This window comes from Phyllobates terribilis, unplaced genomic scaffold (assembly GCF_046119375.1).
Source record: "Phyllobates terribilis strain yellow unplaced genomic scaffold, ASM4611937v1 Scaffold_4__5_contigs__length_816908805, whole genome shotgun sequence".
Lineage (NCBI taxonomy): Eukaryota > Metazoa > Chordata > Amphibia > Anura > Dendrobatidae > Phyllobates > Phyllobates terribilis.
Genome location: NW_027362764.1, coordinates 142395671 through 142467759, shown reverse-complemented (window position 1 = coordinate 142467759; position 72089 = coordinate 142395671).

The following is a 72089-nucleotide window of genomic DNA, read 5'->3' as shown; positions in this document are numbered from 1 at the left end:
GCAGTATGGTATTGCAGCCTGTGGGTGGGTGGGTGGGTGGCAGGCTGCATACTTGCGCTTGCATTGCAAGGAATGGGAGAGGTACAATTGAACACTGCCCTGGGACAAGGACTTGCACGGGGATAGTTGCAAGTCTGCAACGACAGGTGCAAGGTGGGAGGCATCTTCGCATGTACCATGAACAGGGGTTTGGCATGCACACACTAGAGCGGAATAGGCTCTCCTTCCCACTAAATGCACTGGGGAGGGCACAGGTAATGTTTTGGTATACGCGCTTAATCTTATGTATAAGGCACACCAGGACAAATAGGGGCGGCTGGGGACTGAGTATGGATACCTCGCTGCCGAAGCAGCCATGAGGTAGTGGCCAGCTTCGGCCTCCTCCAAACTAAAAGGCCCCATTTCTAGTGCAAGCTAGCAGTATGGAATTGCAGTCTGAGGGTGGGTGGGTAGCAGGCTTTACACTTGCATTAAAAGAAAACATAGCAGATGCTAACTTCTGTCATCATCATCATGCTCCTCACCTTGGCACTCTCAACTCCACCGATGGAGAAGTCAGGGCCCACCGGAGGAGTCTGGTTCTCTGGTGGGCTCGTCCAATGCTGCCTAAAGCAGGCCGGGCTAAGAAAAGTGTGTGGGGGGATGTTCCAAGGAGAAATAGGGGCGGCTGGGGACCGTTTATGGACACCCGGCTGCCCCCAGGCGGCTGGGGACCGTGTGTGGACACCCGGCCGCGGGGCGGCTGGGGACCGAGTATGGACACCCGGCCGCCGGGCGGCTGAGGACTGAGTATGGATTCCAGGCCGCCAACACAGCCATGACTTGGTGGCCAGATTCCGCCTCCACATGCCTAAAAGGCCCAATTTCAAGTTCAAGCAAGCAAGCAGTTTTGTATTGCAGCATGTCGGTGAGTGGGTTGCAGGCTGCATACTTGCGCTTGTGTTGCAAGCAATGGGGGAGGTACAATTGAACACTGCCCTGGGACTAGAACTTGCATGGGGATAGTTGCAAGTCTGCATCTTCTGATGCGACAAGTATCACTTATGATGGGCACACTTTTAGACAGTGACCTGGGAGTCAGAGATGCTTCCAGGGGTCTTCCCCATGCTGTTCCCATGTCTTTTCAGCACTTTATGCATGTGTCACACAGCACATGGCCAGATAAGGTTGTAAAATGTTAAAATGACATTTCCCGGTGAATGCATTTGTCATAGTTGAAAGCAATACAAAAGTGAAAAAACGCATAAAAAATGCTACTTGTGAACATAGCCGAAGGTGTGGAGGAGTATTTTTGTTTTTGGTGATTTATTTTAACTTATACACAAGTCTTTTCCCTGGAAAGGAACTTCCATAACATATTTCACAGGAAAAAAGTTTCACTTTCGTTTTTGAACGTTTTATTGTGAGCCCGTAAAAGTGGCTTAATACTCGTGTTGAGCCACCCCCGTAGTGTTCGAGTTCGGTCCGGTTCGTCGAACACCCGTGTGTTCTCCGAACTGTTCGTCGAACTGTTCGTCGAACACCTTCGAACACCGTTAAAACCAATGGCAGGCAAACAAAAACACATAGAAACACATAGAAAACACCTTCAAAGGTGTCCAAAAGCTGACAAACTGCTCAGAAGACACAACTAACACATGGAAAAGTGACAAGTACATATAGTCATGCGAAAAGAAAAGAGGTGGAGGAGTAACAGGAGGGGGAGACACAGATAAAGGCATGTCATGCCCTTCTAAAATCCAAAAAGTGAGAAGCCGACACGGCCAGTCCGCTCCTGCCCGTGCCACCTCCGTGTCGCCGGGTTTGTGCCAGAGCCGCGGTGAACCCTGACGGTCAGCCCCCCTCTCCCAATACTGGTGCCTGTCCTCTGGTGGGTCGAGCGAGCCCCCCTGTGGTGGAGGCAGCTCTAAGCTTTTTAATTTAAATTGTCTCACTAATTTGAATGAATACACTTTAAATCCATTTACAAGGATCTATTGGAGGGCAAGTCTCATGCCAACAGCTGCATAATTCCAGCTCCAGTAGCGTCCACTAAAGCTGCTGCAGTTAAAAAGCTTTTATAAGAATCGAGCTCGGCTGTCCACCGCAAGGCATCCTACTGCCAGTCCCAGCCCCTATGCCTTGGGGTGCCTCCTGATGCTCTTCACTGAGTATCCCGTGGTCCCGAAGCATTTCATTTGAAAAAATTAAGTGTCCAAACTACAGGTGGTGTAGCTTGCTTAACAGCCGGGATAATCCGCTGACTAGCAGACACTGCTACTAGGCACAAAGTATTTCCTGGGCTAGATGCAGTTAAAAATTTGTAATTAGATACTCTCATTGGATGCTGAGAAAGCATTCCATAGAGTCTCCTGGCACGCCATATATGATTCTCTTAAAAAGCTTGGGGTAGGGGTCTAGGGGACCCTTTTATAGCCAAAATCACAGCCCTGTATCGCAATACGTCACCTAGGCTGAAGATAAATGGAACTGTAGCACCCTGAGGGCTCGGTTGCTACAGAGGTATTGCACCTCACCCAGAGGTGTGATATCTCACTCTCAGGTAAGGATGGAGTGTGGATCAGGACCCGACACCTGCATGCATTACACCACATTGCCGTGGGACAGGGCGACCAATATGCCCCTGAGATGGGCACGACAGTCCCTGTCCCTGGCTGGAGTGGGGGGAGGGAACACTGAGGAAGGGGAACCCTGTAGTGCAGGAGCAGGGGGGGAAGCAGTTCCTGGGTGCATTGAGAAGGGAGTATAAAAGGTGGGCACCATCTTAGTTCAGTGCAGAGAAGTCTGAGCAGAAGTGACAGGGAGCAGGGGCTCTGCATGAGCTCTGCTCCGGAGGCGGGCCTAGTAACAGAGGCCCAGGCCTGGAAGAGGGAGAAGGAAGGAAGAGGAGCGGAGAAGGCTCCAGGAACGAGGAATGAAGGAATCCCAGGGGTGCGGATGGGTGAGTCGCCACCGCACGCCCGAATCCACCTGCGTAGAGGGGTGAGGCCAAAGGGGGAGACCGGTCCCCGAAACTAGTGGAGGCAGGAAACGACCCTCAGCTACAACCTGGAGGCTGTGACATTTTATGTGGCGCAGCCCCTCGCTACACCCGCTAGGAAGGCACCACATAGGGTCAGGGAAACTGGCGCCAAGTTTACCAAGAGGAGGCCCGAGGCAGCCGGACAGAAGGGTTGGTAAGAAAGGCCAGACAAAGGACACACAAAGGGGGTCCTGTGAAGCGCTCCAAAGTTATCTGGGAGTTGTCTGAGCCCCTCACCTGGTGAGCACAGTACGACATGGGCAGCCGTTACCTGCAGACGTGGTCTGGATAATAAGAACTGTGAGTAAAGGCCCTGGACTGCATCACTGACTCCGTGTCATTACTGCTGCTGCCCTGCACCATCACCCCCATCCTCCGCATACACTGACCTGAGGCTATACTCCTCCCGTGGGGAGTTATGCTACGCTCTGCTGCACCCATAACACCAGCCTCAGCGGTCTGCCCTGCAGCGGCGGTTCACTGTGACCGCAATCCACGGGTGGCGTAGTCGGACATTTAAACATCAAAACCACATAAATAGTTCCGCCACTGGTTTGACTGCCCTGAGCCACGGAACCGGGTCTCCGCCACGGAGACTACAACCACCAGCATCCACCAAAAAGGGTCCGGCTCCGGGTGTCCCAAGGCCCAGGGGGTGCATCAGAACATTTTCATCACCTTTCACAATCACCAATGGGACAAGGCAGGGATGTCCTCTGTCCCCTCTCTTATACATCCTAGTGACGGAGCACCTGCTCTCATCAATTCGCCATAACCCCAATATTAGGTGGATTGAGGTGGGAGGCACCGAGTACAAGTGCTCTCTATTTGCTGATGATGTCCTAGTATATATCAATCAATCACATATATCCATCCATGCTGTTATGGCTGAAATAGATCACTTTGTTACATGGTCAAATTTTAAAATCAATGCAGCGAAGTCTGAGGCCCTCGATGTCTCCCTCCCCCAATCCATACAGGATTCCATCCAGTCCAACTTTCCCTTTGCCTGGCCCTCACAGGGTATCAAATACTTAGGAATTCCTATTCATAGAGACCTCTCCCATCTATGTTATCTTAATTTTGGGTCCTTTATTGAACAACTCCATACAGACCACGGTTGGCAAGTTAGAACTGTAAGATTCACCCACGTGAACCACTGGTGTTTTGTGGAAAAGCACATGTACACTGTGTTCCAAATTATTATGCAAAAAGTGTTTAGGAGTGATAAGGGAAGAATTTGTTTGTTTGTCAGTTAAACTCATTGATGGTGATGTGTGTCAGGGCTCTTTATATCACTGTAAGCAATTGCAGACACCTGTGCTAATTAGTTTGGCAGGTGTGTCCAATGAAAGGCAAGACTACTTAAGAAGGCAGTCCCACATTATTAAGCAGCCTACATTTTCTGCCAAAATGGGAAAGAAAAAGGATGTGTCGACTGCTGAGAAGCAACAAATTGTGGAGTGTTTAGGTCAAGGCATGACTACAGTCAACATTGTGCGATGATCAGGATCAAGTGCCTTGGCAATCAAGAAGTATGTAGCTGATTCACAGTACACACGTGTGCGTGCTGATAAGGGCAAATTGAGGACTCTTTCCTACAGGCAATTACGTCAGGTTAAAAGAGCAGCGGCAAAAAAGCCTTGTCATAGCAGCAGACAAGTTTTTGAAGCTGCTGGTGCCTCCAACGTCCCCCGAACAACAAGATGCAGGGTCCTTCAGAGGTTTGCAGCTGTGCATACGCCATCCTGTCGACCTCCTCTATCCACTTCACACAAGCAGAAACGGCTCCAGAGGGCCAAACATTACATGAAGACTGATTTCAAAACTGTTTTGTTCACGGATGAGTGCCGTGCAATGCTCGATGGTCCAGATGGATGGAGTGGAGGATGGCTGGTTGATGGACACCCCACGCAAACACTGCTACAGCGCCAACAAGGAGGAGATGGAGTAATGTTTTGGGCTGGAATCATGGGGAGAGAGATTGTCGGCCCCTTTAGGATCTCTGAAGGGGTAAAGATGAACTCCATAATGTATGTGGAGTTTCTCAAACAGCACTTCCTGCCATGGTTTAAGAAGAAGAACCGTGTATTCCACAGCAAGATCATTTTTATGCATGATAATGCACCATCTCATGCTGCACATAAAACATCTGCATCTCTGGCTGTTATGGGCATAAAAGGGGACAAACTTATGGTGTAACCCCCATGCTCCCCTGACCTCTACCCCATTCAGAACCTCTGGAGCATCATCAAAAGGAGTGTCTATGATGGCGGGAGGCAGTTCACATCTAAGCAACAGCTCTGGGAGGGTATTCTGTCCTCATGCAAAACAATTGAAGCAGAAACCATCCAAAACCTGACAAATTCAATGGACGAGAGAGTTCAGAAGCTCCTTTCGAACAAGGGGTCCTATGTGAAAATGTAACATCACCTAGAATAAAGTTTTGAGTTGAAAACTGTTTGATTTCAGTTTCTAATAACCTGCTAATGCTTATAATTTCAAAAATGACCATTTTTTGGTCTTTATTAAAATGAAAAGGTTGATCGAAAAGTTTGGGGGATCTAAGAGTGTGGCAACCCAGTAGTCAGGATTACTTCGAATTCTGACAATATGAGGGTCATGTTGCAGGTAGTGCAGCAAGAATGCACTTATGTGTCTTGCGCATCTCGGAGCCCCAAAATTATTTTCCGGGCTAGATGCAGCTAAAAATTATTATTAATTTTAAATCTGGTGGAGCTTAGTATAGATGGCCTAATAGAATCAGTGCTGCACACTGCTACAAAGCCCAAATTATTTTCCAGCCAAGGTACAGATAAACATGATTAGTAATTTTAAATCTGGTGGAGCTTAGTATAGATGGTCTAATAGAATCAGTACTGCACACTGCTACAAAGCCCAAATTATTTTCCAGCCAAGATACAGATAAACATGATTAGTAATTTTAAATCTGGTGGAGCTTATTATAGATGGCCTAATAGAATCAGTGCTGCACACTGCTACAAAGCCCAAATTATTTTCCAGCCAAGATACAGATAAACATGATTAGTAATTTGAAAGCTTAAAACGGTTGGTGAGGTGATTTTAACCAATCATCAAGCTTTTACTCTCCCCAGGATGACACAGGGGTAGAAAAGTCGTTTCGGATCCATGATTTGTTCATCTTTATGAACGTGAGTCTGTCTACATTATCAGTGGAGAGCCGCGTGCGCTTATCTGTCAGCACACCACCAGCAGCGCTGAACACACGTTCAGACAGAACGCTGGCTGCGGGGCATGACAAGATCTCCAAGGCGTAAGTGGCTAGCTCCGGCCATTTATCCAGATTGGAAGCCCAAAAAGAGCAAGGGTCCAGTGACACAGGCATGGCTTCAATGTTTACTTGGAGATACTCCTGTACCATCGTCTCTAGGCGTTGACTATGTGTCAGACTTCTTGTCTCCTGTGGCCTTGCAAAGGATGGGCTAAAAAAGTGGTGAAATGATTCCGCAAAATTGATGTTACCAGCAGATACTGTGGTTCTGTTACGGTTTCTGTGCTGAACACTCGACTGTCCCACGGTTGGCAAGTTGGAACTGTGAGATTCACTACGTGCACCACTGGTGTTTTGTGGAAAAGCACATGTAAGATTCTGCAACAGTCTCTGCTGATACTCCTGCATGCGTGCATCCCTTTCTATGGCAGGAATAATTTCTGCAAATTTACTTTTGTACCGAGGATTTAACAGTGTGGCAACCAGGTAGTCAGGATTATTTCTGATTCTCACAATTCGAGGGTCATGTTGCAGGTAGTGCAGCAAGAAGGCACTCATTTGTCTTGCGCATCCAGGAGCACCAAGTCCCTGTTGTGTTGGTGGCGAGGTAACAATCATGCTTCCTTCCTCTGTCCTCTCCCCCCAATCTCGCACAACAGAAATGTGATCAAGGTCTCCCTCATCTGATGAGTCTTCCATCAGTTCGTCCTCCACTTCTTCCTGGGCTCTTGCACCTTCCTCACTAGTTTGGCTGCTTCCATGCGCCCTGGTAAAACCATCTCCCCCACCCTCACATGCCTGCCGCCTTGGTGCTGCCGACCGTCTGGACCTTGCAGATGTTAGCCCTTCCGCATACAACTCCTACTCCTCTACTTCCTCCACCTCCTCTTGTGCCACCACCTGACTGAGAATTCTGTTTAACATGTGCTCCAGCATGTAAATCACCGGAATAGTCATGCTGATAATGGCATCGTCAGCACTAAACATCTTCGTCGCCATTTCAAAACTGTGCAGAAGGCTGCATAGGTCCCTGATCTGAGACCACTCCTCCAGCGTGATTTGCCCCACCTCTGGATCTCGTTGGCCCAGGCTATACATCAGAACGTAGTGCACCAGGGCTTGTCGGTGCTGCCACAGTCGCGGCAACATGTGCAGAGTTGAATTCCACCGGGTAGGCACATCGCATTTTATCCCGTTGGCAGGCCCAACGACTTCTGTAGAGATGTAAGTCGCTGAGCTGTGGGATGCAAACGGCGGAAGTGAGCACACAGCAACCGTGCCCTCTGCAGAAGGCCATCTGGTCCGGGATAGTGGGCTAAAAATTGCTGGACAGCCAGGTTCAACACGTGAGCCATACAAGGCACGTGTGTGACATTGCCCCGGCGAAGGGCCGCACCCAGGTTTGCAGCATTGTCGCACACGGCCTTCCCTGGTTTCAAGTCCAGTGGAGACAACCATTCATGAAATTGGTTCTCCAGAGCTGACCACAACTCCTCAGCTGTGTGACTCACATTTCCCAGACATTTCAAAGTAAAAACCGCCTGATGACATTGAGCCCTACTGCCAGCATAGTAAGGAGGTGTGCAGGATCCCTTCTGCGCAGTTAGAAAGCTTGTGGCATGACCAGACAGGCTTTGGGTGCAGGTGGAGGACCGAGAGGAGGTTGAGGAGTCAGAAGCAGTGGAGGAACTTTGAGATAAAGAGGATTAACGCACAACTCGTGGGGACGGCAAGAATTGGACAGCAGCCCCTTGTCCTGCTGTCACCATAGTTACCCAGTGCACAGTCAGCGACATGTAACGCCCCTGTCCATGCCTACTCGTCCAAGTGTCTGTGGTGAAATGCACCCTGTCACACACAGAGTTTCTCAAAGAAGCGGTGATGTTGTGTGTGACATGCTGGTGAAGCGCAGGCACACCTTTCTTTGAGAAGTAGTGCCGACTGGGCATCTGGTACTGGGGCACTGCGACGGACATAAGGTCTCGAAAATCCTCTGTGTCCACAAGTCGGAAAGGCAGCATTTCTGTAGCCAAGAGCTTGCAGATGGTGAAATTCAACCTCTTAGCTTTCTCATGGCTAGGAGGAAATGGTCTTTTACTTGTCCACATCTGAGGGACCGAGGGCTGGCTATTGTGCTTAGACAGGGTTGATAAGCGTGTCCCCGGCAAACTGCCGGTCTGTGAGGAAGATGCAGGCGGACATGTTAGGTTGCCTTGATCCAAAGGTGGTGCTATCGATGTCGGACAGCGCTGAACACCAGCTGGTGTTTCCACCTCCAAAGAAAATGATGACCTGCCAATCACGCTGGCTGTTGCGGGTAAAGAGGTGGCAGGTCTGCGCCCTAAAAGAGGTGTGACTGCTGTCCCCCCAGTCACAGAGGATGAAGAGGCCGCAGATGCACAAGATATGGCAGACGGTGGTTGGCCCGGCCGGCTAGGCCGCATTGTAGCACAGTGAGCTTCCCACTGCAACTTATGCTTCATGTCCATGTGCCGGTTCATGCATGAAGTACTCAAACTATGTATTATTTGGCCTCTACTTAGCTTTTGCTGACAAATGATACAGAAAACACGAGTTGGGTCATCTTTATCGATCTGAAAAAATGCCCAGGCTATGCAAGGCTTAGCACCCATGCGACCTGAAGAGCCACCACGACTTGTGGTGAGAGGCAGAGTTGTGTTTGAGGATGCAGTTGTTGACGTGCTTCCAGTACTACGTCTCTGTCCAGGAAGGCGCAACCTGACCTCGTCGTCACTAGCATCCTCCTCCACCTCCTCTGCTGACCTCATCTCTTGGCTGACTGTGGGTTGACAGTAAGTGGAATCTCCAACCTCATCATCATCACCCTGTGCGTTATCACACCCGTCGTCCTCAGAGCCAACCTGTTCCTGCCCTGACAAAAAACTAAAGTTGTCTCTCCAATCAGGTATTTGAGTCTCATCATCGTCTTCCTCATTGTCTCCACCAACAGGAGTTACAGTTTGGGAATGAGGGTGTACCTTATGGTCAGAACCTTCTGCGTCTGGTCCTGGATCCGACTCAAAGATTCTGGGCATCAGTGCAGATCATTTCCTCGTCTGGATTTACAGAAGCGCTGGAGTCGACCTCTGATTCCCAGGCTATAGTATGAGTAAACAGCTCTGCAGACTCAACCATCTGTTCTACCTCATACTCAGACGGGCAGCTGGAGATTTGGGAGCTGTGAGGAAGCAAGTGCGATTGGGGTGACACCTTTGAGGACTGGAGTATTTGTGATGTTGAAGTTGATGTGGAGGAGAGCCCACTTAAAGGAACACTTGATATCCGTTGAAGCACCTGCTGTTTTTGTGCCTCATCTGGAATTTGTAGCGATTGGCGTGGCCGTAAGAAAGGGATCTTATCACATTGTCCGCTAAAAGAAGTAGACATTTTAGTTTGGCTTTAAGATGGTCTTTCTTCTGCAGATGTTACTGTTGCTTTAACACCTACCCCACAGACACAACCTTTTTTCCCCTTCCCAACACGCCTATTCCCCTTTCCACCAGCAGCAGGCCTTTTTCCACTCATTTTGGTGGTTAACTAATTCACAACTCTGGAGTTGTTTGCACAAAAAAACAATGGATGGGAACCGAGCAGAGCTGAGTGGCCAAACTGTGGTATTAGGCCAAAACTATTGGCTGGGTTAGGTGCAGAAAAAAATTATGTTCAATTTGCAACCTGATGGAGGTCAGTATAGATGGACTAATAGAACAAGTCCCACACACAGCTAGAAGCCCAAATATTTTTTCAGAGGTAGATGCAGAAAAAAATTGTATTCAGTTTGCAACCAGATGGAGGTCAGTATAGATGGACTAATAGAACAAGTCCCACACACTGCTAGAAGGCCAAATATTTTTTCAGAGCTAGATGCAGAAAAAAATTATATTCAGTTTGCAACCTGATGGAGGTCAGTATAGATGGACTAATAGAACAAGTCCCACACACTGCTAGAAGGCCAAATATTTTTTCAGAGCTAGATGCAGAAAAAAATTGTATTCAGTTTGCAACCTGATGGAGGTCAGTATAGATGGACTAATAGAACAAGTCCCACACACAGCTAGAAGCCCAAATATTTTTTCAGAGCTAGATGCAGACAAAAAATTATATTCAATTTGCAAACTGATGGAGGTCAGTATAGATGGACTAATAGAGAAAGTCCCACACACTGCTAGAAGGCCAATTATTTTTTCAGAGCTAGATGCAGATAAAAATTATTCTTAATTTGCAACCTGATGGAGGTCAGTATAGATGGACTAATAGAGAAAGTCCCACACACTGCTAGAAGGCCAAATATTTTTTCAGAGCTAGATGCAGATAAAAATTATTCTTAATTTGCAACCTGATGGAGGTCAGTATAGATGGACTAATAGAACAAGTCCCACACACAGCTAGAAGCCCAAATATTTTTTCAGAGCTAGATGCATAAAAAAAATTATATTCAGTTTGCAACCTGATGGAGGTCAGTATAGATGGACTAATAGAACAAGTCCCACACACTGCTAGAAGCCCAAATATTTTTTCAGAGCTAGATGCAGAAAAAAATTATATTCAATTTGCAACCTGATGGAGGTCAGTGTAGATGGACTAATAGAATGATGCTATGCCCAAAAGATTTTACTTCACTAGGTGCAGTAAAAAAATTGGTATTCTATACACAGGTGGTATATCTTGCAACACAGATAGGCTACTCCACTGACTAACACACTCTGCAATAGGCCAAAAAGGATTAGCTTTGCTAGATTCAGCCAAATGCTGTGAAAAAAACTTGCACAGCACTGGCACAGACCTGCCTGGGAAAAACTGATAGGAACTGATGTAACCTAGTCCTTAAAAGGACTGCAATCACAACTATTCCTTACTCCCAAGCTATCTGTAGATTTGTGCGAAAATTGGCTTGAAATTAACAAGGTATAGCGCACACAGCAACAGCGGTGCCGTCTAACACGCAGCTGCATCAGTGAGAAAATGGTGGCGACGGGGAAAATGGCTTGGTCTTATAGGGCAAGGACATGTGACATACACTGCCAATGACACATGTAACGCCCCTGTCCATGCCTACTCGTCCAAGTGTCTGTGGTGAAATGCACCCTGTCACACACAGAGTTTCTCAAAGAAGCGGTGATGTTGTGTGCGACATGCTGGTGGAGCACAGGCACACCTTTCTTTGAGAAGTAGTGCCGACTGGGCATCTGGTACTGGGGCACTGCGACGGACATAAGGTCTCGAAAATCCTCTGTGTCTTGCTTGTGTGAAAAAAAGTACTTCGCTCCATGTGTGCGCTGCTGATAGGCTGACAGATTGCACCTCCCCACTGTAAATGCGGGAAAGAGAAAAAAAAATGGAGATCTTCATTATTCCTGCAGAGATCCATCCCCTGCCCCTCCCCCCGCCCCGCTGTACACTCAAACTGCGTATTAACATTAATTTTCATCATTACTGAGAAAAAATCCAGTTATGATTTTGGTGCACGAACAGTTATCGAACATAACCTCGAACAGCCGAATTTTTCTCAAATCGTTCGTGTTCGCCGAACGGCTCGAACACCGCCCACAACAGCTCGAATTTGAGATTGGCGAACACTTCGAGTCGAACAACGCTCATCTCTACTTAATACCTCTGACCACGTTGTTGACAGCAGTGACCTGGGGTCAGAAATGCTTCCTGGGGCGATCCCCATGCTGTCCCCATGTCATTGGGCACTTGTTAGGCTTTTAAAAGACTGCTGGGGGTGCCACCGCAAAAATGCTCGAGTCTCCCATAGACTAACATTGGGCTCGTTGCTCGGGTCGAGTACCCGAGCATCACGGCGAGCTTGGCCCGAGCTTCGAGCACCCGAGCATTTTAGTGCTCGCTCACCACTAGTCTGGACTCATTGCTGGCCACCTTAGAAGTCTCCTGTGCTTTCTCTCAAACCATTTTATAGTGCTTTTGGAAGTGTGTTTTGGGTCATTGTCCTGCTGGAAGACTTATGACCTCTGAGGGAGACCCAGCTTTCTCACACTGGGCCCTACATTATGCTGCAAAATTTGTTGGTAGTCTTCATACTTCATAATGCCATGCACACGGTCAAGCAGTCCAGTGCCAGAGGCAGCAAAGCAACCCCAAAACATCAGGGAACCTCCTCCATGTTTGACTGTAGGGACCGTGATCTTTTCTTTGAATGCCTCTTTTTTTTTCCTGTACACTCTATGTTGATGCTTTTTCCCAAAAAGCTCTACTTTTGTCTCTCATCTGACCAGAGAACATTCTTCCAAAATGTTTTAGGCTTTCTCAGGTAAGTTTTGGCAAACTCCAGCCTGGCTTTTTTATGTCTCGGGGTAAGAAGTGGGGTCTTCCTGGGTATCCTACCATACAGTCCCTTTTCATTCAGACGCCGACGAATAGTACGGGTTGACACTGTTGTACCCTCGGATTGCAAGGCAGCTTGAACTTGTTTGGATGTTAGTCGAGGTTCTTCTTTTGCGTTGAAATCTCTCGTCAATTTTTCTTTTCCGTCCACATCTAGGGAGGTTAGCCGCAGTGCCATGGGCTTTAAACTTCTTGATGACACTGCGCACGAAAGACACAGGAACATTCAGGTCTTTGGAGATGGACTTGTAGCCTTGAGATTGCTCAAGCTTCCTCACAATTTGGTTTCTCAAGTCCTCAGACTGTTCTTTGGTCTTCTTTCTTTTCTCCATGCTCAATGTGGTACACACAAGGACACAGGACAGATGTTGAGTCAACTTTAATCCATGTTAACTGGCTGCAAGTGTGATTTAGTTATTGCCAACACCTGTTAGGCGCCACAGGTAAGTTACAGGTGCTGTTAATTACACGAATTAGAGAAGCATCACATGATTTTTCAAACAGTGCCAATACTTTTGTCCACCCCCTTTTTTAGGTTTGGTGTGGCATTATATCCAATTTGGCTTTGGGACAATTCTTTTTGTGTTTTTTCATTGAAGACAAATTAAATGAAGATAATAATACCAAAGAATTTGTGATTGCAATCATTTTATGGAAGAAACTGAGTATTATCTGACAGAATTGCAGGGGTGCCAATACTTTTGGCCACCACTGTAAATCACACGTGGAGCTCAAGAGACCAAGCGTCCACACAACACAATCACAGCTCAATGATCAGAGCGTGCCGCCATGTTTGTGGGCGGGCTTTTTAAAGATTAAGCCCTGCCCACCGTCGCACCATTGATGACGTCACCCGCGACCAATCAGGCGGTGCCAGGTCACCGGATCAGCTGACTCCCAAACCACCAATCACGGTCCGCCATGTCACGGGCATGCTCAGTACAGATAATCCTGGACTTAGGCTTTAGCAGCCCTGTCTCCCTCCGCAACCTATCCTTCATGTTGCTATGAGCAAAGACCCAAGAGATAACCTGTACATCTTGTGGACCAGCTAGGCGTTGGGACTGATGAAGATGCTGAGCAGCATCAGCCCTGGCTGGACTGGAATGGGAGACCACAGAATCCACTGATGGTTCTGAACCCATTTCAAATTCAGCAAATGCCTAACATTATCCCCCCTTCTAACATCCCCCTCCACTTGACGCTCATTTTCCTCAACGAGCAGGGGAGCATGAATGTGGTCCACCGGTTCCCAGGGATGATCCTCAGATCCATGGCCCCCCCCAGGGTACTTGGTAACCTTTTTTTCCACGAACCATCTTAGACCCCATAATAGCCTGCACCTCGAGATTATCACCCCTGGTGTCTGTAATAGGTTGGGGTTCAGCGAGTTTTGTCAGGCGAACGGGTTTAAGGAGCAACACATGGAAAGTGTCGTGACTCCTCAGGTGTCGTGGTAATTGTAAACGGTACATTACAGGGTTTACTTGGGCCAAAATTTTGAAAGGACCAATTAAGCGGGGGGCAAACTTAGCAGATTCCCCGCGTACTTTAGTATTGCGAGCCGTGAGCCACACTCTGTCGCATGGAAAAAATACGGGAGCAGAATGACGAAGAGTGTCAGCCGACTCTCTCATTCTATTCTTGGAAGCCAGTATAGCATCCTGGGTATGGTCCCAAACCTCCCGCGCCCCCAGAGCCAAATCTCTGACCCCAGGATCCATAGAGGGAACTGGCATAGGAACCGGGACGCGTGGATGTTGGCCATTATTCAGAAGAAGCGGAGTCAGATCTGTGGAGTCTGCCATGGGTAAAGGGTGGAGAAGACCAGACGGACTTTGATGGGATGATTTATCTCACACACAGGAGACACACGCAAGAACATATTCCTTAACATCCTGGTGCCACCGGGGCCACCAATAGGACCGTTGAAGGAACTTTGTGGTACGTTTGACCCCAAAATGAGCTCCGATCTTAGGGGCATGTGCCCAGGAGAGCACCTCATTTTGTAGATTAGGGGGAACAAACGTCCTCCCCGAAGGAACCTGGTTTAAGGACACTGGAGCCACCCTCCGCATAGTTCCCGAAGGAAACTTGGGCTCGTCATAGTCCTCAGTCGTATGCATGGACCGGGACAAAAGATCTACCCGAGGGTTCTTTTTGACATAATCTGACAAGACCTGGGTCTCGGGGACAGACAGAGGATCTGTGCCGGGGGCCACATCGGTAGAAGGGTCAGAGAATACCCTCCGGGTGACTGTAACCATACACTGAGACACACAATTCTCACTCCAGGAAGAAATTCTCCCCGTATTCCAGTCGATGTGTGGAGTGTGACAACGTAATCATGGAAGACCCAATAACACCTCATCTAATCCACCGGGAATAATAAGAAAGGAGATAACCTCCCGGTGACCCTGAGGAAATGACATGGTGAGAGGAATCGACTGGTGGGTGATTTGCGTGTCCAGGAGTGAACCATTGACTACCCTAATTTTCATTGATCTTGGCAGTAACTCTATAGGGATGGCGTGCTTCTGGGCAAACGTAGATGACAAAAAATTGCCATCGGCGCCAGAATCCACCCACGCCTTGGCAGTAACCATGGCTGCTCCGAAGGACAATGTCACCTTATACAATAATTTGGAGGAAGAAGCCCCAGAATCTAACACACCTCCTCCAACGGTGGTTAGACACACTCGTTTTCCCGACTGCTTGGAACCCTTATTAATGGGGTACTCCAAGAGATGTGCAGGTCGGGAATGAGAGGGGCTAGGCTCAGTCTGGGATATATCCATAGCCTCAGGCTCCGGGTCGGGTGTCGCGGGTTTGGAAATGGGTCTAGAGAAGGATGGTGCCATCCGACACTGAGGTCTGGGGACCTCCAGCTCTAACTTGTGTTCTGCATGACGCAAATCTATTCAGTTAGCGAGAGAGATTAACTCCTCCAGGGAGGTTGGAATCTCTCTGGTAGATAGAGCATTTTTAATATGCCCAGCCAGACCCTTCCAGAACACCGAGATTAAAGACCGCTCAGGCCAATCCAATTCAACCGCTAAGGTTCTGAACTGGAACGCCATAGTGGCTGGCGGTGACCGAACCCTGGACCAATGCAAGAAGCTTAAGAGCCGTATCATGCGTGACCTGAGGACCTAGGAAAACACTCTTTAGGGCATTTAGAAAGAGACCCGCATTAGCCACTACCAGGTCATTCCGTTCCCACAGAGGAGTAGCCCACTCCAGAGCCCTGTGGGAGAGTAACGAGATGACAGGTCCAAAGTGGGTTATTTCGGAGGAGAACTGTGCCTCCATCATCTCCAACTGAATGGAGCATAGATTAATAAAACCTCTGCAGGATTTGCTGTCCCCAGAAAATTTTTCCGGGAGAGCAAAACGGGGTAAAGGGGCAATTGCAGCTGCCGCAGCATTCACCGCAGCCGTGTTAATCAAATTGGCCGCTTGAGGAGCTGCCTGGGTAGCTACTGCAGTGATATCAGCGACCGGGACAGCTTGTTCGAGAGTCCTAAGTCTGGCCTCAAGTTGCTGTATATAGCGCTGCAGTTCCTGGTTGTCAGCCATGTTCGGCAAAGACCCTGATACTGTTAAGGGGACGGTTGCAAGCAACTTTATTAACTAATGGAAAGCAACCGAACCCGGGGTCCGCGATGAAGCCTGGTGGACTGCGGCTGAACACCTTCCGGGTGAGAAGGTAAAACAACCAACTTAAATAACAATCCCCTCCGTGTTACTGCACACCGGAACGGGAATAGGGATTCGCACTATCTCTGTTAACTGCACAAGAGATGTGCGATAAATAATGTATCTGTAGTCCTGTTACAGCACAGGGACTACACAGTTGGCGCTAGGATGCGTGTGTGACTCACGCCGGCGAATGCGTGCTCCCAGCCAGCGTGCTACCGGACTGAGGAGTATCTCTCCACGTGGCTTACAGGAGGTACCGGGAATAGGGTGTCAGCAGACTGCTCGGGGTGTAAGGTGACACCTTTGTCGGAGCCACACTGTCCCGATGAAGCTACCTGCCTATTTCATCTAAGCCTGCCTATTTCCACTAAACCTGCCTGCCAGAAGGTAAATCACACGTGGAGCCCATGAGACCAAGCATCCACACAACACCATCACAGCTCAATGATCAGAGCGCGCCGCCATGTTTTTAAAGATTAAGCCCTGCCCACCGTCGCACCATTGTTGACGTCACCCGCGACCAATCAGGCGGTGCCAGGTCACCGGATCAGCTGACTCCCAAACCACCAATCACGGTCCGCCATGTCACGGGCATGCTCAGTACAGATAATCCTGGACTTAGGCTTTAGCAGCCCTGTCTCCCTCCGCAACCTATCCTTCATGTTGCTATGAACAAAGACCCAAGAGACAACCAGAACATCTCGTGTACCAGCTAGGCTTTGGGACTGACGATGAGGCTGAGCAGCATCAGCCCCAGCTGGACCGGAGTGGGAGACCACAGAATCCACTGATGTTCTGAACCCATTTCGAATCCAGCAAACGCCTAACACTGTCCTTCTTCCTAACACAAACAATAGGAGAGGAATAAGACAACTTTGGCTTTTGGACCCAACCTCTGTTGATTAGGTCTTGTTAATACTCTTTCACTTCACAGTGTAATGGTTTTCGGCACAGATATGTAACTTCTTGTTACCGGGTCATGTCTTTCAAATTGATTTTCAACTGCAATGACGGGATACAGCCTATATCAGCATCATCTTTGGAGAATGGATGACACTCTTCTCTCAGCATCTGTTTAGCTACTGCTCAATCTTCAGCACACAAGTGTTCCAGGGGTACTGGGGGATCTCAGGACCCCGAAGTGGGTCGTGCAATTTCCTCCACTGGGTAAGGTTGTTCCTTGGTGGGGAGACTGAATTCACGGTAGACCACTGGGAGGGTCTAACACTGGATGGATATACCGTTTTAATGGTTTCAATGTGGCCTAACACAGTCTTTTGATCCAGTCTAATTTCATGTTTCGTAGTATTCATCACCAGTACTGTCACTCGAGCAAACCCACCAGTAGGAATCATAAGCACAGTCTCACCTTGAACTAGGCCTTCCGGAAGTTCTGAGGAGTCATGTGGCACGAACAGTGTTTTCTGGACTTTTCTTCCCGATTCTACCTGGACTCCACACCTCATCCTCACCATTTGGTTTGCAGGGATGATGGTTGGGCGCCAGCCTACCTTGACTTCTTTAAGGTCCATTGTATTCTGTGCTTTCTTTACTCTATGAATCACATTTTCCACCACGGAGTTGGGTATGTCAAGCGATGTGGCAATTGCATCCACCACCAGAACCCCAGCCTTGTGTTTCGTGATGACCACATTGATTACATTATAAGCCAGGATAGGATCCTCTGCCACATTCTGATCACTGGTGAGGACAAAAGGTACCAAAAGCTCAATGGTATTGCTGTTCTTTGTGGCCCTCAGTTGGAAAGTCACTTCCATCCAGCCTATGAAAGGAATTTTGGTCTGGTTGACAGCTTTGCCGTGGAGTTCCACTGGTCCTAAGAGTTCTTTTAGTGACCAAAGGCAGGCATGTGATAGGTAGCACCTTCTCCATTCTTCATTTAAAAGGCTCGCTTGGGCTTCTGTGTCCCAGGAGTTCATCTAGCTGGCACTGTATAAAGCACTTTTCACCGATTAGGCTGATGAGGCTATCTTTACTGACCAAGGAATCCTCCTCCCAGGAGTACATCATTTAACCTTCCCACTGGGCATTAAGTAACTGATGCCCCTGTCTCTCTTGCAGCTGTTGTAGATAGGAACACACTTGGGGATAATACTGACACAGCCGTTTTACCTCATGCGCCATTCTGGGGTTTGGTGAGATTTGGATTTGTTTCTGGGGCCTCCTCCGTGTCGCGTTTACCAGTCACCCCGCACTGGCAACCTCCTGCCTTTTAATCCAAACGACCATGACCATTGGCATTCCTTGGCATAATGTCCTTCGTCACTACATCATAGACAGTGGACACACACCATACTCTGATTTGATGAACGGTACGCTTCATAAGACGGGCATCTTCTATTTTGGAGCCCATTCCTGGGTCTGAGGTATATAGGTTCTGGCCTGGAAAGAATCAACTTTTTCACCTCAATTAACTCGGCTTGCAGTTCTCCTATTACTTCCTCCCAGTCAGCGCTGGCTGTCCTCTCTTTTGTTGGTGATTTAAGGTTCCCTCTCAGATGTGGCACTGGAGGCTCTCCATGATGATTTTCGGACTGGCCACCGGGGGTCTCCAACTTCAACTGATTCATTTTGGTGATTTTAGGAGCAGAGCCTTTCTTAAACTTCTGTTCGCTCTCTGACTCCAAACTAGCTGCCTCATTCATTTTTTCAATTAGGACTTCGTCAAGAATGCCAGGATCTTCTGTTTCAGCTGCAACATGATGTCTTTGCTGATTAACCCCGTTCCCAATGATCTCAAGAACTTCTTCTGGACTAGTCCAGCATCAAACTTCTCCTCCGCTTCTACATCTCTGGATGCAAACAACAGTCTTTCATTATTTTTCTGTGAGAGATTAATGAGTCGGTGGAACAATTCTGAAGTACTCTCTTCTTTATAGTGAACTTTTAAAATCATCTTCAGCTGTTGCAAGGTCAATTGACTATTCATTTCTAGCATACTACAGAGGTTCAGTCCTGGGCTGATCACTTTCACTATCCCCTCAATGATCTCATCTGGCTGGTAGCCTTCCTGTAAGCCTGCATCGATCTGGTGCAACAAGTTCATCTAAGACAGTTTCTCTTTCTTTTCATACTCTCTAATCTGTCCCAGAATCTTGAATTATTTCCTTATGCTGATTTGTGGCGTTAGAGAGGACTTTCTTCCTGATTTATCTAACCTGAGCTGGGTAAAGGTTCTGTCTGAGTTTGTCACCCGTTCAGAGGTTTTGGTTGATTCCTGAATGGCTGTTAGGGCTTTGAATAGTTTTTTTCAATTCCTGTAGTTCAGTCTGTGGACGGCGATTCCCGCTTTTGGTAATTGGTGCCGCCCCTCCATCCTCCAACTTCAACCTGCTTAGAAACTGTGTTAGCTCCTGGAGGAATGTCCCCATAACGTCTTCAGATTCTTTCTCCCCAGCTCATCCATTTTAGCATTAATGGCAGCTAACAGTTGCCTGCGGTTGTGTGCTTTAGAAATCTATTCTTCTGACATCTTTATATACTCTGCTACTGTTCTCAATTCTTCACAGGTTAACTGAAGAAGCAGCTCACTAATTCTGTCTATTTGTATTTCCACATCCATTGCTGCTAGTGAGTTTTATTTAGGACTGGTCCCCTTTAACTGGTGTAGAAGAGTTGAAATGAGGTGTGTGCTGCTTTGTGTTTCCAGACCCTTTTCCTCTTCTTCCTCTACATGATAATTCCCGCTCAGGATTCCACGTATGGGCCACCAAAGTTACACGCATGACGCTAGGATCTGATAGGGCGAGACGGGTTTCATGAATGCTTTGGAATCCTGGGGGAATAGTTACTCAGGGCGAACATAGGCTGCAGCTTCTCTCAGGCACACAATAGATTCAATTGCTGACCAGACACATCTGACAAGTTTTTTTCAACAGTTTGACAGTTGAATTTAATCTGAAGCATGGCCAGTGCAATTCAGGGATATTGCAGCAACAATCTTCATTACAGTACAGTCTGAGTTCCTTGAGCAACCAGCTCTCCTGATCTGAATCCTGTTCAGTTGCCTTCTGTCAGATCCTGATAACACACCACCTTTCTCTTTGGCTTCAGCCAGACTGCAATAACAGGTTCCCCACAATCCCCCTGGGGCTCTGCAAAAACTCTCCCCGTCTCCTGTGACTGTGTTAACCCCTCTAGTTGTTGGATGCTTCTGAAGCACAACACTTCCTGTCTCTTGTGACTGTGTTAACTCTTATAGCTGTTGAATGCTTTTGAAGCATCAGCAATACTTCTGCATGTCACAACAACCACAGGCTTTTCCATCACAAGGACACAATAGTACACTGCATTCTTTATTCTGCATGGAGATGGAGGGGGGGTTTGATGAGGGAGATGATCCCTGTGACACAATTCCTTCCAGTCCTTATCTTCCTGTCCGATAATACTCTGCACTGTTAGTTCAGGGAGTTTATCTGACCTGTGTTTAGTTTCTCTTCTGATCTGAATCCTGTTCAGTTGCCTTCTGTAACATCCAGAAGACATACCACCTTTCTCTTCGGCTTCAGACAGACTGCAATAACAAGTTCCCCACAATCTCCCTGGGGCTCAGCTAAAACACTCCCTGTCTCTTGTGACTGTGTTAACCCCTCTAGTTGCTGGGTACTTCTGAAGCACAACACTTCCTGTCTCCTGTGCTTGTGTTATTTGTAATACTTGCTGGATGCTTTTGAAGCAACAGCACTACTTCTGCAAGTCACACTCTTCCCTCCTTTTTGAATGTCGTCCTCGACATCTTCCTGCCCAATAATACTTTGCACTGTTAGTTCAGGGAGTTTATCTGACCTGTGTTTAGTTTCTCTCCTGATCTGAATCCTGTTCAGTTGCCTTCTGTCAGATACAGATAACACACCACCTTTCTCTTCGGCTTTAGCCGGACTACAATAACAAGTTCCCCACAATCCCCCTGGGGCTCTGCTAAAACACTCCCTGTCTCCTGTGACTGTGTTAACCCCTCTAGTTGCTGGATGCTTCTGAAGCACAACACTTCCTGTCTCCTGTGGTTGTGATATTTGTAACAGTTGCTGGATGCTTTTGAAACAACAGCACTAGTTCTGTTTAAATGTTCAGGCTATGTGTGGAAGAACATTTGAAGTTTTTCCTGAGCTTTCGGTCTACTGGGAGCAAGTATGTTTCTGATTGTTGATGCTCTTCTATATGTGATCCCTGGATTTCTAGGGAGATGTTTGCCAAGAATTGGGTCTTTCAAAAGGATATGCCAGTGTTCAGTTAGAATCTCGCGAATTAGGTGATTTTCTGAGCAGAAGGTGGTAATAAAATTGGTCTCAAATGTATTCTGAATAGAAGAATTTATTTTTGGGGGTATTTGCGTGGATTGCCCTGTGCATTTTTTCTCTATGTGTGTAGTCACCTGTAGCCTATCAGAAAACAAATAGAAAAAATCCAAAATGAAAGAAATGTATCTGTAACAAGCACAACCAGCACTTTACTAATGCCAACAAGTACTACCCTAGTAGAACCCCTGTTCTTGCGGTCCTCCTACAAAATGATGATTCTTTCAACCTTTTGAGTTTCCCCATCTATGAAACTACAGAGCAAATGTTTTCTCCAACACAGGAATAAACACCATCAAGGATTTCTAGTGACCCTGTTCTTATCACCATTGAAAACTCCATAGTTAATAATGATATGACAGTTCCTTTTTAGCACAAGTTCTTCTAGCAAAAAAGGGGTTAATCACATTTTTTTTAAATGTCAAATCGCCAAAAAGAAAAAATCCTACAGAGGCAGTAGAGGGGGGTGCAGACACCAAAAAAGTAAAGACAGGGACAACCTAGACAACAAAGCTAATAATAATTTTAACTTATCTGATTATGTGCTTACTGAACATAAAGCTCACCCTACTTTCCGTTGCTTTTAAAAGGACTATCTTTTTGTCTTACAAACACTATGAACAATTTTAACTTGTTTTGTGTTTTCCAGTCTTATGTTAGGAAATTAACACTGAAGAGGCATTTCCTCCTGAATAAGGATAAATCGTCCATTCCTGCTCAAGCAGTTACGGACCCTAAGAGGCACAGTGATGGAAGAGGCAAATCAAAATATTACCCTATTGAAAGTAAGGGTCACCATCTCAATACTTTTAATGATTTGGTTTTAGAATGCTTCAAAGATATCAGCATAATTCCCCATAAAAAAAATATTTCTTACAATGAAAGAAAAGCCCTCTCTAGCCTATGATAAAAAACAGGGATATTGTTATTAGATCTGCAGACAAGGAGGAGGGATTGTCATTCCAAATTATAAGGAATATTTTAAGGAAGCCATGAGAATCCTTTCTGACACTGAATATTATGAGGTTGTCACCTCTCAAGACCACTCCCTTGCCATTCCTGCCTACACAAATCTGATTGTTCAGGATATTAAAGGAAATGGCTGAGTCAATCAAAAGAGGAAATTTCTTTAAATTAAAAACCCAGCCACTCCATTCTTCTATCATTTGTCGTAAATCCACAAGGACACAGTAAAGCCTCCTGGGGCCGCCCCATCATTTCTGGCATTGGATCCCTTACAAGAAATTTAGCATCATACATTGACAAAGTAATGCAAACAGATGTCCTAACTCTCCCTATTTGTTTGAGGGATTCCACTCAGGTTATAGAATGCCTTAAGGATATTGTTTGGAAGAATCATATCTATTCTTTTGTATGGATATTTCTTCACTATATTCAAACATCCAGCATGACCTTGGTCTTGTATGTTTTGAATATTTCTTCAAATAAGATGACAGAATTCCAATCGAAAAAAAGGAATTTATAATCAGAGGTTTCTCATTTATTTGGCACAATAATTTTTTCACTTTCTCAACAAGTGTTACCACTAGATGCTTAGGGGGGGATTGGGTCCCCGCCCTGTATGTTTGGCACTCTTTAGTGAGCCAATAAACATGCAGAGATTGCTTTCTGTGCATTGTAATGCCGTAGCCATATTAATTGTGGCATTACAGTGATTGACAGGCCGCATAGCATCATCGGGTCTATATAACACCTGATGATGCTATGCTTGTCACAATCTAACCTTCAGGCAGGCAGAGTAGGGAGAGGTGCTGTTGTGTGAGGGACCGAATTGGCGGTGTAATAGTTAGATATAGGTTATTCCACAGCAAGATATATATCCATCTGAACTAACCGTCCTTCTGAGGACTAATCCAGCTGCATTCAGTGGTGATAGCAGGAGTTAGGCAGGCAGAGACATTTTTGAACAATATACTGCACAATAGTGTCCGTTGCACGTACTGTCTGCTTCTGCTGTTGTTGCCTGTTACAGATAACCATTGGACTAGATATCAGGGATTTTTTTTGCTCTTAACCCTGATTATTTTCTAAAAAGATAATAGTGTCCAACATTTTACTGCTCCATTTGCTTGTTAGCACTGCAGAATACAAACAGATCTTTTCCATCATCAGACGTGATCACATAACTGCGGTACAAATCCAGCTATTTGTAGTGACCGTGCAAAATAGTATCCTCCATTTAAAATGGGCAAGGTGCATGGCAAGGGACGGGAAGTGGTCCCCAGCCGCCACTATTTCTCAGTGTACTGTCCCCGCATTACACAAGCATGTGTCCCAGAACATTAGCTGTGCGCTGAACAATGCAGTTACTGGGAAGTTTCACCTAACCATGGACACGTGGACAAGTGTTTTTTGGCAGGGACGGTACATCTCATTGATGGCACACTGTGTTAATAAAGTGGAAGCCGGGACCCAGTCAGATTTTGGGACTGAATATGTCCTCTCAACTCCGAGGATTGCAGGCCCTGGGTCAATCAGAGTTCTGGAGAGGTTCTGCTATACAGTTATTGTGTTTGCAGTGCCCGTCTGCTAACAGGCAAGACTTCCATGTCCTCACCAAGAGGATGACTGACCATGCTCTCCTCCTCCTCCTCCCTCTCCTCAGGCCAGCCACGCTATAATAGTTATGTGGGTAGTACCGTCTATAGTGCAGGAAACTAGCTCCTGTTCTTCCTGCTCCTCCTTCTCTTCTGTGTGAGCTGTGTGGAGTCACCCTGTATGGTTCTGATGCACCCCCTGGGCCATGGGGTACTCGGTAGCTGGGCCGGTCGGTGCTGGGGGTGTCACAGTGGCGGTGACCCAGTCCGTGACCCAGGGCAGTTAATAAAAGGGGAATAAAGAAAAGGGAATATAGTTTTTATATAATGTTCGTGATGCCACCTGTGGTATGTGGCTATATGGGGCCGCCGCTGCAGTGCAGATCTTCTGGAGCTGATGATGACGCAGCAGAGTTGGTTCAGCTCTCCACAGGCAGAGCTTAGCTCCAGGGCAGTAAGTGATGGTTAATGAGGTAGATGTTGCTGTGCAGTGTAGCGCAGGTGATGGAGCAGATAATAATTCTAGGACACAGTGGGGTGCAGTCTTCAAGGTTTACTCACAGTTGTTGCACTCCAGGTTACCAGGACCAGGGTAACCTCGCACGCCGTCCTGTGTTTACCAAGGCAGGAGTTCAGCAAACTCCCAGGTGTTTCAAGAGTACGTAACGGGACCCCATTCTATGTGCCTTCCTCGGTCGTCTTCCTGCGCTGGCTCTCACCCTCCTGCCCTGTGCCTCGCAACCAGTGTCCCAAGCCGGTAACCTTGGATCTTAGCGGGCAACCTGCAGTCCCCTGAATCCTATGTGGCTACCTTTTTAGCGATGTAGTTGCGGTTGTGAGCAGCTGCACCCTAAAAGTACAGAAGCCTTTGGTTTCTAGCTGAGCATTGTAGTTTTCCACTAGTTAGGGGTCGGTTCCCTTTGCGGCCTGATCCCTCCATGTTCCTGCAGATTCGAGTGCACGGGTGGCTTCTGCACTCGCCATTCTCCTGGGATCCCCTCACTCCTGGAGCCTTCTTCTGCTCCCTTCCTCTTCAGCCAGACCTCCTTGGCCTCTCAGTCTAGGCCCTCTTCTCTGAGTAGAGCTCCTACAGAGCTCCTGCTCCCACACTCTCCTCTGACTGTCTGACCTCTTCCAAGATGGCTCCCCTTTTAATACTCCTGCTGAAGTGCTCCCCTGTGCTGCTTCCTCCACCCACACCCACTAAATGGTTTTCCTTCACTCGGTTCCCCCCACTTCCAACCAGGGACAGGGCTCAGCATAAGGCAGTGCATCTTGCCCCGCCTGCTGGTCTGGAAGGGTGTAGTGTTGGATGCAGGTGGGTGGGTCCCGGGCAGTATTCCATCCTTACCGGAGAGTGAGATACCACACCTCTGGGTGAGATGCAGTACCTCTGTGGCGACTGAACCTGCAGGGGTGCCACAGTTCCTTGCTCAATCTCATCATGCTCTGCCTGCAAAACATCCTCTTTAATTGTGAGCAGCGATCATTTCAGAAGACAAAGAAGCGTGATGGTGATGCTAATTATGGCACTCACCATCTTGGTAGAGTCCTCAAAGTTTCGAAAGACGGCACAGATGTCTGAAATCCATACCCACTCCTGAGCTCTTATGTTCAGAGGTTAACCTGAATACCGATGGAAGTTTTGAAGATGGTACTTAACAACTGCACTGTGCTGCTCACAAATCCTTCCCAACATACGCAATGTTGAGTTCAAACGCGTGGTCACATCGCACACCAGTCGGAGATCTGGAAGCTGCAAAAGCTGCTGAAGCCTGGCAAGGACGGCGGAAGCTGTAGCTGACCTTCAAAAATGGGCACACACGATGCATACTTTGACAAGCAGATGAGGCAGATTCAGGTAGGTTTTGAGAAACCACTGAACCCCGAGGTTGAGCACATGGGCCAGGCATGGTATGTGTGTGAGCTTGCCTCGCTGCAGAGCCGCCACTAGGTTCCTGCCATTGTCACACATGAACATGCCTATCTGTAGGTTCAGCGATGACAGCCACAGATCTGCCTGATCTTTCAGAGCTGTCTACAACTATTCATCCGTGTGCGGTTTGTCATCGAAGCATATTAGCTTCAGCACAGCCTGTTGCCGCTTGGCCGAGGCAATGAGGCAGAGCTTCCAGCTTGTGACTGATGTGGCCATTTCAGAGATGCAGGCTGAAGAGGAGGAGGAAGTGCAGGAGCTGAATAATGTGGGGGGCAACTCTGATTGACCCAGGGCCTGCAATCCTCAGCGTAGGGAGGACGTGTTCCGTCCCTGGGTCCCGGCTTTCACTATATTAACAAAGTGTGCCGTCAGTGAGATGTACCTTCCCCGCCACAAGCACTTGTAAACGTGTCCAAGGTTAGGTGGACCTTCCCAGTAACTTCATTGTTGAGGGCACTGCTAACGTTTTGGGACACGTGGTTGTGTAATGTGGGGATGGCACACTGAGAAATAGTGGCGGCTGGGGACCAAGTACTGAAGGACGGCAGTCGCCATCAGGTTGTGGAAAAATTCTGTCTCTATGAGCCTAAAAGGCAACATTTCAAGTGCAAGCATTCGAGAAATATGGGAGTTTAGTAGTCTGGCCTGTGGGGAGTTAGCTGCGTATTTGAGCTTGCGTTCAAAGGCCTGAGGTAGGGACAACTAGTCAGGTGCTTTGCTGCCATGTGCCTAAGCATGCTGGGGGTGGTCAGGCTGGTAGTTTTGCTGCCCCTGCTGATGATAGCATATCAGATGGTGCAAATGGCCTTTTTGGGTTTATCTGGACAGTCTTTAAAAAAGAGCCAGATTCTAGAAGACCTAATAGTTGGACTGGCAATTTCCCTCATGTTGGTGTTCCGTGGAATAGTTGCCTGCCTTGTGTCTGTGGCCACCCCATTGCTTGTTCCTTCCTGTTGTGGTGCTACGTCTCCCTCCCACTGTGTGCTGCTGTCCTCGCTCTGCATGTCACCTTGCCAGTTTGGGTCAGTGACTTCATCGTCTACCACCTAGTCTTCCACGTACGCACCCTGGTCCTCCTCCTGACTGCAATCAGGAGGAGGATGATGGCAATTGTGTCTCATCATCATCCACCTCTTGCGACAGTTTCCCACCGTCGCCTTTGTGTGACCGTGGCTGCTACATGCAATTTCCTCTTGCCCCTATTGAAGTGGTCTGGATGAGAGGCCCAAATTTATAAATGGAAAATGGACTGATGTGGCTGGTAGTACGGTTTTTGGTGCCTATTTTCAGGGGCAGTGGTGTGATAGTAAGTGGCCTGACAGTTGGAGATTAGCAGGGCTGGTAATAATATTAATCTTTGTTGTGTATTGCTTTCCCCCTTTCTGAAACTGTGTTGCCTTATGGCTAGTGATGAGCGAGCACTAAAATGAGGGTACTCATTGCTCGTGTCAAGCAAATTGGAATGCTCGACTGCTCAATCCGAGCATTCAGCCCGATGTAAGTCTATGGGAAACTTGAACATTTTTTCTGCGGCTCCCCCGGTGGTCTGCTGAATGCCTAAAAATTGCCCAAATCGATGGGAACAGTGCTCAAATGACATGAGAAAAGCATGGGGAAGACCCCTGGAAGCATCTCTGACTTCCAGATCACTGCTGTCAACAATGTTGTCAGAGTATTACGCCACTTTTACGAACTTACAATAAAACATACAAAAACTAAACCAAAATGGATTTTCCTGGGAAAAATGTTAAGGAACATCCTTTCCAGGGTAATGACTTGTATATAAGGCAAAATAAATAAACAAAAATGATGCTCCACACCTTGGGCTATGTTCACAAGTAGAGTTTTTGATGCATTTTTGCACTTTTGCATTGCTTTCAACCATGAAAAATACATTCACCGGTAAATGTAATTTTAACATTTTACTACCTTATCTGGCCATGTGGTGTGTGAGACATGATCAGACACATCCTGTTTCATTTATGAAGGAGAGAAAGTCACAAAGACCATTTTTATAGGGCCATCAGGCAAGCCTTACTCTTCTTAAAGGGATAGCAGTCGACCTTCACTATTGTTAAAGGGCCATCAGCGGGCTATGCTTTGTTGCTCCCAATATTAAAGAGTGTGTCTACTATACTGTAATTGCATATGCAGTGACTGCAAGGGCTTCCATAAATTTGGACGCACCCCAATACCCCTTTGAAGAGAGGAGGGCCTCAGTAAAAAAAAGTTCCCATTATAATGGAGTGGGTGTCCTATAGTGGTAATGCCCATGCAGTGACTGCAAGGGCTGCCAAAATTTGAGAAAAACCCCAATGACAATTTAAAGACACATAGAAGTGGGCATCAGTAATGAGTATGACATGTTCCCATTAGAAAGGAGCAGGTCTGCTATACAGTTATAGGGTATGCAGTGAGTACAACGGTTGCAAAAATTTGGGAAAAAGCCGAATACCAATTTAAAGACACATAGAGGTGGGCCACAGTAACGACATGTTCTCATTAAAAGGAGTGGGTCTGTTATACACTTATAGGGTATGCAGTGAGTACAATGGCTGCCAAAATTTGGGAAAAACCCCAATAACAATTTAATGACACATAGAGGTGGGCCAAGGTAACGACTATGACATGTTCCCATTAGAAAAGAGTGGGTATGCTATACAGTTATAGGATATGCTGTGAGTACAACAGCTGTAAAAATTTGTGAAAAACCCCAATGACAATTTAAAGATATAGAGAGGTGGGCGTCAGTAAATGAGTATGACATATTCCCATTAGAAAGGAGCCGGTCTGCTATACAGTTATAGGATATGCAGTGAAGACAACGGCTGCCAAAATTTGGGAAAAACCCCAATAACAATTTAAAGACACATAAAGGTGGGCCTCAGTAACGACATGTTTCTAGAAAGGAGCAGTTCTGCTATCCAGTTATGGGCTATGCAGTGAGTACAACGGCTGTCAAAATTTGGGAATAACCCCAATAACAATTTAAAGACACATAGAGGTGCGCCTCAGTAACGACATGTTCCTAGAAAAGAGCGGTTGTACTAACCAGTTATAAAGTATGCAGTGAGTACCACTGCTGCCAAAATTTGGGAAAAACCCCAATAACAAAATTAAAGACAAATAGAGGTGGGCCACAGTAATGACATGTTCCCATTAGAAAGGAGCGGCTTTCCCATACTGTTCTTGCGTATGCAGTGAAATCAGCAGCTGTCAAAAATTTGGAAGCACTCCAATGCCCCTTGCAAGAGATTTAGAGGAGGGCCTCTTGAAAATTTTTTTCCCATTATTAGCAAGTGGGTCTCCCATACTGTTTTCCTATGCTGTGAATGCCAAAAATTTGGAGGCACTCCAATACCCCTTGCAAGAGACGTAGAGGAGGGCCTCCTGAAAAAAATGTTCCCATTATTAAGAAGTGGGTCTCCCATACTGTTTGCCTATGCAGTGAATTTAATGGCTGCCAAAAATTTGGAGGCATTCCAGTGCCCCTTTCAAGAGATGTAGAGGAGGACCTCCTGAAAAAAATCTTCCCATTATTAAGAAGTGGGTCTCCCATACTGTTTGCCTATGCAGTGAATTTAATGGCTGCCGAAAATTTGGAAGTACTCCAATGCCCCTTGCAAGAGACGTAGAGGAGGTGATATGGTAAATATGGTGGTGAATGATATGGTGATGGAGGATGAGGAGAAGGAGGAGAACAAGAGCAAATAGACAAAATCAAGAAGCGTATATCCATGTCTGGGTGTGAAGAGGTGACACTGAAGACACTGGATTTGAGTTTGTTATGCTGCTATCATTCGGTGGTGTTGAGAAGTCTGGCCAAATCCATCCCTTGTTCATTTTTATAAGAGTCAGCCTGTCAGCATTTTCAATTGAAAGGCAGATGCGCCTATCAGTTATAATTCCCCTGTTGGCACTAAAAACCCGCTCTGACAAAATGCTAGCGGCAGGCCAGGACCTCCAAGGTGTAGAGAGCCAGTTCATGCCATGTGTCCAGCTTGGATATCCAATAATTATAAGGCACAGAGAAATCACGGAGGACATTGTTATGGTCGCCAAAGTACTCCCTTTGCATCTCCAGAAACTGTCCCTCCTTGTAAGAGTACACCGTGCATCAGGGCCTGTGCGATGGGAGGGTCTGAGAAAACTGTCACAGAACTTAGATAGTGTTCCCCTGCCTCTGATGGATTGTATTTGTGTTTCTCTCACCTATACTCTTTGGTTGTCCAACGAACTCTGACCTCTGCCGCCAGCGTTATCAGATGGGAATTTTTTTAATAATTCCACAACAAGGGCTTTCTCGTACTGCCCCATTTTATTAGGCCTGTCCGCCACGGAAATAAGAGATAGAAAGCTATCCTTGTAGCGTGGGTCAGGAAGTGTTACCAACTAGTAATGACTGTCAGCCAAAATTTGGAGAATGTGAGGGTCATGGGAAAGGCAGCGTAACATAAACTCAACCACGTATGGCAGACTGCTAACAGGTAAGACTTCCGTGTCATCACCAAGAGGATGACTGACCATGCTCTCCTCCTCATTTTCCTCCTCCTCCTCCCTGTCCTCAGGCCATCCATGCTGAACAGATGGTATGACAGTTGTGCAGGTAGTACAGTCTATAGCGTAGGAAATTGGCTCCTGTTATTCTTCCTCCTCTTCCTCATTGTCACCCAATCCACATTGCGATGAGATGAGGCTGAGCTCTATGGAAGCACCCAGTATGGTTCCTTGCTTCATCTCATCGTGCGCCGCCTGCAATGTATCCTCTTTAATTGTGAGCAGAGAGCATTTGAGAAGACAGAGAAGGGGGATGATGATGTTAATTATGGCGTCATCGCCGCTCACCATCTTGGTGAAATCCTTAAAGTTATGGACCTGAATACCGACGGCCGTGCTGATGCTGGTAGTCAACAACTGCCCTCTTCTGCTCACAAATCCTTCCCAACATCTGCAAGGTTGAGTTCCAACACATTGGAACATCACACACCAGTTGGTGAACTGGAAGCTGCAAATGCTGCTGAAGCATGGCAATGGCGGCGCAAGCTGTTGTTGATTTTGCAAAATGGGCACACGCACCATACTTTGACTAGCAGATGTGGCAGATCTTGGTTGGATTTCAGAAACCGCTGAACAACGAGGTTAAGCACATGGGCCAGGCATGGTACATATGAGAGCTTGCCTCACTTCAGAGCCGCCACCAGGTTTCGGCATTTGTCACACATGACCATGCCTGGCTGTAGGGTGAGCGTTGTCAGCCACAGATCAGCCTACTCTTTCAGAGCTGTCCACAACTCTTAAGCATTGTGCGATTTGTCACCTAAGCCTATTAGCTTCAGCACAGCCTGTTGCCGCTTGGCTGAGGCAGTGTTGCAGAGCTTCCAGCTTTTAACTGATGTAGTCATTTCAGAGGTGGAAGCTGAAGAGGAGGAGGAGGAGGTCCAGAAGCTGTAGACTATGGGGGCAACCCTGATTGACCCAGGGACCACAATCCTCTGCGTCGGGAGGAAGTTTTTCGTCCCAAGGTCTGACTGGGTCCCGGCTTCCATTATATTAACACAGTGTGCCAAAAGCAAAATGTACCATCCCTGCCCACAAGCACTTGACCATGTGTCTGTGGTTAGGTGGACTTTCCCAGTAACTGCGTTGTTGAGGGCATGGCTAATGTTGTGGAACACGTGCTTGTGGAATGTGGGGACTGCATACTGGGAGAAATAGTGGGGACCAAGTACCGAAAGACGGCTGCCACCATCAGGTTGCAGAAAGCTTCCATCTCCACAAGCCTAAAAGCAACATTTCGAGTGCAAGCATTCGCGAAATGTGTGAATTTAATAGTGTGGTCTGTGGGGCATTGTCCACGTATTTGCGCTTGCATTCCAAGGACTGGGGTAAAGACAACTGAATGCTGCATTGGGACATATATGGGGACATGCTTGCTGATGGTGCTAGTTGAGAATGTGCAACAACAGGTGCAGGGCGGGAGGCATCTTCATATGCGCCATGGACAAGGGATTGGCGTGAATTCAGAACTGCGGAAGAAGCAGTGGTGTCACCTACAGACACTGTTTCTGAAACCTGGCGTTCGGCCCACTTAGTCGGGTGCTTTGCTGCCATGTGCCTGATCATGCTGGTGGTGGTCAGGCTGCTAGTTTTGCTACCTCTAGTGATGGTGGACTGGCTGGTGGTGCAAATGGCCATTTTGGGGTTATCTGCAGTCTTTAAAAAACAACCAGTCTCGGGAAGACCTAACAGTTGTACTGGCAACTTCCGTCATTTTGGTGTTACGGGGAACGCTTGTGTCTGCGGCCCCCACACTGCTTCTTCCTGCCTGTTGTGGTGCTGCACCTTCTCCCCCTATGTACTGTTATCCTCGCTCTGCATGTCACCCTGCCAGGTTGGGTCAGTTACTATATCATGCACCACCTCGTCTTCCACTTCTGCACCCTAGTCCTCCTCCTGACTTTCGGGCAATTGTGTCTCATCATCATCCACCTCTTGCAACAGGAATTTCACTTTCCCATTGTTGCCTTCGTGTGACTGTGGCTGCTCAAATATTTAGTACACGCATTTTCCTCTTGACCTGCTTGAACCTGGCCAAGCGAGAGGCCCGAATCTATAAATGGAAAAGTGAACAACTCTTCGGAGTGTTCAAGTGTGGGATCAGTTGTCTCCGGGCATTCGGCATGGTGGGAGGAAGGAGGATCAGGGTGAGCAATAAGTGGTCGAGAATGATGGCTACTGAGACTTGACCATGTGGAAGACAGGGTGGTTGTGGTGTCAAATTGACTGGAAGCATTATCTGCTATCCAACCAACAACCTTTTGACACTGTTCTGTCTTCAATTGTCGTGTGCTGCGGTCCCATAGTAATTGTGCAGGAAGGTTGAGTGAAATGATGTAGGTGTTTGTTGTGTCACAATTTAAGCTTGCCCATGGCCTCGGCCTCTACATGCCCCATCACCATCACGTCCACTTCCCCGTCCCTCACAACGCACCTTGCCCAATTTAAATGGAGGGCAATATTTTCCATGTTCACTACAAATGGCTGGATCTGATCCGCAGGTACAGGACAGACCAAAAGTTTGGACACACCTTGTCATTTAAAGATTTTCCTGTATTTTCATGACTATAAAAATTGTACATTCACACTGAAGGCATCAAAACTATGAATTAACACATGTGGAATTATATACTTAACAAAAAAGTGTGAAACCACTGAAAATATGTCTTATATTCTAGGTTCTTCAAGGAGCCACCTTTTGTTTTGATGACTGCTTTGCGCACACTTGGCATTCTCTTGATGAGCTTCAAGGGGTAGTCACCGGAAATGGTCTTCCAACAATCTTGAAGAAGTTCCCAGAGATGCTTAGCACTTGTTGGCCCTTTTGCCTTCACTCTGCGGTCCAGCTCACCCCAAACCATCTCGATTGGGTTCAGGTCTGGTGACTGTGGAGGCCAGGTCATCTGGCGTTCACCCCATCATTCTCCTTCTTGGTCAAATAGCCCTTACACAGCCTGGAGGTGTGTTTGGGGTCATTGTCCTGTTGAAAAATAAATGATGGTCCAACTAAACGCAAACCGGATGGAATAGCATGCCGCTGCAAGATGCTGTGGTAGCCATGCTGGTTCAGTATGCCTTCAATTTTGAATAAATCCCCAACAGTGTCACCAGTAAAGCACCCCCACACCATCACACTTCCTCTTCCATGCTTCACGGTGGGAACCAGGCATGTAGAGTCATCCGTTCACCTTTTCTGCGTCGCCCAAAGACATTGTGGTTGGAACCAAAGATCTCAAATTTGGACTCATCAGACCAAAGCAGATTTCCACTGGTCTAATGTCCATTCCTCCTGTTCTTTAGCCCAAACAAGTCTCTTCTGCTTGTTGCCTGTCCTTAGCAGTGGTTTCCTAGCAGCTTTTTTACCATGAAGGCCTGCTGTACAAAGTCTCCTCTTAACAGTTGTTGAAGAGATGTGTCTGCTGCTAGAACTCTGTGTGGCATTGACCTGGTCTCTAATCTGAGCTGCTTTTAACCTGAGATTTCTGAGGCTAGTGACTAGTGTTGAGCCACCCCCGTAGTGTTCGGGTTCGGTTCGGTTCGTCGAACACCGGGATGTTCGAGAAACTGTTCGTCGAACTGTTCGTCGAACACCTTAGAACACCGTCGAACACCGTTAAAACCAATGGCAGGCAAACAAAAACACATAGAAACACATAGAAAACACCTTCAAAGGTGTCCAAAAGCTGACAAACTGCTCAGAAGACGCTTTCTTTAAAAAAGCCGGCCGGCAATTCAGCAGCGGCATACACCGGTACCCGACAATTTAGACAAGAAGGAATAGAGCCTCACACATAGATTAGATAGATAGAAACATGTCAGTCACATATATATGAAGTACAGTGACAGTGTTGCTTACTGTACTTGTCATTTAGTGTAAAGGATTTATTAAAAAATATAATAGTGTTTTCATGCACTGTCTCTTTAAAAAAGCCGGCCGGCAATTCAGCATCTGTACCCGACAATTTATAACAGACAGAATAGAGCTTCACACATAGATTAGATAGATAGAAACATGTCAGTCACATATATATGAAGTACAGTGACAATGTTGATTACTGTACTTGTCATTTAGTGTAAAGGATTTATTAAAAAAAACAATAGTGTTTTCATGCACAGTCTCTTTAAAAAAGCCGGCCGGCAATTCAGCATCTGTACCCGACAATTTATAATTGACAGAATAGAGCTTCACACATAGATTAGATAGATAGAAACATGTCAGTCACATATATATGAAGTACAGTGATAGTGTTGGTTACTGTACTTGTCATTTAGTATTAAAATAAAGGATTTATTATTAAAAAAAATTGGCGTGGGGTTCCCCTTAATTTTAGTCTCTAGCGGAGGTTAAGCAGACAGCTGGGACAGATGTTTGAAGCCTGGGAAGGGGGTAATACCCACGGAGCTTCCCAGGCTACTAATATGAGCCCCCAGCTGAATACATAGCCTTTACTAGCTATTAAAATGGGGGACCCCCCCCAAAAAATGACGTGGGGTCCCCCCTAATTTAATAGCTAGCAAAGGCTAGGCAGACAGCTGGGGGCTGATATTAATAGCCCAGGAAGGGAGCCATGAATATTGGCCCCCTCCCAGGCTAGAAACACCAGCCGTCAGCCGCCCCAGAAATGGCGCATTCATAGGATGCGCCAATTCTGGCACTTAGCCTCGCTCTTCCACGCTGCCCTGTAGCGGTGGCAGGGGGTAATAGGGCTGGGGTTGATGTCAGCTTATAATGCCAGCTGACATCAAGCCCAGGTTAGTAATGGAGAGGCGTCTATAAGACACCCCCATTACTAACCCCATAGTCAAAGTTAAAAGAAAACACAAACACCCAGAATAAAGTCCTTTAATTGAAATAAAGACACAATTCTTTATTGTTCTAAATTAAACCATACTTACCATCACGCCCATTCCAGCTGAAGCCAACGATCTCCTGCAATAAAATAAAAATAATAAAGCAACATCATCCTTACCTTTCCATGGTTCCCATGACAGCTTCAGCTCTGCTACATCGAGATGACAGGCTGGACCGCAGCAGAACGCTGCCATCCAGCCTGTCATCCCGCAGACACTGAGAAGCGCAGGCATGCTTGCGCTCTGCAGTGTCTGGCTGTGACGGCATAAAGATGAGACGAGTTCATGTCCAATGAACTCGGCGCACCTCATGCACGTCACTGACAGCGTGGGAAAATTCTCACGCTGAAGCGCTGAGTGCAGGAGAATTCTCCCACGCTGTCAGTGACGTGCATAAGGTGAGCTCATGTCCAATGAACTCAGCTCACCTCCTGCACGTCACTGACAGCGTGGGAGAATTCTCCTGCACTCAGCGCTTCAGCGTGAGAATTCTCCCACGCTGAAGCGCTGAGTGCAGGAGAATTTTCCCACGCTGTCAGTGACGTGCATGAGGTGAGCCGAGTTCATTGGACATTAACTCGGCTCATCTGGATGCCCTCACAGAGAGACACTGTGGAGCGCAAGCAAGCCTGCGCTTCTCAGTGTCTGCGGGATGACAGGCTGGATGGCAGCGTTCTGCTGCGGTCCAGCCTGTCATCTCGATGTAGCAGAGCTGAAGCTGTCATGGGAACCATGGAAAGGTAAGGATGATGTTGCTTTATTATTTTTCTTTTATTTCAGGAGATCGTTGGCTTCAGCTGGAATGGGCGTGACGGTAATTATGGTTTAATTTAGAACAATAAAGAATTGTGTGTTTATTTCAATTAAAGGACTTTATTCTGGGTGTTGTGTTTTTTTTAAATACTTTACTAGAAATTCATGGTGGTCATGTCTAATATTGGCGTGACCCCATGAATTTTGGGCTTAGGGCCAGCTGATAATGCCAAGCTGGCCCTAACCCCTTTATTACCCAGTGAGCCACCGCATCAGGGCCCTGGATGAGTTGGGTACAGCGCCAGAAGATGGCGCTTCTATGAACGCGCCATTTTCCGGGGTGGATGCGGACTGCAATTTGCAGCGGGGGTGGCCCAGAAAGCTTGGGCCTCCCTGCGCTGCGGATTCCAGCCCCCAGCTGCCTAGTTGTACCTGGCTGGACACAAAAACAGGGCGAAGCCCCACGTCAATTTTCTTTAAATTATTTCATGAAATAATTAAGAAAAAAAGGGCTTCCCTATATTGTTGTGTCCGGCCAGGTACAAATAGGCAGCTGGTGGTTGGGGGCAGCCCGTTCCTGCCTGCTGCACCTGACTGGACACAAATATAGTGCGAAGCCCCACGTCAATTTTTTTTTAATTATTTCATGAATTTCCTGAAATAATTTCAAAAAATTGAAGTTGGAGCTTCGCACTATATTTGTGTCCAGCCAGGTACAGCAGGCAGGAATGGGCTGCCCCCAACCACCAGCTGCCTATTTGTACCTGGTCGGACACAACAATGTAGGGAAGGCCTTTTTTTCTTAATTATTTCATGAATTTCATGAAATAATTAAAAAAAATTGAAGTGGGGCTTCGCACTATATTTGTGTCCAGCCAGGTACAGCAGGCAGGAACGGGCTGCCCCCAACCACCAGCTGACTATTTGTACCTGGCCGGACACAACAATATAGGGAAGGCCTTTTTTTCTTAATTATTTCATGAATTTCATGAAATAATTAAAAAAAAAATACGTGGGGCTTCGCCCTATTTTTGTGTCCAGCCAGGTACAACTAGGCAGCTGGGGGCTGGAATCTGCAGCGCAGGGAGGCCCAAGCTTTCTGGGCCCCCCCCGCTGCAAATTGCAGTCCGCAGCCACCCCGGAAAATGGCGCGTTCATAGAAGCGCCATCTTCTGGCGCTGTACCCAACTCATCCAGGGCCCTGGTGCGGTGGCTCACTGGGTAATAAAGGGGTTAGGGCCAGCTTGGTATTATCAGCTGGCCCCAAGCTCAAAATTCATGGGGTCACGCCAGTATTAGACATGACCGCCATGAATTTCTAGTAAAGTATTTAAAAAAAACACAACACCCAGAATAAAGTCCTTTAATTGAAATAAACACACAATTCTTTATTGTTCTAAATTAAACCATACTTACCATCACGCCCATTCCAGCTGAAGCCAACGATCTCCTGCAATAAAAGAAAAATAATAAACCAACCTCATCCTTACCTTTCCATGGTTCCCACGACAGCTTCAGCTCTGCTACATCGAGATGACAGGCTGGACCGCAGCAGAACGCCGCCATCCAGCCTGTCATGCCGCAGACACTGAGAAGAGCAGGCATGCTTGCGCTCCTCAGTGTCTCGCTGTGACGGCATCCAGATGAGCTGAGGTCATGTCCAATGAACTCGGCTCACCTCATGCACGTCACTGACAGCGTGGGAAAATTCTCACGCTGAAGTGCTGAGTGCAGGAGAATTCTCCCACGCTGTCAGTGACGTGCATGAGGTGAGCTCATGTCCAATGAACTCAGCTCACCTCATGCACGTCACTGACAGCGTGGGAAAATTTTCCTGCACTCAGCGCTTCAGCGTGAGAATTCTCCCACGCTGTAAGTGACGTGCATGAGGTGAGCCGAGTTCATTGGACATGACCTCGGCTCATCTTTATGCCGTCACAGAGAGACAATGTGGAGCGCAAGCATGCCTGCTCTTCTCAGTGTCTGCGGGATGACAGGCTGGATGGCGGCGTTCTGCTGCAGTCCAGCCTGTCATCTTGATGTAGCAGAGCTGAAGCTGTCGTGGGAACCATGGAAAGGTAAGGATGAGGTTGCTTTATTATTTTTCTTTTATTGCAGGGGATCGTTGGCTTCAGCTGGAATGGGCGTGACGGTAAGTATGGTTTAATTTAGAACAATAAAGAATTGTGTCTTTATTTCAATTAAAGGACTTTATTCTGGGTGTTTGTGTTTTTTTTAACTTTGACTATGGGGTTAGTAATGGGGGTGTCTTATAGACGCCTCTCCATTACTAACCTGGGCTTGATGTCAGCTGGCATTATAAGCTGACATCAACCCCAGCCCTATTACCCCCTGCCACCGCACCAGGGCAGCGTGGAAGAGCGAGGCTAAGTGCCAGAATTGGCGCATCCTATGAATGCGCCATTTCTGGGGCGGCTGACGGCTGGTGTTTCTAGCCTGGGAGGGGGCCAATATTCATGGCTCCCTTCCTGGGCTATTAATATCAGCCCCCAGCTGTCTGCCTAGCCTTTGCTAGCTATTAAATTAGGGGGGACCCCACGTCATTTTTTTGGGGGGGTCCCCCATTTTAATAGCTAGTAAAGGCTATGTATTCAGCTGGGGGCTGATATTAGTAGCCTGGGAAGCTCCTTGGGTATTATCCCCTTCCCAGGCTTCAAACATCTGCCCCAGCTGTCTGCTTAACCTCCGCTAGAGCCTAAAATTAAGGGGAACCCCACGCCAATTTTTTTAATAATAAATCCTTTATTTTAATACTAAATGACAAGTACAGTAACCAACACTATCACTGTACTTCATATATATGTGACTGACATGTTTCTATCTATCTAATCTATGTGTGAAGCTCTATTCTGTCTGTTATAAATTGTCGGGTACAGATGCTGAATTGCCGGCCGGCTTTCTTAAAGAGACGGTGCATGAAAACACTATTATTTTTTTTAATAAATCCTTTACACTAAATGACAAGTACAGTAAGCAACACTGTCACTCTACTTCATATATATGTGACTGACATGTTTCTATCTATCTAATCTATGTGTGATTCTCTATTCCTTCTATTCTAAATTGTTGGGTACAGATGCTGAATTGCCGGCCGGCTTTTTTAAAGAGACGGTGCATGAAAACACTATTATTTTTTTTGATAAATCCTTTACACTAAATGACAAGTACAGTAATCAACACTATCACTGTTCTTCATATATATGTGACTGACATGTTTCTATCTATCTAATCTATGTTTGATTCTCTATTCCTTCTATTCTAAATTGTCGGGTACAGATGCTGAATTGCCGGCCGGCTTTTTTAAAGAGACGGTGCATGAAAACACTTTTATTTTTTTTGATAAATCCTTTACGCTAAATGACAAGTACAGTAAGCAACACTGTCACTGTACTTCATACATATGTGGCTGACATGTTTATATCTATCTAATCTATGTGTGAAGCTCTATTCTTTCGGTTCTAAATTGTCGGGTACCGGTGTATGCCGCTGCTGAATTGCCGGCTTTTCATGTTTCACTGTTGGCACTGTTCCCATCGATTTGGGCAATCACTGTACTGCCACAACCACCATGGCTGTGGCATTACAGTGAGTGGCAGACAATCCCTGCATGATTGGTGCTCTAAATAGCACCAGACATGCAGGACACGCTTTTGGTGCAGGAACAGTTATCGAACATAACCTCGAACAGCCGAATTTTTTGCAAATCGTTCGGGTTCGTCGAACAACTCGAACACCGCCCAAAACAGCTCGAATTTGAGATTGGCGAACAGTTCTAGTCGAACACCGCTCATCTCTACTAGTGACTCGGATAAACTTATCCTCAGAAGCAGAGGTGACTCTTGGTCTTCCTTTCCTGCGGTGGTCCTCATGTGAGCCAGTTTCTTTGTAGCGCTTGTTGGTTTTTGCAACTTCACTTGGGGACACTTTCAAAGTTTGCCCAATTTTTCGGACTGACTGACCTTCATTTCTTAAAGTAATGATGGCCACTCATTTTTCTTTACTTAGCTGCTTTTTTCTTGCCATAATACAAATTTTAACAGTCTATTCAGTAGGACTATCAGCTGTGTATCCACCAGACTTCTGCACAACACAACTGATGGTCCCAACCCCATTTATAAGGCAAGAAATCCCACTTAATAAACCTGACTGGGCACACCTGTGAAGTGAAAACCATTTCCGGTGACTACCTCTTGAAGCTCATCAAGAGAATGCAAGAGTGTGCAAAGCAGTCATCAAAGCAAAAGGTGGCTACTTTGAAGAACCTAGAATATAAGATATATTTTCAGTTGTTTCACACTTTTGTGTTAAGTATATAATTCCACATGTGTTAATTCATAGTTTTAATGCCTTCAGTGTGAATGTACAATTTTCATAGTCATGAAAATACAGAAAAATCTTTAAATGAGAAGGTGCGTCCAAACTTTTGGTCTGTACTGTACATATATTGAAAAAGTGTTCAGGGGTTTGTGGTCAGGAGCTAGCATGGCATGTGCCCTGGGATCTGGTGGTATGCACAAGCCATAGGCAAGATATGTAACAGTAAGCTGATGACGTGAAGTAACACTTTGCCCTGAATGAAGAAAAGCTCAGCTATGACTTTGACCTGTTTGCAGTGGGAAATAGGCTGAAGCAGAGGAATTGTATTTCAGTAGAAGACATTTTTACTCTATAAAAATATTTTTGGTTTTGACTCCAAGGAGAACAAAGCAACAAAGACAGGATGTCTAAAAATCTGCTTCAAAGTCATGAACCAAAGTACAGGATGAAGAATCTTCAAACATGGCTAATCCACACTAACCTGTTCTAATTCTGCAAAATACTAATAAATATTTTAAAATGTTAGCAAAAATCTGTACGCTGCCACATAAATTTAGGATTCCGATCCCAATATTGTGATATAGTCAGATGTGCGGCATTTGTATACAGCACCTGCTGCATTTTGGATCTTGGTGATGAAACAGGTGGAGATGGGAGTGGCCCCATATGATATTCCAGAAACAAAGCTGTCATATTAAACAGCAGTCCAAGCTCATACACAGGACCCAGTCTCACTCTTCCTCCTCCTTCTTCTCCTGCCTGACCCCTTAAAGCTGATACACTGTAAGGAAAGTGCAGGCGACAGCTTGAAAAAGAAGAGACCTGAATTCTGAGGTAAGAGCAATCTAATTGTTACTATACAACATTTGGAATATGCATGTCAGTACAAATCCTAATAATAGCTATTAGTGATGAGCGAGCATGCTCGCTACTGCTCGGTGCTCGTCCGAGCATCTCACTGCTCGAGATGGTCGGGCTTGTTGAGTATTTCCGGGGTTGCTCGGCGGGAGCTCGGGTCCCCTCCCTGCATGTTTGGCGCTCTTTAGCGCCAATCAACATGCAGGGATTGCCTGCCACTCACTGAAATGCCGCAGCCATGTTGATTGTGGCATTACAGTGATTGGCTGACCGCACAGCGTCATCAGGTCTATATCAGACCTGGCGCCAGCATGCTCGTCACAGTCACTCCAGAATCAGACAGTGTAGGGAGAAGTGCTGCTGCGTCAGGGAGAGATTTGCTTGTGTATTAGGTAGTGTAGGGAGAAAAACATTACATTACACATATTCATCTTAACAAAAAGTCCTTTTGAGGACTAACTAATCCATCTGCAGAGATATCAGGCAGGCAGTGTATATTGGCAGGCAGGCAGGGTATATAGCAGACTGCAGTGCATATAACACAAGAGGCTCCATTCCAATTCTGCCTTCTGCTGCTGTTAGATATTTCTATACAAAGGCCCAGGTCTCAGGGGCCAGGAATACTTTTTTTTTTATCTTAATCCTCATTATTTGCTTAAAAAGCAATCCAGAGAACACAGTTTTTCTGCGCCATTTGCTTGCTGGCACTGCAGAATACAGCCAGTTCCTTTCCATATTATTGCACTAGAAATCCAGCTATTAAAAACTGTGTTTTCTCCATCACACGGATCACATATACGTTGTCAGAAAATACTGCCATTTCTGGCCTCCATTAAAAATTTCTTTTACTGTGCCAGTGAAGCAATTCACGCCAGTTTGCTGCTCAAACTACTTACCTACAGGCCAAGTATTTAAAACTGTTTTCTCCGTCACACGCATCACATATACGTTGTCAGAAAATACTGCTATTTCTGGCCTCCATTAAAAATTTCTTTCAGTGTGGCAGTGAAGCAATTCACAGCAGTTTGCTGTTCAAACTACTTACCTACAAGCAAGGAATTTAAAACTCTGTTTTCTCCGTCACACGGATACATAAACGTTGTCAGAAAATACTGCCATTTCTAGCCTCCATTAAAAATTTCTTTCAGTGTGTCAGAGAAGCAATTCACACCAGTTTGCTGTTCAAACTACTTACTACCCGTCACACGGATCACATAAGTATGCTCCAAACTCAGTAATTTGTAGTGAGAGTGGAAGATACTGTCCTCCATTTAAAATGGGCAAAGCACGTGGCAAGGGACGGGGAACTGGACGTGATGGTGATGGTGCATGCAGAGGCCGAGGACAAGGCCGTGGGCAAGCTGAAATTGTGCCACAACAAACACCCACATCTTCTCGCCTGACCTTCCTGTCCCAATTCCTAGGGGATGGCATCACACCACTATTGAACCCAGCGCAGTGTCAAAAGGTTGTTGGTTGGATAGCGGATAATGCTTCCAGTCACTTAGCCACCACCACCACCACCACCCTGTCTTCCACACGGTCAAGTCTAAGTAGCCGTGAGTCTGGACCGCATATTCCTCACCCTGATCCTCCTTCCTCCCACCATGCCGAGTGCCCGGAGACAACTGATCCCACACTTGGACACTCTGAAGAGCTGTTCACTTTTCCATTTATAGATTCGGGCCTCTCGCCCCGTCCACTTGAAGCGGGGCAAGAGGAGATCGCATGTAGCGATGTCCAAATCTTTGAGCAGCTACGGTCACACGAAGGCGACGGTGGGAAAGTGTCACAAGAGGTGGACGATGTTGAGACACAATTGCCAGAAAGTCAGGAGGAGAACCAGAGTGCAGAAGTGGAAGACAGGTGGTGGATGATATAGTAACTGACCCAACATGGCAGGAGGACATGCAAAGCAAGGACAGCAGAACACAGGGGGAGGGAGGCAGAGCACCCAAACAGGCAGGAAGAAGCAGTGTGGTGGCTGCAGACAGAAGGCAGGCAACCGTTCCCCGTAACACCAACACGAAGGAAGTTCCCAATACAACTGTTAGGTCTTCCCGAGTCAGGTTGTTTTTTAAAGACTGACGATAACCCCAAATAGGCCATTTGCACCTCCTGCCAGGCCAGCATCAGCAGGGGTGGCAAAACAACCAGCCTGACCACCACCAGCATGATCAGGCACAAGGCAGCAAAGCATCCGACTTTGTGGGCCGAACCCCAGGGTCCAGGAACAGTGTCTGCAGGTGGCACCATTGCTTCTTCCACTGTTGTGCATGCAAGCCAATCCCCTGTCCATGGTGCATGTGAAGATGCCTCCTGCCCTGCACCTGTCATTGCGCACTCTCAAGTTGCAGCATCAGGAAGAACGTCCATGTCCTTATCCCAGCGAAGCGTTCAGTTGTTCATACCCCAGTCCATGGAACGCAAGCGCAGATATGCAGCCAATGCCACACAGGCCCCCTACTAAATTCTCAAATTTCACCACTGATTGCGCTCGAAATGTTGCCTTTTAAGCTTGTGGAGACGGAAGCATTCCACAACCTGATGGCGGCGGCCGTCCCTAGGTACTCGGTCCTCAGCCACCACTATTTCTCCCGGTGTGCCATCCCCCCATTACACAAGCACGTGTCCCAAAACATTAGCCGTGCCCTCAACAACACAGTTACCGGGAAAGTCCACCTAACCACAGACACGTGGACAAGTGCTTGTGGGCAGGGATGGTACATCTCGCTGACGCCGAGACCCAGTCGGACCTTTGGGACGGATCACGTCCTCCTGACGCGAAGGATTGCGGGCCCTAGGTCAATCAGGGTTGCCCCCATGGTCTACAGCTCCTGCACCTCATCCTACTCAGCCTCCTCCTCCTCTTCAGCCTCCATCTCCGAAATGACCACATCAGCCACAAGCTGGAAACACTGCAGCACTGCCTCGGCCAAGCGGCAATAGGCTGTGATGAAGCTAATATGCTTAGGTGACAAACCACACAATGCTGAAGAGTTGTGGACAGCTCTGAAAGAGCAGGCAGATCTGTGGCTCACACCACTGAACCTACAGCCAGGCATGGTCATGTGTGATAATGGCCGGTACCTGGTGGCGGCTCTGAGGCGAGGCGAACTCACACACGTACAATGCCTGGCCCATGTGCTTAACCTCGTGGTTCAGCGGTTTCTCAAATCCTACCCAGAGCTGCCGGATCTGCTTGTTAAAGTACGCCGCCTGTGTGCCCATTTTAGAAAGTCAGCTACAGCTTCCGCCGCCCTTGCTGTGTTTCAGCAGCGTTTGCAGCTTCCTGTTCACAGACTTGTGTGTGATGTCCCCACACGTTGGAACTCTACACTGCAGATGTTGGAAAGGATTTGTGAGCAGAAGAGGGCAGTTGTTGAGTACCAGCATCAACAAGGCTGTCGGTATTCAGTTCAGAATCCACACATAAGACCTCAGGAGTGGACATGGATGTCAGACATATGTACCATCCTCCAAAACTTTGAGGACTCCACCAAGATGATGAGCGGCGATGACACAATAATTAGCATTACCATCCCGCTCCTCTGTCTTCTGAAACGCTCTCTGCTCACAATCAAAGAGGATGCATTGCAGGCGGAGCATGATGAGATGGAGCAAGGAACCTTACTGGGTGATTACACACAGCCAAGCCTCATCTCATCCCAATGTGGATTGGGTGACAATGAGGAAGAGGAGGAGGAGGAAGGATAGAAGCTAGAATCGTGCACTATAGACGGTACTACCAGCTCAGCTGTCATACCGTCTGTTCAGCATGGATGGCCAGAGGACAGAGAGGAGGAAGAGGAGGAGAGCATGGTTAGTCATCCTCTTGGTGAGGACCCGGAAGTCTTGCCTGTAATTAGTCTGGCACGCATGGCTGAGTTTATGTTACACTGCCTTTCCCATGACCTTCGCGTTCTCAAAATGTTGGGTGACAGTCATTACTGGTTGGTGACACTTCTAGACCCACGCTACAAGGAGAACTTTATATCTCTTACTCCTAAGGCGGACAGGTCTACAAAAATGGGGCTGCACCAGAAGGCCCTTGTTGAGGAACTAGTAAAAAAATTCCCATCTGAAAACGCTGGTGGCAGAGGGCACACTTCGTTGGACAACTAAGGAGTATAGGCGAGAGAGACACAACTTCAATCCAACAGAGGCAGGGGAACACTGTCAAAGTTCTGGGAGAGTTTTCTCAGACCCTCCCATCGCACAGGGCCTGAGGCGCGGGGTACTCTCACAAGGAGTGCAAAGTTTTGGAAGATGCTCAGAGAGTACCTTGCCGACCGTACCAACGCCCTCCGGAATTCCTCTGTGCCTTTTAATTATTGGGTATCCAAGCTGGGTACGTGGAATGAACTGGCTCTCTATACCTTTGAGATCCTGGCCTGCCCTGCCGCTAACGTTTTATCAGAGCGGGTTTTTAGTGCGGCTGGTGGAATTATTACTGATAAGCGCATCCGCCTGTACGCTGAAAATGCTGACAGGCTGACTCTTACAAAAATGAACAAGGGCTGGATTGGGCCAGACGTCTTGACACCACCGAATGATAGCAGCGTAACATAAACTCAAATCCAGTGTCTTTTCTTGGGAGGTGTATTCCCATGCACCTTTTCACACCCACACATGGGTATACGCTTCCTGATTTTGGCTATTTGCTCTTGTCCTCCTCCACCACCATATCACCAGGGTGACCGTGGTCCGTGATGCAATACCCACATAATTTTTTAAAGGGTGTTTATGATTCCAGTAAAAAAAAATTTTTATACAGTATGTTCATGTATACCCCCCAGGGGTAAATGTTTGTCAGCCCATAAACTTGTGCATGGGCATTACAAGTATAGGAGGCCCGCTCCTTTCCAATGGGAACATTTTTTATGAGGCCCTCCTCCACATCTCTTCCAAGGGGCATTGAAGTGCCTCCAAATTTTTGGCAGCCCTTGCATTCACTGCATAGGCCAAAACTATGGGAGACTCTCTCCTTTCTAAGGGGAATTTGTCGTTACTGTGGTCCTGCTCTATGTGTCTTTAAATTCTTAGTGGGTTTTTTCCTAAAATTGTCAGCCGTTGGACTCACTGCATACCCTATAACTGTATGGCAGACCCTCTCCTTTCTAATGGGAACATGTCATACTTTTTACTGTGGCCCTGCTCTGTGTGTCTTTAAATTCTTAGTGGGGTTTTTCCCAAATTTTGGCAGCCCTTGCCATCACAGCATGGGCATTACCACTATAGGAGAACCGCTCCTTTATAATGGGAACATTTTTTTTACTGAGACCCTCCTCTATGTCTCTTCAAAGGGGTATTGGGTTGCGTCCACATTTTTGGCAGCCCTTGCAGTCACTGGATACGCAATAACAGTACAGGAGACCCACTTGTTAATAATGGGAACAACAAAGCATAGCCGGCTGATGGCTCTCTAACAATAGCGAGGGCCGACTTATGGCCTTTTAAGAATAGTAATGGCCGTCTGATGGCCCTATAAAAATAGGCTTTATGACTTTGAGTCCCTCCATCATAAATAAAACAGGATGTGTCTGATAATGTGTCACACACCACATTGCTAGATAAGGTTGTAAAATGTTAAAATGACATTTTCCGGTGAATGCATTTGTCTTAAAAAATAAAGTAAAAAAAACAAAACAATAGGATCTTTCTTTAGTATAAAAAACAGCGTCACCAATTTAACCTCAATGTAATCACATTGTTCAGTGCCTGCACCTCCTCCTCTATCTCCGAAATGACCACATCAGTCACAAGCTGACAGCACTGCAGCACTGCCTTGGCCATGCGGCAACGGGCTGTGCTGAAGATAACATGCTTAATGCTTAATTGACAAACCGCCCAGCGCTGCAGAGTTGTTGAAAGCTGTAACACAGCAGCCTGATCTGTGGCTCTCACCGCTGAACATACAGCCAGGCATGGTCATGTGTGACAATGGGCGGAACCTGGTGACGGAGAAATTACAGCCGGAGTAGATACGGTTTCCCTCTATGCCAGTCCTTTCACCGAGCTAAAGAATATGGCTGTGTTGAAATACAACTTCCACTGAGAAGCTGTTTCAGATTGAAAAACATTGTGCCTACCAGAGGATTTGATTCTGAGGGCTTACCTTTCTCCCCCGCTCAAGAGCCCTCAGAATCAAATCCTCTGGTGGGCACAATGTTTTTCATGATAGCAGCTGCAAAGTTAGCGCTATCATGAACTCTCCTGAGGTAGAAGCCAAGGCACACCGGAGGATTCTCTGGTGGGACCGTCCAACCCTGCCGATAAGCAGTCCTGGCTAAGAAAAGTGTAGGGAAGGTTCCCGGACACTCTATGGCTGCTTTTTTAATGCGGATCAGATGTGCTTATGCATGTAATTTCCAAAACTGCATTGGAGATCAGGCCATTGCCCAACTCTGTAGTCATGAAATTGAATGCGCAAAGAAAGATGTGTGTGTGTCAAAGCACCACTGACAAGTGCGAGTTGATGTTGGACGGGCTGCCATTGCTTCTGCAGCAAGCTGCATTAGAGGACTTCCTGGGAGAAATGACACCCAGGGTAGATACGGTTTCCCTCTATGCCAGTCCTTTCAACAAGCTAAATACAACCCTCAGCAAAAAAAAGTTGACTGGCTCCATACCGTCCCTGGCCACATTCACCTGTCCACGTGTTTGTGGTTAGGTGGTCCTTCCCAGTAAGTGCACTGGGGAGGGCACGGGTCATGTTGTGGGACCCGTGCTTGTGGAAGGCGGAGACTATACCGGGAGAAATAGTGGCGGCTGGGGACCAAGTATGGACACCCGGCCGCCGCCGGCATGAGGCTATGAAAAGCTTCCGCCTCCATGAGCCTAAAAGGCCACATTTCAAGTGAAAGCATATTTAGAGGACTTCCTGGGAGAAATGACAGCTGGGTAGATATGGTTTCCCAAGTCCTTTCACCAAGCTAAAGAATATGGCTGTGGTGAAGTACAACTCAGCAAAAAAAGCTGTGGACTGGCTCCGTACCGTCACTGGCCACATTCACCTGTCCACGTGTTTGTGGTTAGGCAGTCCTTCCCAGTAAGTACACTGGGGAGGGCACGGGTAATGTTGTGGAACCCGTGCTTGTGGAAGGTGGAGACGACACCGGGAGAAATATTGGCGGCTGGAGGCCAAGTATGGACACCCAGCCACCGCCGGCATGAGGTTATGAAAAGCTTCCGCCTCCACGAGCCTAAAAGGCCATATTTCAAGTGCAAGCAGCTGTCAAAAATTTGGCAGTATAGTATTGCAGCCTGTGGGTGGGTGGGTGGCAGGCTTCATACTTGCGCTTGCATCCTAAGGAATGGGGTAGGGACAACTGAACGCTGCACTGGGACAAGGAGGTGGACGGTGATTGTTGCAAGTCTGCAATGACAGGTGCATGGCGGGAGGCATCTTTGCATGCGCCAAGGATCACTTATGATGGGCACACTTTTAGACAGTGACCTGGCAGTCAGAAATGCTTCCAGAGGTCTTCCCCATGCTGTTCCCATGTCTTTTCAGCACTGTATGCATGTCTCTGATGATGTGTCACACACCACATGGCCACATAAGGTTGTAAAATGTTAAAATGACATTTCCCAGTGAATGCATTTGTCTTTGTTGAAAGCAATGCAAAAGTGCAAAAACGCATCAAAAACGCTATGTGTGAACATAGCTCAAGGTGGGGAGGAGTATTTTTGGCTTTGGTTATTTATTTTGCCTTATATATAATAATAATTTTTATTTACATAGCGCCAACATATTCCGCAGCACTTTACAATTAAGCGGGGACATGTACAAACAATAAATTCAATGCAAGATGAGAGAGTTTAACAGTTACATCAGGAGTGAGGTCCCTGCTCGCAAGCTTACGTTCTACAAGGAAATGGGGGGACACAATAGGTGGAAAGTGCTTGTTATTTCAGGTCAGGCAATTATAATAAGTCGGGATTATCATATAAAGCTGTATGATCCGGTCATCAGCCTGTATGTTCAAGTGCAATACTCAATTACCGAGTGCAGTTATCGTGTGCATGGAGGGTGTAGAGACAGATGAACAGTAGGGGGCAGATTCTGAATAGTATTTAGGAGGGAACAGGGGAAAGTTAGTTTACTGGGTATTTGAGATGGTAGGCTTTTTTTAAAGATATGAGTTTTTAAAGTGCGCTTGAAGACTTCGGGGCTAGGCATCAATCAGATTGTCTGGGGTAGAGCATTCTAGAGAACTTGCGCAGCACGAGAGAAGTCTTGGAGACGGAGGTGCGAGGTTCGGATTATGGGGGATGTTAGTCTTAGGTCATTTGTGGAATGGAGGGCACGTGTAGGACGATAGACTGAGATGAGAGAGGAGATATAAGGTGGTGCAGAACTGTGGAGAGCTTTGTGGGTGAGAGCAATGAGTTTATATTGGACCCTGTAGCGAATGGGCAACCAGTGTAGTGACTGGCACAAGTTGGAGGCATCGGTGAAGCGGCTGGACAGAAATACGACCCTGGCTGCCGCATTCAGGACAGATTGGAGAGGGGAAATTTTGGTAAGAGGGAGACCGATCAGAAGAGAGATGCAGTAGTCCAGACGAGAGTGAATAAGTGCGACAGTAAGAGTTTTAGCAGTTTCCAAAGTGAGAAAAGATCGGATTCTGGAGATGTTTTTAAGATGCAGGTGACAAGAGCGAGTGAGTGATTGGATATAGGGAGTAGGTTAGTGTCGAATATGACCCCAAGGCAGCGGGCGTGCTGCTTGGGAGTTATGGTTGAACCCTCCAAGGTAATTTCGATGTTAGGTAGAGTTAGGTTAGTAGAGGGGGGAAGCACAAGAAGTTCAGTTTTGGAGAGATTCAGTTTAAGATAGAGGGAGGACATGATGCTAGACATGGCAGACAAACAATCCTTGGCATTTTGTATTAGGGTAGGGGTGATGTCAGGGGAAGAAGTGTATAATTGGGTGTCATCAGCATAGAGATGATACTGGAACCCAAATCTGCTGATTGTTTGTCCAATAGGGGCAGTGTATAGAGAGAACAGGAGGGGGCCTAGGACTGAGCCCTGCGGAACCCCAATAGTAAGGGGATGATGAGGGGAAGAGGAGACGGCAAAAGATACAGTGAAGGAGCGGTCAGAGAGGTAGGAGGAGAACCAGGAGAGAACGGTTTCCTTGAGGCCTATAGAGTGGAGCATAGTGAGGAGGAGCTGGTGATCCACAGTGTCAAATGCTGCAGAAAGATCCAGGAGAATCAGCAGGGAGCAGTGACCTTTGGATTTGGCTGTTAGTAGATCATTAGAGACTTTAGTGAGGGCAGTTTCAGTGGAGTGTAAGGAGCGGAAACCAGATTGTAGAGGGTCGAGGAGGGAGTTGTCTGAGAGATAGCGGATTAGACGGGAGTGGACCAAGCGTTCCAGGAGTTTAGAGATGAAAGGAAGATTAGAGACAGGTCTGTAGTTAACAGCGCAGTTCTGGTCCAGGGATGGCTTTTTAAGTAAAGGGGTTATGATGGCGTGTTTAAATGAGGAGGGAAAGATACCTGAAGAAAGAGAGAGGTTAAATATTTTAGTCAGGTGAGTGGTGACCACCGGTGAGAGGGACTGCAGGAGATGTGAAGGAATAGGGTCACTGTTGCAGGTTGTAGGCCGAGTAGAAGCGAGGAGCTGGGTAACTTCTTCTTCTGTGACAGGCTCAAAGCTGGCAAGTGAGCTTGAAGTGCGGTAGGGAAGGGGATCCAGGCACTGAGGAGATTGGGCTGAGATGTCCTGATGGATGTGGTTGATTTTTTCAAAGAAATAAGTGGCCAGATCCTCCCCGCTGAGGTTGGTGGTGGGGGCCTGTGCTTTAGGTTTCAGGAGGGAGTTTAAGGTTTCGAAAAGTCGTTTTGGATTGTTGGACATTGAAGTGATGAGGGTGGTGAAGTAGGATTGTTTGGCCAGATGAAGGGCAGAGTTATAGGTTTTGAGCATGAATTTATAGTGGATGAAGTCCTCTGCTAAGAGAGATTTTCTCCACTGACGCTCAGCACACCTTGAGCAACGTTGAATAAAACGTGTTTGCATCGTGTGCCAGGGCTGCCGTTGTCTGTGTCGGATCTTTCTGCGAGTAGAGGGAGCTGCTTCATCTAGGGAACTCTTCAGTGTATAATTGTAGTGTGACAATGCTAAGTCTGGACAGGAGAAGGAAGAGATGGGGGCTAAAGATGTGTGGAGATTGTCCATAGGCTGCTGGGTATTAATGGTATGTGTATTCCTATAAGTGTGGTAAGTGGGGGTGTCCCGGGTGACGAGACAATTCTTAACAGAGAAAGAAAGAAGGTTGTGGTCCGAGAGCGGGAGAGGGGAGTTGGTAAAGTCATCCAGCAAGCAGAGACTGGAAAAAAACAGGTCCAGAGTATTCCCGTCTTCATGGGTAGGAGAATTAGTAAACTGTGAGAGACGGAATGAAGAGGTTAGAGAAAGTAGATGAGAGGCAGATTGGGAGAGGGGATCTTCGATGGGGATGTTAAAGTCGCCCATGATGAGGGTGGGGATGTCACAGGGTATAAAGTGAGGAAGCCAGGTGGCAAAGTGATCCAAGAACTGGCAAGAAGAGCCTGGAGGGCGATACACAACTTCCACTCGCAGGGAGAAGGGTTTAAAGAGTCTGATGGTGTGGACTTCAAAGGAAGGAAACATAAGTGAGGGAACCGGGGGGATGACCTGGAAAGCACATTGTGAGGAAAAGAGCAGACCAACACCTCCACCCTGTCTGTTCCAAGGTCTGGCGGTATGTGAAAATTTCAGCACACCAAACGAGAGAGCAGCAGCACCGGTGGTGTCTGGCTGCTGAATCCAGGTTTCTGTGATAGCCAGAAGGTTAAGGGAATTAGAGAGGAAAAATTCATGGATGTAAGTTAGTTTGTTACACACAGACTGTGCGTTCCAGAGAGCACAATGGAAATGGAAACGTTAATAAGATTAGCAGGGTTTCTATATGCAGCTGGAGGAGAGTGGTGTATGCTAGTGAAGGGGGGCCCAGGGTTGGGGGAGATGTCGCCTGCGACTAGTAAAAGGAGAAAGAAGGGAAAGAGCAGGTGGTCTAATGATTTTATGAATGTTTTGAGTGCTGTATGGAGGTAGAGGATGGTTTGCAGTGGGTGAGGAATGTCAGTAGAGCCTCAGAGTTATACATGGGAGAGGGGAGAAGGGAGGGGCTGATATAGAGTGAGTGCACAGAATGTGCTAAAGGGCGGGTGAGTTGTGAGAAAGCAGAAGTGAAAACAAATAAAAAGCAGATTGATAAGACTAATGCATAATGCAGTATGACTGACCGATAAGCATGTTTGTATGAATATCTTATGCACCTTACCTGTCTCCTGCCCTGTCCAACTGCCATGTATAACTGCACTTGTAACGATTGCACTTCAAAGCTATTGCACGCGTGACCCAGCACGCGTGCTATCCCCAGCCAGAACTGAATATATATGAAATGAAATATCTGCTAGAGGCCTTCACCAGTTGGTCAAACTGAGTAATTAGCCAATTAGCACAGGGCTAGAGCAGGCAATGCTATGTAAGATAAACACTGAGGCCATAATCAAGTGAAATAGAAGGCTTTGAACATTTTAAAATAGAAACAAGACAACAAAAACGACAAAAAGACACAGGACCAAGGAATTAAATACCATGGAAAAATGTTGCTAGAGAATATGATTCTGTTCACACTTATCAGACAGCACACAAACGGATGGATGAATTAAATACCATGGAAAAATGTTGCTAGAGAATATGACTCTGTTCACACTTATCAGACAGCACACAAACGGATGGATGAATTAAATACCTGTGTGAAGAAGAAGAAGAGAGGAGAGTGGATTATTAGCTTCCGGCCATGTAAACTCTGCACTTGTAACTATGGCACTTCAAATCTGTTGCACGTTTGACACAGCACGCGTGCTATCCCCAGCCAGAGCTGAATATATATGAAATGAAATGTCTGCTAGAGGCCTGCACCAGTTGGTCAACGTGAGTAATTAGCCAATTAGCACAGGGCAAGAGCAGGCAATGCTATGTAAGATAAACACAGAGGCCATAAACCAGTGAAATAGAAGGCTTTGAACATTTTAAAATAGAAACAAGACAACAAAAACAAAAATGATACAAAGACACAGGACCAAGTAATTAAATACCATGGAAAAATGTTGCTAGAGAATATGACTCTGTTCACACTTATCAGACAGCACACAAACGGATGGATGATTTAAATGCCATGGAAAAATGTTGCTAGAGAATATGACACTGTTCACACTTATCAGACAGCACACGAACGGATGGATGAATTAAATACCATGGAAAAATGTTGCTAGAGAATATGACTCTGTTCACACTTATCAGACAGCACACAAACGGAAGGATGAATTAAATACCTGTGTGAAGTAGAAGAAGAGAGGAGAGTGGATTATCAACTTCCGGCCATGTATAACTGCACTTGTAACTATTGCAATTCAAATCTATTGCACGCGTGACCCAGCACGCGTGCTATCCCCAGCCAGAGCTGAATATATATGAAATGAAATGTCTGCTAGAGGCCTGCACCAGTTGGTCAACGTGAGTAATTAGCATATTAGCACAGGGCTAGAGCAGGCAATGCTATGTAAGATAAACACTGAGGCCATAGACAAGTGAAATAGAAGGCTTTGAACATTTTAAAATAGAAACAAGACAACAAAATCAAAAACGACAAAAAGACACAGGACCAAGGAATTTAATACCATGGAAAAATGTTGCTAGAGAATATGACTCTATTCACACTTATCAGACAGCACACAAACGGATGGATGAATTAAATACCTGTGTGAAGAAGAACAGAGGAGAGTGGATTATCAGCTTCAGGCCATGTATAACTGCACTTGTAACTATTGCACTTCAAATCTATTGCATGAGTGACCCAGCACGCGTGCTATCCCCAGCCAGAGCTGAATATGTATGAAATGAAATGTCTGCTAGAGGCCTGCACCAGTTGTTCAAACTGAGTAATTAGCCAATTAGCACAGGGCTAGAGCAGGCAATGCTATGTAAGATAAACACAGAGGCCATAAACCAGTGAAATAGAAGGCTTTGAACATTTTAAAATAGAAACAAGACAAGAAAAACAAAATGACAAAAAGACACAGGACCAAGGAATTAAATATAATTGAAAAATGTTGCTATAGAATATGACTCTGTTCACACTAATCAGACAGCACACAAACGGATGGATGAATTAAATACCTGTGTGAAGAAGAAGAGAGGAGAGTGGATTATTAGCTTCCGGCCATGTATAACTGCACTTGTAGCTATTGCACTTCAAATCTGTTGCACGCATGACACAGCATGCGTGCTATCCCCAGCCAGAGCTGAATATATATGAAATGAAATGTCTGCTAGAGGCCTGCACCAGTTGGTCAACGTGAGTAATTAGCCAATTAGCACAGGGCTAGAGCAGGCAATGCTATGTAAGATAAACACAGAGGCCATAAACCAGTGAAATAGAAGAATTGAATATTTTAAAATAGAAACAAAACAACAAAAACAAAAATGACAAAAAGACACAGGACCAAGGAATTAAATACCATGGAATAATGTTGCTAGAGAATATGACTCTGTTCACACTTATCAGTGGAGATGAGCGTTGTTCGACTCGAACTGTTCGCCAATCTCAAATTCGAGCTGTTTTGGGCGGTGTTCGAGCCGTTCGGCGAACACGAACGATTTAAAAAAAAATTCGGGTGTTCGAGGTTATGTTCGATAACTGTTCGTGCACCAAAATCATAACTGGATTTTTTCTCAGTAATGATGAAAATTAATGTTAATACGCAGTTTGAGTGTACAGCGGGGCGGGGGGAGGGGCAGGGGATGGATCTCTGCAGGAATAATGAAGATCTCCATTTTTTTTTCTCTTTCCTGCATTTACAGTGGGGAGGTGCAATCTGTCAGCCTATCAGCAGCGCACACACGGAGCGAAGTGCTTTTTTTCACACAAGCAAGGGCATGTGTCATTGGCAGTGTATGTCACATGTCCTTGCCCTATAAGACCCAGCCATTTTCCCCGTCGCCACCATTTTCTCACTGCTGCAGCTGCGTGTTAGACGGCACCGCTGTTGCTGTGTGCGCTATACCTTGTTAATTTCAAGCCAATTTTCGCACAAATCTACAGATAGCTTGGGAATAGGGAATAGTTGTGATTGCAGTCCTTTTAAGGACTAGGTTACAGCATTTCCTACGACTTTTATCAGGCAGGTCTGTGCTCTTAACTAGATAGGTTGGGAGTAAAGACTAATTGTAATTGCAGTCCTTTTCAGGACTAAGTTACATCAGTTCCTATCAGTTTTTGCCAGGCAGGTCTGTGCCAGTGCTGTGCAAGTTTTTTCCACAGCATTTGGCTAAATCTAGCAAAGCTAATCCTTTTTGGCCTATTGCAGAGTGTGTTAGTCAGTGGAGTAGCCTATCTGTGTTGCAAGCTACACCACCTGTGTATAGAATTTTTTTACTGCACCTAGTGAAGTAAAACTTTTTGGGCATAGCATCATTCTATTAGTCCATCTATACTGACCTCCATCAGGTTGCAAATTAAAAATAATTTTTATCTGCATCTAGCTCTGAAAAAATATTTGGGCTTCTAGCAGTGTGTGGGACTTGGTCTATTAGTCCATCTATACTGACCTCCATCAGGTTGCAAATTCAATATAATTTTTTTCTGCATCTAGCTCTGAAAAAATATTTGGGCTTCTAGCAGTGTGTGGGACTTGGTCTATTAGTCCATCTATACTGACCTCCATGAGGTTGCAAATTGAATATAATTTTTTTTCTGCATTTAACCCAGCCAATAGTTTTGGCCTAATACCACAGTTTGGCCACTCAGCTCTGCTCGGTTCCCATCCATTGTTTTTTTGTGCAAACAACGCCAGAGTAGTGAAATAGTTAACCACCAAAATGAGTGGAAAAAGGCCTGCTGCTGGTGGAAAGGGGAATAGGCGTGTTGGGAAGGAGAAAAAAGGTTGTGTCCATGGGGTAGATGTTAAAGCAACAGTAACATCTGCAGAAGAAAGACCATCTTCCAGCCAAACTAAAATGTCTACTTCTTTTAGCGGACAATGTGATAAGATCCCTTTCTTATGGCCACGCCAATCGCTACAAATTCCAGATGAGTCACAAAAACAGCAGGTGCTTCAATGGATATCAAGTGCTCCTTTAAGTAGGCTCTCCTCCACATCAACTTCAACATCACAAATACTCCAGTCCTCAGAGGTGTCACCCCAATCACACTTGCTTCCTCACAGCTCCCAAATCTCCAGCTGCCCATCTGAGTATGAGGTAGAACAGATGGTTGAGTCTGCAGAGCTGTTTACTCATACTATAGCCTGGGAATCAGAGGTCGGCTCCAGCGCTTCTGTGAATCCAGACGAGGAAATGATCTGCACTGATGCCCAGAATCTTTATGAGTCGGATGCAGGACCAGACGCAGAAGGTTCTGACCATAATGTAGACTCTCATTCCCAAACTGTAACTCCTGTTGGTGGAGACAATGAAGAAGACGATGACGAGACTCAAATACCTGATTGGAGCGACAACTTTAGTTTTTTGTCAGGGCAGGAACAGGTTGGGTCGGAGGACAACGGGTGTGATAACACCCAGGGTGATGATGATGAGGTTGGAGATCCCACTTACTGTCAACCCACAGTCATCCAAGAGATGAGGTCAGCAGAGGAGGTGGAGGAGAATGCTAGTGACGACGAGTTCAGGTTGCGCCTTCCTGGAGAGAGACGTAGTACTGGCAGCACGTCAACAACTGCATCCTCAAACACAACTCTGCCTCTCACCACAAGTCGTGGTGGCTCTTCAGGTCTCATGGGTGCTAAGCCTTGCATAGCCTGGGTATTTTTTCAGATCGATAAAGATGACCCAACTCGTGTTTAGAGATGAGCGTTGTTCGACTCGAACTGTTTGCCAATCTCAAATTCGAGCTGTTTTGGGCGGTGTTCGAGCCATTCGGCGAACACGAACGATTTGAAAAATTTCGGCTGTTCGAGGTTATCTTCGATAACTGTTCGTGCACCAAAATCATAACTGGATTTTTTCTCAGTAATGATGAAAATTAATGTTAATATGCAGTTTGAGTGTACAGCGGGGCGGGGGGAGGGGCAGGGGATGGATCTCTGCAGGAATAATGAAGATCTCCATTTTTTTTCTCTTTCCCGCATTTACAGTGGGGAGGTGCAATCTGTCAGCCTATCAGCAGCGCACACACGGAGCGAACTGCTTTTTTTCACACAAGCAAGGGCATGTGTCATTGGCAGTGTATGTCACATGTCCTTGCCCTATAAGACCCAGCCATTTTCCCCGTCGCCACCATTTTCTCACTGCTGCAGCTGCGTGTTAGACGGCACCGCTGTTGCTGTGTGCGCTATACCTTGTTAATTTGAAGCCAATTTTCGCACAAATCTACAGATAGTTTGGGAGTAGGGAATAGTTGTGATTGCAGTCCTTTTAAAGACTAGGTTACAGCATTTCTTACGACTTTTATCAGGCAGGTCTGTGCTCTTAAATAGATAGGTTGGGAGTAAAGATTAATTGTAATTGCAGTCCTTTTCAGGACTAAGTTACATCAGTTCCTATATGTTTTTGCCAGGCAGGTGTGTGCCAGTGCTGTGCAAGTTTTTTCAGAGCAGTTGGCTAAATCTAGCAAAGCTAATCCTTTTTGGCCTATTGCAGAGTGTGTTAGTCAGTGGAGTAGCCTATCTGTGTTGCAAGCTACACCACCTGTGTATAGAATACCAATTTTTTTACTGCACCTAATGAAGTAAAACCTTTTGGGCATAGCACCATTCTATTAGTCCATCTATACTGACCTCCATCAGGTTACAAATTGAATATAATTTTTTTCTGCATCTAGCTCTGAAAAAATATATGGGCTTCTAGCAGTGTGTGGGTCTTGTTCTATTAGTCCATCTATACTGACCTCCATCAGGTTGCAAATTTAATATATTTTTTTTCTGCATCTAGCTCTGAAAAAATATTTGGGCTTCTAGCAGTGTGTGGGACTTAGTCTATTAGTCCATCTATACTGACCTCCATCAGGTTGCAAATTAAAAATAATTTTTTTCTTCATCTAGCTCTGAAAAAATATTTGGGCTTCTAGCAGTGTGTGGGACTTGTTCTATTAGTCCATCTATACTGACCTCCATCAGGTTGCAAATTAAAAATTATTTTTTTCTGCATCTAGCTCTGAAAAAATATTTGGGCTTCTAGCAGTGTGTGGGACTTGGTCTATTAGTCCATCTATACTGACCTCCATCAGGTTGCAAATTGAATATAATTTTTTTCTGCATCTAGCTCTGAAAAAATATTAGGGCTTCTAGCAGTGTGTGGGATTTGGTCTATTAGTCCATCTATACTGACCTCCATCAGGTTGCAAATTAAAAATAATTTTTTTCTGCATCTAGCTCTGAAAAAATATTTGGGCTTCTAGCAGTGTGTGGGACTTGTTCTATTAGTCCATCTATACTGACCTCCATCAGGTTGCAAATTGAATATAATTTTTTTCTGCATCTAGCTCTGAAAAAATATTTGGGCTTCTAGCAGTGTGTGGGACTTGGTCTATTAGTCCATCTATACTGACCTCCATCAGGTTGCAAATTAAAAATATTTTTTTTCTTCATCTAGCTCTGAAAAAATTTTTGGGCTTCTAGCAGTGTGTGGGACTTGTTCTATTAGTCCATCTATACTGACCTCCATCAGGTTGCAAATTAAAAATTATTTTTTTCTGCATCTAGCTCTGAAAAAATATTTGGGCTTCTAGCAGTGTGTGGGACTTGGTCTATTAGTCCATCTATACTGACCTCCATCAGGTTGCAAATTGAATATAATTTTTTTCTGCATCTAGCTCTGAAAAAATATTAGGGCTTCTAGCAGTGTGTGGGATTTGGTCTATTAGTCCATCTATACTGACCTCCATCAGGTTGCAAATTAAAAATAATTTTTTTCTGCATCTAGCTCTGAAAAAATATTTGGGCTTCTAGCAGTGTGTGGGACTTGTTCTATTAGTCCATCTATACTGACCTCCATCAGGTTGCAAATTGAATATAATTTTTTTCTGCATCTAGCTCTGAAAAAATATTTGGGCTTCTAGCAGTGTGTGGGACTTGGTCTATTAGTCCATCTATACTGACCTCCATCAGGTTGCAAATTAAAAATATTTTTTTTCTTCATCTAGCTCTGAAAAATTTTTGGGCTTCTAGCAGTGTGTGAGACTTGTTCTATTAGTCCATCTATACTGACCTCCATCAGGTTGCAAATTGAATATAATTTTTTTCTGCATCTAGCTCTGAAAAAATATTTGGGCTTCTAGCAGTGTGTGGGACTTGGTCTATTAGTCCATCTATACTGACCTCCATCAGGTTGCAAATCGAATATATTTTTTTTCTGCATCTAGCTCTGAAAAAATATTTGGGCTTCTAGCAGTGTGTGGGACTTGTTCTATTAGTCCATCTATACTGATCTCCATCAGGTTGCAAATTGAATATAATTTTTTTCTGCATCTAACCCAGCCAATAGTTTTGGCCTAATACCACAATTTGGCCACTCAGCTCTGCTCGGTTCCCATCCGTTGTTTTTTTGTGCAAACAACTCCAGAGTTGTGAATTAGTTAACTCCCAAAATGAGTGGAAAAAGGCCTGCTGCTGGTGGAAAGGGGAATAGACATGTTGGGAATTGGAAAAAAGGTTGTGTCCGTGGGGTAGGTGTTAAAGCAACATTAACATCTGCAGAAGAAAGACCATCTTCCAGCCAAACTAAAATGTCTACTTCTTTTAGCGGACAATGTGATAAGATCCCTTTCTTAAGGCCACGCCAATCGCTACAAATTCCAGATGAGGCACAAAAACAGCAGGTGCTTCAACGGATATCAACTGCTCCTTTAAGTGGGCACTCCTCCACATCAACTTCAACATCACAAATACTCCAGTCCTCAAAGGTGTCACCCCAATTGCAATTGCTTCCTCACAGCTCCCAAATCTCCAGCTTCCCATCTGAGTATGAGGTAGAACAGATGGTTGAGTCTGCAGAGCTGTTTACTCATACTATAGCCTGGGAATCAGAGGTCGGCTCCAGCGCTTCTGTGAATCCAGACGAGGAAATGATCTGCACTGATGCCCAGAATCTTTATGAGTCGGATCCAGGACCAGACGCAGAAGGTTCTGACCATAATGTAGACCCTCATTCCCAAACTGTAACTCCTGTTGGTGGAGACAATGAGGAAGACGATGATGAGACTCAAATACCTGATTGGAGCGACAACTTTAGTTTTTTGTCAGGGCAGGAACAGGTTGGCTCTGAGGACGACGGGTGTGATAACGCACAGGGTGATGTTGATGATGTTGGAGATCCCACTTACTGTCAACCCACAGTCAGCCAAGAGATGAGGTCAGCAGAGGAGGTGGAGGAGAATGCTAGTGACGACGAGGTCAGGTTGCGCCTTCCTGGAGAGAGACGTAGTACTGGAAGCACGTCAACAACTGCATCCTTAAACACAACTCTGCCTCTCACCACAAGTCGTGGTGGCTCTTCAGGTCGCATGGGTGCTAAGCCTTGCATAGCCTGGGCATTTTTTCAGATCGATAAAGATGACCCAACTCGTGTTATCTGTAACATTTGTCAGCAAAAGCTAAGTAGAGGCCAGAAAATACATAGTTTGAGTACTTCATGCTTGAACCGGCACATGGACATGAAGCATAAGTTGCAGTGGGAAGCTCACTGTGCTACAACCACCGTCTGCCATATCTTGTGAATCCATGGCCTCTTCATCCTCTGTGACTGGGAGGACAGCAGTAACATCTGTTTTGGGACGCAGACCTGCCACCTCTTTACCCGCAACAGCCAGCGTGATTGGCAGGTCATCATTTTCTTTCGAGGTGGTAACACCAGCTGGTGTTGATCGCTGTCCGACATCGATAGCACCACCTTTGGATCAAAGCAACCTAACATGTCCACCTGCATCTTCCTCACAGACTGGCAGTTTGCCGGGCACACCCTTATCAACCCCGTCTAAGCACAACAGCCAGCCCTCGGTCCCTCAGATGTGGACAAGTAAAAGACCATTTCCTCCTAGCCATGAGAAAGCTAAGAGGTTGAATTTCACCATCTGCAAGCTCTTGGCTACAGAAATGCTGCCTTTCCGCCTGGTGGACACAGACGATTTTCGAGACCTTATGTCCGTCGCAGTGCCCCAGTACCAGATGCCCAGTCGGCACTACTTCTCAAAGAAAGGTGTGCCTGCGCTCCACCAGCATGTCGCACACAACATCACTGCTTCTTTGAGAAACTCTGTGTGTGACAGGGTGCATTTCACCACAGACACTTGGACGAGTAGGCATGGACAGGGGCGTTACATGTTGCTGACTGGGCACTGGGTAACTATGGTTACAGCAGGACAAGGGGCTGCTGTCCAAGTCTTGCCATCCCCACGAGTTGTGCATCAATCCTCTTTATCTCAAAGTTCCTCCACTGCTTCTGCCTCCTCAACCTCCTCTCGGTCCTCCACCTGCACCCAAAGCCAGTCTGGTCATGCCACAAGCTTTCTAACTGCGCAGAAGGGATCCTGCACACCTCCTTACTATGCTGGCAGTAGGGCTCAACGTCATCAGGCAGTTTTTACTTTGAAATGTCTGGGAAATGTGAGTCACACAGCTGAGGAGTTGTGGTCAGCTCTGGAGAACCAATTTCATGAATGGTTGTCTCCACTGGACCTGAAACCAGGGAAGGCCGTGTGCGACAATGCTGCAAACCAGGGTGCGGCCCTTCGCCGGGGCAATGTCACACACGTGCCTTGTATGGCTCACGTGTTGAACCTGGTTGTCCAGCAATTTTTAGCCCACTCTGCCGGACTAGATGGCCTTCTGCAGAGGGCACGGTCGCTGTGTGCTCACTTCCGCCGTTCGCATCCCGCAGCTCAGCGACTTACATCTCTACAGAAGTCGTTGGGCCTGCCACTTCACCGGATAAAATGCGATGTGCCTACCCGGTGGAATTCAACTCTGCACATGTTGCAGCGACTGTGGCAGCACCGACAAGCCCTGGTGCAATACGTTCTGACGTATAGCCTGGGCCAACGAGATCCTGAGGTGGGGCAAATCACGCTGGAGGAGTGGTCTCAGATCAGGGACCTATGCACCCTTCTGCACAGTTTTGAAATGGTAACGATGCCATTATCAGCATGACTATTCCTGTGATTTACATGCTGGAGCACATGTTAAACAGAATTCGGAGTCAGGTGGTGGCACAAGAGGAGGTGGAGGAAGTAGAGGAGGAGGAGTTGTATGCGGAAGGGCTAACATCTGCAAGGTCCAGACGGTCGGCAACACCAAGGCGGCAGGCATGTGAGGGTGGGGGAGATGGTTTTACCAGGGCGCATGGTAGCAGCCAAACTAGTGAGGAAGGTGCAGGAGCCCAGGAAGAAGTGGAGGACGAACTGATGGAAGACTCATCAGATGAGGGAGACCTTGATCACATTTCTGTTGTGCAAGGTTGGGGGGAGAGGACAGAGGAAGGAAGCATGATTGTTACCTCGCCACCAACACAACAGGAACTTGGTGCTCCTGGATGCGCAAGACACATGAGTGCCTTCTTGCTGCACTAGCTGCAACATGACCCTCGAATTGTGAGAATTAGAAATAATCCTGACTACTGGGTTGCCACACTGTTAGATCCCCGGTACAAAAGTAAATTTTCAGAAATTATTCCTGCCATAGAAAGGGATGCACGCATGCAGGAGTATCAGCAGAGACTGTTGCAGAATCTTACATGTGCTTTTCCACAAAACACCAGTGGTGCACGTAGTGAATCTCAGTTCCAACTTGCCAACCGTGGGACCGTCGAGTGTTCAGCACTCAAACCGTAACAGAAACACAGTATCTGCTGGTAACATCAATTTTGCGGAATCATTTCACCATTTTTTTAGCCCATCCTTTGCAAGGCCACAGGAGACAAGAAGTCTGACACATAGTCAACGCCTAGAGACGATGGAACAGGAGTATCTCCAAGTAAACATTGAAGCCATAACTGTGTCAGTGGACCCTTGCTCTTTTTGGGCTTCCAATCTGGATAAATGGCCGGAGCTAGCCACTTACGCCTTGGAGATCTTGTCATGCCCCGCAGCCAGCGTTCTGTCTGAACGTGTGTTCAGCGCTGCTGGTGGTGTGCTAACAGATAAGCGCACGCGGCTCTCCACTGATAATGTAGACAGACTCACGTTCATAAAGATGAACAAATCATGGATACGAAACGACTTTTCTACCCCTGTGTCATCCTGGGGAGAGTAAAAGCTTGATGATTGGTTAAAATCACCTCACCAACCGTTTTAAGCTTTCAAATTACTAATCATGTTTATCTGTATCTTGGCTGGAAAATAATTTGGGCTTTGTAGCAGTGTGCAGCACTGATTCTAATAGGCCATCTATACTAAGCTCCACCAGATTTAAAATTACTAATCATGTTTATCTGTATCTTGGCTGGAAAATAATTTGGGCTTTGTAGCAGTGTGCAGTACTGATTCTATTAGGCCATCTATACTAACCTCCACCAGATTTAAAATCAATAATAATTTTTAGCTGCATCTAGCTCGGAAAATAATTTTGGGGCTCCGAGATGCGCAAGACACATAAGTGCCTTCTTGCTGCACTACCTGCAACATGACCCTCAGATTGTCAGAATTCAAAGTAATCCTGACTACTGGGTTGCCACACTCTTAGATCCCCCACACTCTTCGATCAACCTTTTCATTTTAATAAAGACCAAAAAAATGGTCATTTTTGAAATTATAAGCATTAGCAGGTTATTAGAAACTGAAATCAAACAGTTTTCAACTCAAAACTTTATTCTAGGTGATGTTACATTTGCACATAGGACCCCTTGTTCGAAAGGAGCTTCTGAACTCTCTCGTCCATTGAATTTGTCAGGTTTTGGATGGTTTCTGCTTCAATTGTTTTGCATGAGGACAGAATACCCTCCCAGAGCTGTTGCTTAGATGTGAACTGCCTCCTGCCATCATAGACACTCCTTTTGATGATGCTCCAGAGGTCCTGAATGGGGTAGAGGTCAGGGGAGCATGGGGGTCACACCATAAGTTTGTCCCCTTTTATGCCCATATCAGCCAGAGATGCAGATGTGTTATGTGCAGCATGAGACGGTGCATTATCATGCATAAAAATGATCTTGCTGTGGAATACACGGTTCTTCTTCTTGAACCATGGCAGGAAGTGCTGTTTGAAAAACTCCACATACATTATGGAGTTCATCTTTACCCCTTCAGGGATCCTAAAGGGGCCGACAATCTCTCTCCCTATGATTCCAGCCCAAAACATTACTCCACCTCCTCCTTGTTGGCGCTGTAGCCGTGTTTGCGTGGGGTGTCCATCAACCAGCCATCCTCCACTTCATCCATCTGGACCATCGAGCGTTGCACGGCACTCATCAGTGAACAAAACAGTTTTGAAATCAGTCTTCATGTATTGTTTGGCCCACTGGAGCCGTTTCTGCTTGTGTGCAGTGGATAGAGGAGGTCGACAGGATGGCGTTCGCACAGCTGCAAACCTCTGAAGGACCCTGCATCTTGTTGTTCTGGGGATGTTAAAGGCACCAGCAGCTTCAAAAACTTGTCTGCTGCTATGACAAGGCGTTTTTGCCGCTGCTCTTTTAACCTGACGTAATTGCCTGTAGGAAAGAGTCCTCAATTTGCCCTTATCAGCACGCACACGTGTGTACAGTGAATCAGCTACATACTTCTTGATTGCCAAGACACTTCATCCTGATCATCGCACAATGTTGATTGTAGTCATGCCTTGACCTAAACACTCCACAATTTGTTGCTTCTCAGCAGCGAACACATCCTTTTTCTTTCCCATTTTAGCAGAAAATGTAGGCTGCTTAATAATGTGGGACAGCCTTTTTAAGTAGTCTTGCCTTTCATTGGACACACCTGCCAAACTAATTAGCACAGGTGTCTGCAATTGCTTACAGTGATATAAAGAGCCCTGACACACATCACCATCAATGAGTTTAACTAACAAACAAACAAATTCTTCCCTTCTCACTCCTAAACACTTTTTGCATAATAATTTGGAACACAGTGTACATGTGCTTTTCCACAAAACACCAGTGGTTCACGTAGTGAATCTTACAGTTCTAACTTGCCAATCGTGGTCTGTATGGAGTTGTTCAATAAAGGGCCCAAAATTAAGATAACATAGATGGGAGAGGTCTCTATGAATAGGAATTCCTAAGTATTTGATACCCTGTGAGGGCCAGGCAAAGGGAAAGTTGGACTGGATGGAATCCTGTATGGATTTGGGGAGGGAGACATCGAGGGTCTCAGACTTCGCTGCATTGATTTTAAAATTTGACCATGTAACAAAGTGATCTATTTCAGCCATAACAGCATGGATGGATATATGTGATTGAGTGATATATACTAGGACATCATCAGCAAATAGAGAGCCCTTGTACTCGGTGCCTCCCACCTCAATCCACCTAATATTGGGGTAATGGCGAATTGATGAGAGCAGGTGCTCCGTCACTAGGATGTATAAGAAAGGAGACAGAGGACATCCCTGCCTTGTCCCATTGGTGATTATGAAAGGTGATGAAAATGTTCTGACGCGCCCCCTGGGCCTTGGGACACCCGGAGCCGGACCCTTTTTGGTGGATGCTGGTGGTTGTAGTCTCCGTGGCGGCGACCCGGTTCCGTGGCTCAGGGCAGTCAAACCAGTGGCGGAACTATTTATGTGGTTTTGATGTTTAAATGTCCGACTACGCCACCCGTGGATTGCGGTCAGAGTGAACCGCCGCTGCAGGGCAGACCGCTGAGGGTGGTGTTGTGGGTGCAGCAGAGCGTAGCATAACTCCCCACGGGAGGAGTAGAGCCTCAGGGCAGTGTATGCGGAGGATGGGGGTGATGGTGCAGGGCAGCAGCAGTAATGACACGGAGTCAGTGATGCAGTCCAGGGCCTTTACTCGCAGTTCTTATTATCCAGACCACTTCTGAAGGTAACGGATGCCCACGTCGTACTGTGCTCACCAGGTGAGGGGCTCAGACAACTCCCAGATAACTTTGGAGTGCTTCACCGGACCCCCTTTGTGTGTCCTTTGTCTGGCCTTTCTTACCAACCCTTCTGTCCGGCTGCCTCGGGCCTCCTCTTGGTAAACTTGGCGCCAGTTTCCCTGACTCTATGTGGTGCCTTCCTAGCGGATGTAGCGATGGGCTGCGCCACATAAAATGTCACAGCCTCCGGTTTCTAGCTGAGGGTCATTTCCCGCCTCCACTAGTTTCGGGGACCGGTCTCCCCCTTTGGCCTGACCCCTCCACGCAGGTGGATTCGGGCGTGCGGTGACGACTCGCCAGTCCGCACCCCTGGGATCCCTTCGTTCCTCATTCCTGGAGCCTTCTCCGCTTCTCTTCCTTCCTTCTCCCTCTTCCAGGCCTCAGCCTCTGTTACTAGGCCCGCCTCCGGAGCAGAGCTCATGCAGAGCCCCTGCTCCCTGTCACTTCTGCTCAGACTTCTCTGCACTGAACTAAGATGGTGCCCACCTTTTATACTCCCTTCTCAATGCACCCAGGAACTGCTTCCTCCCTGCTCCTGCACTACAGGGTTCCCCTTCATCAGTGTTCCCTCCCCACACTCCAGCAAGGGACAGGGACTGTCGTGCCCATCTCAGGGGCATATTGGTCGCCCTGCCCCACGGCAATGTGGTGTAATGCATGCAGATGTCGGGTCCTGATCCACACTCCATCCTTACCTGAGACTGAGATATCACACCTCTGGGTGAGGTGCAATACCTCTGTAGCAACCAAGCCCTCAGGGTGCTACAGTTCCATTTATCTTCAGTCTAGGTGACGTATTGCGATACAGTGCTGTGATTTTGGCTATAAAAGTGTCCCCTAGACCCCTACCCCAAGCTTTTTAAGAGAATAATATATGGCGTGCCAGGAGACTCTATGGAATGCTTTCTCAGCATCCAACGAGAGTATCTAATTACAAAATTTTAACTGCATCTAGCCCAGGAAATACTTTGTGCCTAGTAGCAGTGTCTGCTAGTCAGCGGATTATCCCGGCTGTTAAGCAAGCTACACCACCTGTAGTTTGGACACTTAATTTTTTCAAAGGAAATGCTTCGGGACCACGGGATACTCAGTGAAGAGCATCAGGAGGCACCCCAAGGCATAGGGGCTGGGACTGGCGGTAGGATGCCTTGCGGTGGACAGCCGAGCTCGATCCTTATAAAAGCTTTTTAACTGCAGCAGCTTTAGTGGACGCTACTGGAGCTGGAATTACGCGGCTGCTGGCATGAGACTTGCCCTCCAATAGATCCTTGTAAAAGGATTTAAAGTGTATTCATTCAAATTAGAGAGACAATTTAAATTAAAAAGCTTGGAGCTGCCTCCACCACAGGGGGGCTCGCTCGACCCACCAGCAGACAGGCATCAGTATTGGGAGAGGGGGGCTGGCCGTCAGGGTCCACCGCGGCTCTGGCACAAACCCGGCGACACGGAGGTGGCACGGGCAGGAACGGACTGGCCGTGTCGGCTCCGCACTTTTTGGATTTTAGAAGGGCATGACATGCCTATATCTGTTTCTCCCCCTCCTTTTACTCCTCCACCTCTTTTCTTTTCGCATGACTATATGTACTTGTCACTTTTCCATGTGTTAGTTATTTCTTCTGAGCAGTTTGTCAGCTTTTGGACACCTTTGAAGGTGTTTTGTATGTGTTTCTATGTGTTTTTGTTATCCTGCCATTGGTTTTAACGGTTTTCGAAGGTGTTTGTCGAACAGTTCGAACGGGTGTTCAACGAACCGAACTCGAACACTACGGGGGTGGCTCAACACTACTTATCAGACAGCACACAAATGGATGGATGAATTAAATACCATGGAAAAATGTTGCTAGAGAATATGACTCTGTTCACACTTATCAGACAGCACACAAACGGATGGATGAATTAAATACCATGGAAAAATTTTGCTAGAGAATATGACTCTGTTCACAATTATCAGACAGCACACAAATGGATGGATGAATTAAATACCTGTGTGAAGAAGAAGAAGAGAGGAGAGTGGATTATTAGCTTACTGCCATGTATAACTGCACTTGTAACTATTGCACTTCAAATCTGTTGCACGTTTGACACAGCACGCGTGCTATCCCCAGCCAGAGCTGAATATATATGAAATGAAATGTCTGCTAGAGGCCTGCACCAGTTGGTCAACGTGAGTAATTAGCCAGTTAGCACAGGGCTAGAGCAGGCAATGCTATGTAAGATAAACACAGAGGCCATAAACCAGTGAAATAGAAGGCTTTGAACATTTTAAAATAGAAACAAGACAACAAAAACAAAAATGTCAAAAAGACACAGGACCAAGGAATTAAATACCATGGAAAAATGTTGCTAGAGAATATGACTCTGTTCACACTTATCAGACAGCACACAAACGGATGGATGAATTAAATACCATGGAAAAATGTTGGTAGAGAATATGACTCTGTTCACACTTATCAGACAGCACACAAACGGATGGATGAATTAAATACCTGTGTGAAGAAGAAGAAGAGAGGAGAGTGGATTATCAGCTTCCGGCCATGTATAACTGCACTTGTAACTATTGCACTTCAAATCTATTGCACGCGTGACCCAGCACGAGAGCTATCCCCAGCCTGAGCTGAATATATAAGTCATTACCCTGGAAAGGAGGTTCCTTAATATATTTTGCAGGAAAATCCATTTGTGTTTGTTTTTGTATGTTTTATTGTGAATCCGTAAAAGTGGCGTAATACTCTAACAACGTTGTTGACAGCAGTGACTTGGGAGTCAGAAATGATTCCAGGGGTATTCCCCATGCTTTTCCCATGTCATTTGAGCACTGTTCCCATCGATTTGGGCAATTTTTAGGCCCTCTGCATACCGCCGGGGGGAGCCGCCTGAAAAATGCTCGAGTTTCCCATAGACATACATTGGGCTCGTTGCTCGGGTCGAGCACCCGAGTATTCCAATTTGCTCGACCCGAGCAATGAGTACCCAAGCATTTTAGTGCTCGCTCATCACTAATAACTATGCAAATTCACATCATAATCCGAAGATGAGTAGAAACAGTGATTACTACGGAATAGTGTTGAGCCACCCCCGTAGTTTTCGAGTTCGGTTCGTTGAACACCTTCGAACACCGTTAAAACCAATGGCAGGCAAACAAAAACACATAGAAAACACTTCAAAGGTGTCCAAAAGCTGACAAACTGCTCAGAAGACACAACTAACACATGGAAAAGTGACAAGTACATATAGTCATGCGAAAAGAAAAGAGGTGGAGGAGTAAACGGAGGGGGAGACACAGATATAGGCATGTCATGCCCTTCTAAAAGGCTGGAGTAAAAATATAAAATCAGCCTACCAACACCCAGACGTCGTGACAAGAAAATTAAAAAAAGAAATATCTTTAGGTAGAATGGCGGTTCCATTCAGAACACTTTCCTTACAAGACGTAGTGGTATCCCCGTTGTGAGTTGTGCCAAAAACGGAACCCAATACATTTGGACTAATCCACCATTTGTCATATCCAAGGGGCAGGTCCGTAAACGACAACATCGACGCGGAACCAAGTACAGTAGTATATACTGTACATCCTTTGACAAGGCAATCAGGCGGATCAAGAAGTTGGGAAGGGTCACCCTAATGGCCAAAACAGACATTGATGCAGCGTTCCGGTTACTTTCTACATGTGCCTCCAAATAGTGTCCACCTATTGGGCTGCTTCTGGGAAGGAGCATACTATATAGATCGCTATTTGCCCATGGGGTACTCCAGATCCTGCTCACTATTTGAGGCGTTTAGTTGTTTCCTCGAATGGGTTGTAATGGACGTTTCTAAGGGGGCACATATTATCCATTACCTTGACAACTACTTATGCCTGGGCCCAAAAGATTTGTCACAGTGTGAATACACGCGGTAGTCCACCTGTGCGAAGGAGAGAGCTGGAGGGAGAGCTGACACCACAGAGCCGATGGGTTAGATGGAGAACGGAAGAAGGAAAGAGGGCGAGGGAGGTAAGGGAGTACAGTGGAAGGCCGACCTGAGCTCCCCCACGTTCCTGCTTGGCGGGGAACAGCCCTGGGAAGAAAAGCCGCTTGCGCATCCCTTTGAGGTTACGGGCGCGAGCGGGCAGAGGGACTACGCTGGAGTGCGAAGCCGACACGGCTAGTCCGTTCCTGCCCGTGCGACCTCCGTGTCGCCGGGTTTGTGCCAGAGCCGCGGTGGACCCTGACGGCCAGCCCCCCTCTCCCAATACTGGCGCCTGTCCGCTGGGGGATCGAGCCCCCCCACGGTGGGGGGGAGTAACATCTGCAGAAGAAAGACCATCTTCCAGCCAAACTAAGATGTCTACTTCTTTTCGTGGACAATGTGATATGATCCCTTTCTTATGGACACGCCCATCGCTACAAATTCCAGATTAGGCACAAAAACAGCAGGTGCATCAACGGATATTAAGTGCTCCTTCAAGTGGGCTGTCCTCCACCTCAACTTCAACATCACAAATACTCCAGTCCTCAGAGGTGTCACCCCAATCGCACTTGCTTCCTCACATCTCCCAAGTCTCCAGCTGCCCATCTGAGTATGGGGTAACACAGATGGTTGAGTCTGCACAGCTGTTTACTCATACTATAGCCTGGGAAACGGAGGTCTGCTCCAGAGCTTCTGTTAATCCAGACGAGGAAATGATCTCCACTGATGCCCAGAATATTTATGAATCGGATCCAGGACCAGATGAAGAAGGTTCTGAGCATAATGTAGAACCTCATTCCCAAACTGTAACTCCTGTTGGTGGACACAATGATGAAGACGATGATGAGACTCAAATACCTGATTGGAGCGACAACTTGACTTTTCGGTCAGGGCAGGAAGAGGTTGGCTCAGAGGACGACGGGTGTGAGAACACACAGGGTGATGATGACGAGGTTGGAGATCCCACTTACTGTCAACCCACAGTCAGCCAGTCAATGAGGTCAGCAGAGGAGGTGGAGAAGGACGTGACTAGCCCAGGGGATGGGGATGACTCGGTACCCGGGCCTTTGCCTGGCCTTTGGGATGTCACAGTGGTCGACTCCCGGGCCCGTACCCTGGGGTCACTCTTTAAAAGGGTGGATAATTGTTAATTTTATAAGAGTTTGTGACGCCACCTGTGGTATCTGGTGAGTAGTGTTGAGCCACCCCCATAGTGTTCGAGTTCAGTTCGGTTCGTCGAACACCCGTGTGTTCGCCGAACTGTTCGGCGAACTGTTCGGCGAACACCTTCGAACACCATTAAAACCAATGGCAGGCAAATAAATACACATGGAAACACATACAAAACACCTTCAAAGGTGTCCAAAAGCTGACAAACTGCTCAGAAGACATAACTAACACATGGAAAAGTGACAAGTACATATAGTCATGCGAAAAGAAAAGAGGTCGAGGAGTAAAAGGAGGGGTAGACACAGATATAGGCATGTCATGCCCTTCTAAAATCCAAAAAGTGAGAAGCCGACACGGCCAGTCCGTTCCTGC